The sequence below is a fragment of the Oncorhynchus masou genome, chromosome 3 (genome assembly GCF_036934945.1).
Source record: "Oncorhynchus masou masou isolate Uvic2021 chromosome 3, UVic_Omas_1.1, whole genome shotgun sequence".
Lineage (NCBI taxonomy): Eukaryota > Metazoa > Chordata > Actinopteri > Salmoniformes > Salmonidae > Oncorhynchus > Oncorhynchus masou.
The window spans coordinates 11,872,043-11,944,131 of record NC_088214.1 but is presented as its reverse complement, the minus strand read 5'-3'; the positions used below and the strand labels follow the sequence as shown (position 1 = coordinate 11,944,131).

At 43.3% G+C, this 72,089-nt stretch overlaps 2 protein-coding genes and 1 pseudogene across 2 annotated transcripts in view; 1 reads left to right on the top strand and 2 right to left on the bottom strand.

Annotated features, from left to right (window-relative positions):
• The window catches only part of LOC135510302 (acetylcholine receptor subunit gamma-like), an 8,056-nt gene extending 4,235 nt beyond the window's left edge, over positions 1–3,821 (bottom strand). Inside the window, exons 1-6 of the mRNA XM_064931119.1 lie at positions 3,756–3,821; positions 1,540–1,679; positions 1,403–1,447; positions 1,154–1,278; positions 850–1,005; positions 322–419 (exon numbers count right to left, since the gene is read on the bottom strand). Of these exons, the coding sequence (XP_064787191.1) occupies positions 322–419; positions 850–1,005; positions 1,154–1,278; positions 1,403–1,447; positions 1,540–1,635 (520 nt within the window). The 5' untranslated portion in view covers positions 1,636–1,679; positions 3,756–3,821. The remainder of the gene's footprint in view (positions 1–321; positions 420–849; positions 1,006–1,153; positions 1,279–1,402; positions 1,448–1,539; positions 1,680–3,755) is intronic.
• Positions 3,822–34,849: 31,028 nt separating this feature from the next.
• On the bottom strand, positions 34,850–40,635 carry LOC135510311 (dol-P-Man:Man(5)GlcNAc(2)-PP-Dol alpha-1,3-mannosyltransferase-like). The gene is made up of 9 exons (XM_064931147.1): positions 40,372–40,635; positions 39,785–39,884; positions 39,448–39,595; positions 38,919–39,079; positions 38,439–38,559; positions 36,845–37,050; positions 36,567–36,642; positions 36,219–36,364; positions 34,850–36,076 (listed from the first exon to the last, which is right to left on the bottom strand). Exons 1-9 carry the CDS (start codon positions 40,553–40,555, stop codon positions 35,953–35,955), a joined length of 1,266 nt encoding a protein of 421 aa, XP_064787219.1. The 5' UTR covers positions 40,556–40,635; the 3' UTR covers positions 34,850–35,952.
• Positions 40,636–40,696: 61 nt separating this feature from the next.
• LOC135510446 (mitochondrial ubiquitin ligase activator of nfkb 1-A-like) lies at positions 40,697–46,099 on the top strand (annotated as a pseudogene).
• Positions 46,100–72,089: the final 25,990 nt, after the last annotated feature.

The window sequence follows — 72,089 nt, the reverse complement described above, 5'->3', positions numbered from 1 at the left end:
ATAAGAGCGTCTGCTAAATGACTTAAATGTAAATGTAAATTATCCAATTCTGTCTAGAATGAGATAACGAGAGAACAAGAGAAGGTTTTAAATCCTCTTCAGTTCCCAGATGATGCAATAACTTTGTATTTGTTTTTAAGAAACAGAACCCAAATTGAATTGAACGTTTATTGACGATTCTATGAACATTTTTTGGTCTTGTTGTAAAATGCTCTCATGTTATCCTCTGTTCCCTAATGTTCCTTGTATTTTTCATACGCTCACAAAAACAAAAAAACATAAATCAATCAAGGTGTTTGCGGCGTAGGGTTACTACAATACCTGTAAAAGCCTCGGGGTCGATCACCACCCACTCCACAGGCTGGTTGTCCTCCTCTGTAAGAACTAGTTCTATCTCGTTAGCGTTGTAGGTCTGGGAACTGAACACGGGGATAGAGGAAACAGTCATCCATAACCGTGAAACTAAAAACACAGAACACACTACACTGTCACACCAATAAGCTGCGTCTCATATTGACTAACTTGATGTTTTTTATATTTGTGGTTCAATTGATTGGTTTCCCAGACCATTTTGCGTATACTTTGGGTTGGATTAAATCCCTATTGTGGAAGATCCATGTTATAGCTCGATCGAAATTTAAAGGCAATGTTCCTGTGTTCGCAGAGACTGCATTCACAGTAAATGCTGCATGGGTCAGCTGAATCGGAAATGAACTTTACATTTTAACAGAGCTTTGCGATGCGGATTGAATCCAGCCTCTACTCAATTCTTTCAGATCTGCTGTACTGAGGTTATATTCAGTTGAGATTCAGTCATTAGTGGGGTGTGTGTGACTGTGACACCCATACCGGAACACCATGGTGCAGTTCTGCCAGTCGAAGGGGAAGTAGTTGACGGTGATGGAGCAGGCGCTGCGATAGATGGCAGGAGGCAGCCAGTACACACAGCCACCAGGAGACACCAGGGCATTACAGTACATGGCTATCTCAAACTTTCCGTCTACACTTTGGAGAGAGAGAGAGAGAGAAAGGAGGGAGGTTATGTATGGGATCACATGTTTTGTCCTAACATGGATACCATTATCATGAATCTGCAGTGTTCCCTTGGCCAGCACGTTAAGTGATGATTTTACGTCATGCTTTCTAGACTCACTTGTTCTCCAGGATGATGTCAGGCAGCCAGATGCTCTTGGATGGGATCCTCATCTGGGAGGTGAGGTTTCCGTACAGGATAGACCTGGGAGATTGGTCCCACCTCAGCCTGTAGTCACACCATTTCTGACAATGGAAAAAGCAGATAACAAATAGAATATGAAAGGAAACAAAGACAAAGAGTCGAGTGACATGGTGTGGTACTAAGCCACTGTGTGAGTGTTTAACCTGAGTCAACAAGGGATTTTACCATTTCAATCCAGACGCTGGTTGTAAGGGCTTCTTCCTTTTCATTCTAGGGATGGAAAGCAAGATGATCACACACAGACACACACACACACACACACACACACACACACACACACACACACACACACACACACTGACCAGGGAAATAAGGTTGGTGAGGGTCATCTTGACGGTGACCTGTGTGATGTCACCACTCTTCTCCATGGGCCGGATGTTCTTGTTGTAGCCTCTCATCAGGTCCTTGAACAGCTCCCCCTCCAGGTTCACCCCTGCTACTGCTGAGATACCATCAGAGACAAAATGATTGAGTGAGATAGAGAGAGACACATGGTGAGATACAATGAGAGACACCAAGTGGGTTACAGTGAGAGAGACACATAGTGAGATAGAGGGAGATAAGGTGAGATAGATGGAGATAGAAGGAGATAGAGTGAGTTGTTAATACTTCAATAGGGGAACACACAAGTTGGATGTCAGCTAAAACTACATGATATATACAAAAACATGTGGACACCCCTTCAAATGAGTGGATTCGGCTTTTTCAGCCACACCCGTTGATGACAGGTGTATAAAATGAAGCACACAGCCATGCAATCTCCATAGACAAACATTGGAAGTAGAATGGCCTTACTGAAGAGCTCAGTGGCTTTCAATGTGGCACCGTCATATGATGCCACCTTTCCAACAAGTCAGTTCGTCAAATTTCTGCCCTGCTAGAGCTTCCCCGGTCAACTGTAAGTGTTGTTATTGTGAAGTGAACATGTCTAGGAGCACCAACGGCTCATCCGCAAAGTGGTAGGCCCCTCAAGCCCACAGTACGGGACAGTCGAGTGCGTAGCATGTAAAAATCACCTGTCCTCAGTTGCAAGACTCACTACCGAGTTTCAAACTGCCTCTGGAAGCAACATCAGCACAAGAAGTGTTAGTCGGGAGCTTCATTATATGGGTTTCCATGGCCAAGCGATGCCAAGCGTCGGCTGGTGTAAAGCTCGACGCCATTGGAGAAGAGGAAACGTGTTCTCTGGAGTGATGAATCCCACTTCATCATCTTGCAGCAAATTTCCTGCAGCAAATTATTCTTTCAATGTTATATGCAAAAAAGCTAAAATATGTATTTTATTCCAGCTTCAAAGACATAAAAAACAAACATTGTCAAGATATGCCAGGATATGCATATAATTGGTACCATTGGAAAGAAAACACTTTGAAGTTTGTAGAAATGTTAAAATAATGTAGGAGAATATAACACAATAGATATGGTAGGAGAAAATCCAAAGAAAAAACAATCAAAATTAGAATGTTTTGAGAGACCGTGCTCCTACAATGGAAAGTATAGGGGCATACTGAATTCTAGCTCCCAGGATGCAACTCCTATGGTTTCCACAGGGGGTCAGCAGTCTATGTTCAAGGTTTCAGGCTTGTAACTTCCAAAACGAATAAGAAATATCAGTTTCAGTACAGTCTTGGACATTTGTGTTTGGGCACGCCATGAAGATAAGACGCACCTGCTAAAATCGCTTTCCTATTGTACATACTTCTTATAGTTTGATGACATTTTAGAGTATCTGATGAGTAAATAGAAATGTATTTTGACTTGTTGAAACAAAGTTTAGGGGTAGATTTTTGGATGTTGAACAATTGGATTACTCAAATCGATGGCGCCAACGAAACATACTTTTTTTAATCTAACAAAACAACACTGCATGTTATAGCTGGAACCCTTTGGATGACAAATCAGAGGAAGATATTCCAAAAGTACGTGAATATTTTATCTCTATTTCTGAATTTATGAAACCTGTGCCGGTGGAAAAATATTTTAATGTGGCGCGCCGTCCTCAAACAATCACATGGCTTTCGCTGTAATAGGTACTGCAAATCGGACGGTACTGTTAGATTAACAATAATTTAAGCTTTCAACCGATATAAGACACTTGTGTGTACCTAAATGTTTAATATCCATAATTTTGATGATAATTTATTTCAATTGCGCACCCTCCAGTTTCACCCGGAAGTTGTTCCGCTAGCGGGAGGCCTCGGCTTAAGAAGGTTTTAATAAAAGACAGCTTCCCTAAGGGCCTTTTTTTTGAACATACAAAAATAGCTAAACTATTTTTAATAGTTTATTCTGTTCTCCAGTGACACTTTTAAATCATGCAAAACGTTTGTGCCATTTTGAAGTGCATGTATAAAGCTTTAAACTCATGGTCATAATGCTTCTGCCAACCGCTCTGAAATCCTGTATAAGCTACACAACCCATACCCTGACATTCCACCATATACCAATAAAATACCAATTGAAATACCTCTAGAAACCAGCCATGCTTATACAGTAAAGTGGAAGCCAGCATTCTTACCAGTAGTGAAGATGAAGAGAAATATCCATAGACCGAGTGGTAGAAAGTGCTGAGATCCTGCCGACATCTCTGGGACTGAGATTATTGTTTCACACCGACACTACTCTTTAGGTTTGGCTGCCACCTGGACAAGGGGTGAGGGGTGGGGTGTGTGTGTGTGTGTGTGTGTGTGTGTGTGCGTGTGCGTGTGTGAGGTGGTCAGGGTTGTGTCAGTTTCAGGGGAGGGTTTACTGTCTTATAGCCCTAAAAGTATTTCTGGAGCGCTACACTCCTACTGTCCAACCCAGGACTGCATTGTCAGCTGTCACAACGCACGCATGCACGCACAAAAACACAGACACACACGCACGCACACACGCCTATACACATACACACACACACACACACAGACACACACACACACGGCACTGGAATGTGTAGTGACCCTTTTACATGCTCCTTACCCATTATTTAATGTTGTGTTTTTTTACACTGATCGTAACTTTTTTTGTACATAATGTTATCGCCATGGTTTCCCATGACCGAAAAGAACAGCGATCACTAACCTCGATTTGTATGAAGATTACCACTTCAAAGATTCGGAGGCGCAGGATGTACTGCTCACCCCGGACCAGGCCCTCATCCCCGAAACTCGGAAGAGAAAGATACAGCGATATAGAGATCAAAGTGGGGGCACACTGATGGAACTACTATTTAGAGATCAAAGTGGGGGCACCCTGATGGAACTACTATATAGAGATCAAAGTGGGGGCACCCTGATGGAACTACTATATAGAGATCAAAGTGGGGGCACCCTGATGGAACTACTATATAGAGATCAAAGTGGGGGCACCCTGATGAAACTACAATATAGAGGTCAACGTGGGGGCACCCTGATGAAACTACAATATAGAGGTCAACGTGGGGGCACCCTGATGAAACTACAATATAGAGGTCAACGTGGGGGCACCCTGATGGAACTACTATATAGAGATCAAAGTCGGGGCACCCTGATGGAACTACTATATAGAGATCAAAGTGGGGGGCACCCTGATGGAACTACTATAGAGATCAAAGTGATGATGGAACTACTATATAGAGGGGGGGCACCCTGATGGAACTACTATATAGAGATCAAAGTGGGGGCACCCTGATGGAACTACTATATAGAGATCAAAGTGGGGGCACCCTGATGGAACTACTATATAGAGGAGACCGACAGCAGCTAGCCCTCATAACGTGTCAGTAACTACTGTAGCCATCATGAAATGACAGCAGCTAGCCATCATGTGGCGACAGCAACTAGCCGTCATGAGGCGACCGACAGCAGCTAGCCATCATGAGGTGTCAGCAACTACTGTAGCCGTCATGAGATGACAGCAGCTAGCCATGAGGCGACAGCAACTAGCAGTCATGAGGCGACAGCAGCTATCCGTCATGAGGCGTCCGACAGCAGCTATCCGTCATGAAGTGACAGCAACTAGCCGTCATGAGGAGACAGCAACTAGCCGTCATGAGGCGACCGACAGCAGCTTGCCGTCATGAGGTGACAGCAACTACTGTAGCCGTCATGAGATGACAGCAACTAGCCGTCATGAGGCGACAGCAGCTAGCCATCATGAGACGACAGCAACTAGCCATCATGAAGCGACAGCAACTAGCCATCATGATGCTACTGCAACTAGCCGTCATGAGGCGACCGACAGCAGCTAGCCGTCATGAGGTGACAGCAACTACTGTAGCCGTCATGAGGCGACAGCAGCTAGCCATCATGAGGTGACAGCAAGTAGCCGTCATGAGACGACCGACAGCAGCTAGCCGTCATGAGATGACAGCAGCTAGCCATGAGGCGACAAAACTAGCCGTCATGAGGCGACAGCAGCTAGCCGTCATGAGGTGACAGCAACTAGCGGTCATGAGGCGACAGCAACTAGCCGTCATGAGGCGACCGACAGCAGCTAGCCGTCATGAGGTGACGGCAACTACTGTAGCCGTCATGAGATTACAGCAACGAGCAGTCATGAGGCGTCAGCAGCTAGCCATCATGAGGCGACAGCAAGTAGCCGTCATGAGGCGACAGCAACTAGCCGTCATGAGGCGACCGACAGCAGCTAGCTGTCATGAGGCGACAGCTGCTTGCCATCATGAGGAGACAGCAACTCGCACCCTGATGGAAAAATCCCTCTAATATTGCTCCTGTAATTCACAGCCAGGCTCAGTTTACAGAGTCCCTCGGGAGATTGTTTGTGTATGGGACATATTTGGAATGATTTAGTGATAATAGCTTTGCTTACTGGCATGGAGAGCATTTGCTGTGGTGTCTGTGATGTGTGTCTGTCAGTCTGTTGGCCAGACAAAACATTTTCGCCATTGTCCTATATGTGTATTTACCACTTCTTAGAATATATTATTGCAGTTTTGCTTGAATATTAGCATTGATTTCCAGATTTCAAGACTGATATGGGATCAGCAAGAAAAATCATTATTCTACTGGTTTATAGCACATAACACTCATAATATCATATAGTACAGCGGTCCTCAAACTCAGTCCTGGGGACCACAAACATGTATTTATTTGCCCTAGCACTACACAGTTGATTCCAACAATCAACTCATCATCAAGCTTTGATTATGTAAATCAGCTGTATAGAGCAAGGGTGAAAAACTAAATGTGCCCTGGAGTTTGGAGAACGCTGACATAATATAATAACAATATGACAGACTTCTTAACGTCTGATGTAAGCTTAACAACTACTGACTTTACACTGTCATCATGTGATTATTCAATTTAAGAGATCCCACTGTCGAAAGTTTCAGCTCAGATCCAAACCTTGAGGCCAAAGCCCTCTAATGCCATATGAAAGAAACTGTAGGCTAGCTAGGCTGGGTGGATAACTTGCTGTTGTGGAACAGATGTATAGGCTTACAGTATGTTTATACAGTTGTTGCCCTGTTGCCTATTTATTCTCCCTTCTCCCGAGTCCCAACCTGACTAGCTCTTTTTAGGAGCCCCATACTTCTCATGCTTTCCCTCTGGGGCAGTGATGGGCATAGGATCTGTAGCGTGTGCAGGCTTTTTCCCTCAGCCCAGCTTAGGAATAGATCTGATTCAATAATTATGGTCTTCATAATAGATGACGAGTTGAATCTTGAATGGCTCAACTTCCATTTTGAGCCCTGAGTCAACTTCTTCACAAAGCTAGTCTGAGACAGACATTCCCTTCTTTTCCCCAACTCTGACCACCATCATCACCCAAATAACTTTCCTATCAGGGTGAGATCTGATCTGTGAACTGTAGGTCTGTCAACACAGCTGCAGTTGTTTCTGGTAGATCAAGCCAATTGTTTGTTGATAGTGTGTATACAAACCATCCAAATCATGTCAGACCTGAAAGACAATCCCATATCTGTGACAAGGGTCTGGGAATAGGGATAAGGGCTATGGAGATGAGGGGGGGTTGATGGTTCCCTTCCCCTATCATTCCTCCAGCCTGGATCACAGCAGCTGCTGTGTTGACAGGAAAGCTAATGTTAAAGAGTCAACATTATGCTTATTCTGGTCCACTGTAGACGATAGACAAAACAAATGAGACCTTGATTCAACCTCTTATTTGAGGTTGAATTAACCTCTTGAAACTCTAGGGGCGCTATATCATTTTTGGATAAAAAGACGTTCCCGTTTTAAGCGCAATATTTTGTCACAAAAAGATGCGCGACTATGCATATATTTGGTATCTTTGGAAAGAAAACACTCTGACGTTTCCAGAACTGCAAAGATATTTTCTGTGCGTGCCCTAGAACGTGAGCTACAGGCAAAACCCAGATGAAACGGCATCCAGGAAATGAGCAGGATTTTTGAGGCTCCGTTTTCCATTGTCTCCTTATATGGCTGTGAATGCGAGAGGTGTGAGTCTGCCCTTTCTGTCGTTTCCCCAAGGTGTCTGCAGCATTGTGACGTATTTGTAGGCATATCATTGGAAGATTGACCATAAGAGACCACATTTACCAGGTGTCCGCCCGGTGTCCTGCGCCGAAATTGGTGCGCAAAACTCAGCTGCAAGTATTTTTCCATGGAATTCAGAGAAGAAAGCAGGCTTCCACGAACAATATATCAATGAAGAGATATGTGAAAAAACACCTTGAGGATTGATTCCAAACAACGTTTGCCATGTATCGGTCGATATTATGGAGTTAATTCGGAAAAAGTTTGACGTTGTTGGTGACTGAATTTTCGGTTCGTTTCGGTAGCCAAATGTGATGTACAAAACGGAGCGATTTCTCCTACACAAAGATGCTTTCAGGAAAAACTGAACATTTACTATGTAACTGAGTCTCCTCATTGAAAACATCCGAAGCTCTTCAAAGGTAAATGATTTTATTTATTTGGTTATCTGGCTTTTGTGAAAATGTTGCATGCTAAATGCTACTCAAAATGCTAAGCTAGCTTAGCATACTCTTACACAAATTAGTGAATTGCTATGGTTCATAAGCATATTTTGAAAATCTGAGATGACAGTGTTGTTAAGAAAAGGCTAAGCTTGAGAGTAGGCGCATTATTTTCATTTTATTTGCGATTTTCAGAAATCGTTAACGTTGCGTTATGCTAATGAGCCTGAGGCTTTATTCACGATCCCGGATCCGGGATGGGGAGTTTCAAGAGGTTTTAAGAAGGACCATGATTGATTAATTGATAGATTTTTTTTAAATAATTTATAAATGAATGAGATCAGAGTTGAAACGAGGACAAGCGTTCACTGCTGTGCACTTCACATTACCTTACAGCATACTGTATCACCACTTCACATTACCTTACAGCATACTGTATCACCACTTCACATTACCTTACAGCATACTGTATCACCACTTCACATTACCTTATAGCATACTGTATCACCACTTTACATTACCTTACAGCATACTGTATCACCACTTTACATTACCTTACAGCATACTGTATCACCACTTCACATTACCTTACAGCATACTGTATCACCACTTCACATTACCTTACAGCATACTGTATCACCACTTCACATTACCTTACAGCATACTGTATCACCACTTCACATTACCTTACAGCATACTGTATCACCACTTCACATTACCTTACAGCATACTGTATCACCACTTTTCACCACATTACCTTACAGCATACTGTTTCACCACTTCACATTACCTTACAGCATACTGTTTCACCACTTCACATTACCTTACAGCATACTGTATCACCACTTCACATTACCTTACAGCATACTGTATCACCACTTCACATTACCTTACAGCATACTGTATCACCACTTCACATTACCTTACAGCATACTGTATCACCACTTCACATTACCTTACAGCATACTGTATCACCACTTCACATTACCTTACAGCATACTGTATCACCACTTCACATTACCTTACAGCATACTGTATCACCACTTCACATTACCTTACAGCATACTGTATCACCACTTCACATTACCTTACAGCATACTGTATCACCACTTCACATTACCTTACAGCATACTGTATCACCACTTCACATTACCTTACAGCATACTGTATCACCACTTCACATTACCTTACAGCATACTGTATCACCACTTCACATTACCTTACAGCATACTGTATCACCACTTCACATTACCTTACAGCATACTGTATCACCACTTCACATTACCTTACAGCATACTGTATCACCACTTCACATTACCTTACAGCATACTGTATCACCACTTTACATTACCTTACAGCATACTGTATCACCACTTCACATTACCTTACAGCATACTGTATCACCACTTCACATTACCTTACAGCATACTGTATCACCACTTCACATTACCTTACAGCATACTGTATCACCACTTTACATTACCTTACAGCATACTGTATCACCACTTCACATTACCTTACAGCATACTGTATCACCACTTCACATTACCACCACTTACAGCATACTGTATCACCACTTCACATTACCTTACAGCATACTGTATCACCACTTCACATTACCTTACAGCATACTGTATCACCACTTCACATTACCTTACAGCATACTGTATCACCACTTCACATTACCTTACAGCATACTGTATCACCACTTCACATTACCTTACAGCATACTGTATCACCACTTCACATTACCTTGCAGCATACTGTATCACCACTTCACATTACCTTACAGCATACTGTATCACCACTTCACATTACCTTACAGCATACTGTTTCACCACTTCACATTACCCTTACAGCATACTGTATCACCACTTCACATTACCTTACAGCATACTGTATCACCACTTTTACATTATCACCACTTCACATTACAGCATACTGTATCACCACTTCACATTACCTTGCAGCATACTGTATCACCACTTCACATTACCTTACAGCATACTGTATCACCACTTCACATTACCTTACAGCATACTGTATCACCACTTCACATTACCTTACAGCATACTGTATCACCACTTTACATTACCTTACAGCATACTGTTTCACCACTTCACATTACCTTACAGCATACTGTATCACCACCACTTCACATTATCACTTACAGCATACTGTATCACCAAGCACAGAAGATGGGATAATCATTTTACTGAGATGTTTTACAAAAATACAAAGCATGTCTCTCTATACAAATAAATATAGCAAAACGAAGATACCAACGTACAGCATGTACAATCAATGCTTTAGGACTGTTTTCAAAAGACAGAAATTTTTGAATAACTTATTTTTTTTATACTGGCTCATAGAATGGGCTGCGTCTCACTGCATTATGCCAGCCATGGAGAACAACAAGCTATCTCCGTGCACGGTTGCAAGGCATACATTCAAGGCTGTGTGTACAGATAGAGGTCAGAGGTCAGGCTCTCCAGTGGGCTGAAATGATGTCATATTGTAATGTCCCACTCCTGGCTGTGTTCTTCAGAGAGTACAAGCAGAGTTGCTTTGAGAGAATCACAGGTGATATACTGACACAGATATGGCAGCTCTATGTGTGTGTGTATTATGTTTAGGTCTCCTAGAATGCCCACCGCCTGCCCTCTCTCCTCCCATCTGAATGAGTAGTCTCCAGTCTCCTGGTCACTTCTGGGTTCATTTCCCCAGCAGATAATGTCTATGGTCTCTGCCGTCACAAGCTGACACCAGACCACTTCTACACTGAGTCTTTGCCGTGTGTTTGTTCTGTTGTTGATAGTGTTTACGTTTTGAGAGCGCCCAGCGCCAGAGCGATGATGCGTGGCATGCTACGGTAGAAGGACCCGTTCTCCAAACCCACCAGGCTGTAAAAGGTCAGAGGTTGACCCCCCACCACCGCATTAACCCATGCCTCGTACACGTTCTTAGAGCTCAGGTCTACTAGCACCTGAGAGGAGAGGAGAGGAGAGGAGAGGAGAGAGAATGGAATGAAGCAGTTATACAGTGACACATCAATTGAAGGAAGAACAAGTGATAAGGTCTGAGTGTTTTGAGTTTACTTGTCTTTGACATTATATACCAGGGTTTGGCTCAATTTAGAAGTTTGGAATTGGCTCGCATTCAACTCAGGAGTTGAAATTATACATTTGTTAATTGAATTGGATACCCCACAGTATGTACAATTAGAATTTGAGTTTGAGTGACATTAAATATGATTTAATTCAGTACATTTCAAATCAATTCCACTCAGTCATAGAACATGAGTGTTTCATTGAATCTGAGAGGTCACACTTCCAAATACCAAAGAATCACTTTTCTCTGGAAACAATGTTCACATATTCTTTTAACCTTAGTGTATAGAATAGTCACTTATATTTCCACTAACGATTTCATTGTTTGGCTTCTTTTTGAAGGCCTCAGGGTCAACTTGAGGGTTAAACTAATGCATTCTAGGAAATGTAGCATTTTCCCTATATTTAGTGATTCATGAAATATAATAATATTTGCATCCATGTTTTGTTTTGATCATTAATTTTAAGAGAGTTTGTCCTGAAAATCAATTGTTTCAACAATATAGTATATGCACGTACAGTTGATCACATTCACTTAGTCAGAAGATCACATTCACTTAGGTTGGAGTCATTAAAACTCGTTTTTCAACCACTCCACAAATTTCTTGTTTTCAACCTATAGCTCTGGCAAGTCAGGTAGGACATCTACTTTGTGCATGACGCAAGTAATTTTTCCAACAATTGTTTACAGACAGATTATTTCACTTATAATTCACTGTATCACAATTCCAGTGGGTCAGAAGTTTACATACACTAAGTTGACTGTGCCTTTAAACAGCTTGGAAAATTCCAGAAAATTATGTCACGGCTTTAGAAGCTTCTGATACGCTAATTGACATAATTTGAGTGAATTGGAAGTGTACGTGTGGATGTATTTCAAGGCCTACCTTCAAACTCAGTGCCTTTTTGCTTGAACTTCAAGGGAAAATCAAAAGAAATCAGCCAAGAACTCAGAAAAAAATTGTAGACCTCCACAAGTCTGGTTCAATCTCTACATAATATGTCCCTTGTAAATAGACCCCGTAAATACTGAAGTGTAACTCACTTCCTGGAAGTTCATGTGGAGGTTCTTGGTGGGGATGCCCAGGACCCACTTGTACGTGTCTCTGATTCCAATCACATGCTGGGTAGGCTCTGCTACTCCTGGACAAGCTGTCAAACATGCACATCCAACCTGTTATTATGCTGCTAATATCCAGTTCTACTGATGCTAACACACACGCATACATAGATTCTATGAATGGGGCTAGGAGTTTAAGACCTGGGGCTACAGAGACCTGGAGCTATAGGAGACCTGGGGCTATAGGAGACCTAGCCAGGAAAAACTCCAAGCCTTATGTTTAGTCTCTCTCTATCTAGGGACCAGAGTTGGTCCTAGTCATGTCACATGATCAGGAACAACTCAAGGCTAATAATGTGACATTGTTGATTAGAGGCTGTTCCATCTCACAATAACAAGACACATACAGTACAGAGACATACGATATATTATGACATTATATCACAGAGACATACAGTGCCTTCGGAAAGTATTCAGACCCCTTGACTTTTTCCACATTTTGTTACGCTACAGCCTTATACTAAAATTAATTTAGCCCCTTCATCAATCTACACACAATACCCCTTTTTACTTATTTATAAAAATAAATATTTAAAAAATACCCTTTACTCAGTACTTTGTTGAAGCACCTTTGGCAGCGATTACAGCCTCAAGTCTTCTTGGGTATGACGCTACAAGCTTGGCACACCTTGGCCAAACACGACTCCATCATTAAGTTTGCTGACGACACAACAGTGTTAGGCCTGATCACCGACAATGATGAGACAGCCTATAGGTAAGAGGTCAGAGACCTGGCAATGTCGTGCCAGAGCAACAACCTCTCCCTCAATGTGAGCAAGACGAAGAAGCTGATCGTGGACTACAAGAAAAGGTGGGCCAAACAGGTCCCCATTAACATCGACGGGGCTGTAGTGGAGCGGGTCGAGAGTTTCAAGTTCCTTGGTGTCCACATTACCAATGATATATTATGGTCCAAACACACAAAGAAAGTCGTTAAGAGGGCACGACAAAACCTTTTCCTACTCAGGAGACTGAAAAGATTTGGCATTGGTCCCCAGATCCTCAAAAAGTTCTACAGCTGCACCATCGAGAGCATCCTGACCGGTTGCATCACCGCCTGATATGGCACCATAAGGCACTACAGAGGGTAGTGCGTACGGCCCAGTACATCACTGGGGCCAAGCTTCCTGCCATCCAGGATGGAAGCTTCCTGCCATCCCCCCTCCATTTGTTTTGTACACTGCTGCTACTCGCTATTAAATATCTATGCATAGTCACTTCACCCCTACCTACATGTACAAATGACCTCAGCTAACCTGTACACTGACTTGGTACCGGTACCCCCTGTATATAGCCTTGTTATTGTGTTACTTTTTTATTACTTTTTACCTTAGTTTATTTGGTAAATATTTTCGTAACTCTTCTTGAATTCCACTGTTGGTTGAGGGCTTGTCATTTCACGGTAAGGACTACACTTGTTGTATTTGGCGCATGTGACAAAGTTTGATTTGACACCTGTATTTGGGGAGTTTCTCCCATTCTTCTCTGCAGATCCTATAAAGCTCTGTCAGGTTGGAAGGGGAGCGTTGCACAGGAATTTTCAGGTCTCTCCAGAGATGTTAGATTGGGTTGAAGTCCGGGCTCTGGCTGGGCCACTCAAGGACATTCAGAGACTCGTCCTGAAGCCACTCCTGCATTGTCTTGGCTGTGTGCTTAGGGTCATTGTCCTCTTGGAGGGTAAACCTCTGCCCCAGTCTGAGGTCCTGAGCGCTCTGGAGCAGGTTTTCATCAAGGATCTCACCTCCCTGAACAAGGCCTTTCTCCACTGATTGCTCAGTTTGGCCGGGCGGCCAGCTTTAGGAAGAGTCTTGATGGTTTCAAACTTCTTCCATTTAAGAATGATGGGGGGGCACTGTGTTCTTGGGGACCTTCAATGCTACAGAAATATCTTGGTACAATTCTCCAGATCTGTGCCTCGACACAATCCTGTCTCGGAACTCTACGGACAGCTCATGGCTTGGTTGTTTCTACCTCATGGCTTGGTTGTTGCTCTGACATGCACTGTTGGACCTTCCATAGACAGGTGTGTGCCTTTCCAAATAATGTCCAATCAATTAACTGTACCGCAGGTGGACTCCAGTCAAGTTATAGAAACATCACAAGTATGATCGATGGAAACAGGATGCACCTGAGCTTAATATCGAGTCTCAAAGCAAAGGGTTTAATTACTTATGTAAATAAAGTATCAGTTTTTTTATTTTTAATATATTTGTAAAAATGTCTAAAACCTGTTTTTCGCTTTGTCATTATGGGGTATTACAGTGGCTTGCAAAAGTATTCACCCCCCTTGGCATTTTTCCTATTTTGTTGCCTTACAACCTGGAATTAAAATAGATTTTAAGAGCTCTTTGGCCTTCATGGTGCTGCTTGCTTGGTGGTGCCCCTTGCTTAGTAGTGTTGCAGACTTTGGGGCCTTTCAGGACAAGTGTATATATACTCAGATCAAGTGACGCTTAGATTGCACACAGCTGGACTTTATTAAACTAATTATGTGACTTCTGAAGGTAGTTGGTTGCATCAGATCTTATTTAGGGGCTTCATAGCAAAGGAGGTGAATACATATGCAAAGGGAGTGAATAGATATGCAAAGGGAGTGAATACATATGCAAAGGGGGTGAATACATATGCAAAGGGGGTGAATACATATGCAAAGGGAGTGAATACATATGCAAAGGGTGTGAATACATATACAAAGGGAGTGAATACATATGCAAAGGAGTGAATACATATGCAAAGGAGGTGAATACATATGCAAAGGGGGTGAATACATATGCAAAGGAGTAAATACATATGTGAATACATATGCAAAGGGGTGAATACATATGCAAAGGAGGTGAATACATATGCAAAGGAGGTGAATACATATGCAAAGGAGGTGACTACATATGCAAAGGGTGTGAATACATATGCAAAGGGGGTGACTACATATGCCAAGGAGGGAATATATATGCATGGGGGGGTGAACACATATGCAAAGGAGGGAATACATATGAAAAGGGAGGGAATACATATGCAAAGGAGGGAATACATATGCAAAGGTGGTGAATACATATGCAAAGAGGGAATACATATGCAAAGGGAGGGAATACATATGCAAAGGAGGGAATACATATGTAAAGGGAGGGAATACATATGCAAAGGAGGGAATACATATGCAAAGGAGGTGAATACATATGCAAAGGAGGGAATACATATGCAAAGGGGGGGAATACATATGCAAAGGAGGTGAATACATATGCATATATTTTTAAACAAGTAATTTTTTTCATTTCACTTCACCAATTTGGATTATTTTGTGTCCATTACAATGAAATCCAAATAAAAATCTATTTAAATGAGAGGTTGTAATGCAACAAAATAGGAAAAATACCAAGGGGGATGAACACTTTTTCAAGGCACTGTGTGTGTAGATTAATGAGGGAAAAAAATATTTAACCCTCTTGCTGTGTTCTCGTCGAATTGGACCGATTTACAAGTTCCCTCTCTGAAAAATGTAGTTAATTTAATCTGCTTGTCATAAGGTTCCATGTATTTGTCCACACAGGTCATCTGAACACACAAAATGCATTTTGATGATTTTCATTACATTTTGGGTCTTTTATTTAACTTTTGTACATCTGTGGTGTTCCTGGTCAAAAATGACCGGTCATTAGAAATGAATGGTTGAGAATACAATTAGTGTATAAAATGTAGTTATGGCACATGCCCATTCATCAGATGGACACACTTCCTCTCCCAGACCCCACATGCATGTGTGTTTGAGAACACCTCACTCCCCTTCTTGGCTTCCATGGTAACCCCTACAGGAACCTTTTCCCAATAGAATCTTTCCCCCATGGGAAGCACACATTTTGGCATTCTCACAAACAATCGCAACATTGTTTCAATAATATATAGAACTTTTTTCGCAGCTCTGGTATATAAAGCTTTTTTGAGGCCTTGCTCACAATTCATTCTGTGGCAGCACAATGACCAAATTATATACTGTATGTGAGGATCTTGATAATATCTTTGATCGTGACTCTGGTGAGGAGAGAGTCATTATTAAACTATGACACAAAGTAGTCTGTGATAAGTAGCACAATAAATTTAATCTGAGAATTTGTTATAGTCAAAATAATCCATACATTATGCTTTTTTTACTCAAAAACTAGTTGTATGAGCTCAGATCAATGAGGCCTACAGGCCATAAATAGCAAATAGAAGTTTAAAACTTGTAATGTTCACAATAACTTAAGTTGATAAAAATATTTAATACAACATTAGGTGATAAGATATGTATGATTATGGATTTATAATCATCTATAATTTGGCGGTCATTTTGGACCAGGAACACAGAATTAATTCAAATGAAAAAAACACAACAGGAGGGTTAATCAATTTTAGAATAAGGCTGTAACGTAACAAAATGTAACTTTCCGAATGCACTGTATAGACCTAACTGTGATACGTACCGTTAACCCTAGGTATCTGCCTCTTGTGGAGACGCCTCCTGTATAGACCTAACTGTGATACGTACCGTTAACCCTATAGGTATCTGCCTCTTGTGGAGACGCCTCCTGTATAGACCTAACTGTGATACGTACCGTTAACCCTAGGTATCTGCCTCTTGTGGAGACGCCTCCTGTATAGACCTAACTGTGATACGTTAATCAATTAACCCTAGGTATCTGCCTCTTGTGGAGACGCCTCCTGTATAGACCTAACTGTGATACGTACCGTTAACCCCAGGTATCTGCCTCTTGTGGAGACGCCTCCTGTATAGACCTAACTGTGATACGTACCGTTAACCCTAGGTATCTGCCTCTTGTGGAGACGCCTCCTGTATAGACCTAACTGTGATACGTACCGTTAACCCTAGGTATCTGCCTCTTGTGGAGACGCTCCTGTATAGACCTAACTGTGATACGTACCGTTAACCCCAGGTATCTGCCTCTTGTGGAGACGCCTCCTGTATAGACCTAACTGTGATACGTACCGTTAACCCTAGGTATCTGCCTCTTGTGGAGACGCCTCCTGTATAGACCTAACTGTGATACGTACCGTTAACCCTAGGTATCTGCCTCTTGTGGAGACGCCTCCTGTATAGACCTAACTGTGATACGTACCGTTAACCCTAGTTATCTGCCTCTTGTGGAGACGCCTCCTGTATAGACCTAACTGTGATACGTACCGTTAACCCTAGGTATCTGCCTCTTGTGGAGACGCCTCCTGTATAGACCTAACTGTGATACGTACCGTTAACCCTAGGTATCTGCCTCTTGTGGAGACGCCTCCTGTATAGACCTAACTGTGATACGTACCGTTAACCCTAGGTATCTACCTCTTGTGGAGACACCTCCTGTATAGACCTAACTGTGATACGTACCGTTAACCCTAGGTATCTGCCTCTTGTGGAGATGCCTCCTGTATAGACCTAACTGTGATACGTACCGTTAACCCTAGGTCTCTGCCTCTTGTGGAGACACCTCCTGTATAGACCTAACTGTGATACGTGTTAACCCTAGGTATCTGCCTGTGGAGACGCCTCCTGTATAGACCTAACTGTGATACGTACCGTTAACCCTAGGTATCTACCTCTTGTGGAGACGCCTCCTGTATAGACCTAACTGTGATACGTAACGTTAACCCTAGGTATCTGCCTCTTGTGGAGACGCCCTAACTGTGATACGACCTAACCCTAGGTATCTGCCTCTTGTGGAGACGCCTCCTGTATAGACCTAACTGTGATACGTACCGTTAACCCTAGGTATCTGCCTCTTGTGGAGACGCCTCCTGTATAGACCTAACTGTGATACGTACCGTTAACCCTAGGTATCTGCCTCTTGTGGAGACGCCTCCTGTATAGACCTAACTGTGATACGTACCGTTAACCCTAGGTATCTGCCTCTTGTGGAGACGCCTCCTGTATAGACCTAACTGTGATACGTACCGTAGGTCTCTGCCTCTTGCTATAGACCTAACTGTGATACGTAGACCCTAGGTATCTGCCTCTTGTGGAGACGCCTCCTGTATAGACCTAACTGTGATACGTAACGTTAACCCTAGGTATCTGCCTCTTGTGGAGACGCCTCCTGTATAGACCTAACTGTGATACGTACCGTTAACCCTAGGTATCTGCCTCTTGTGGAGACGCCTCCTGTATAGACCTAACTGTGATACGTACCGTTAACCCTAGGTATCTGCCTCTTGTGGAGACGCCTCCTGTATAGACCTAACTGTGATACGTACCAGTTAACCCTAGGTATCTGCCTCTTGTGGAGACGCCTCCTGTATAGACCTAACTGTGATACGTAACGTTAACCCTAGGTATCTGCCTCTTGTGGAGACGCCTCCTGTATAGACCTAACTGTGATACGACTGCTAACCCTAGGTATCTGCCTCTTGTGGAGACGCCTCCTGTATAGACCTAACTGTGATACGTACCGTTAACCCTAGGTATCTGCCTCTTGTGGAGACGCCTCCTGTATAGACCTAACTGTGATACGTACCGTTAACACTAGGTATCTGCCTCTTGTGGAGACGCCTCCTGTATAGACCTAACTGTGATACGTACCGTTAACCCTATAGGTATCTGCCTCTTGTGGAGACGCCTCCTGTATAGACCTAACTGTGATACGTACCGTTAACCCTAGGTATCTGCCTCTTGTGGAGACGCCTCCTGTATAGACCTAACTGTGATACGAACGTTAACCCTAGGTATCTGCCTCTTGTGGAGACGCCTCCTGTATAGACCTAACTGTGATACGTACCGTTAACCCTAGGTATCTGCCTCTTGTGGAGACGCCTCCTGTATAGACCTAACTGTGATACGTGACTAACCCTAGGTATCTGCCTCTTGTGGAGACGCCTCCTGTATAGACCTAACTGTGATACGTACCGTTAACCCTAGGTATCTGCCTCTTGTGGAGACGCCTCCTGTATAGACCTAACTGTGATACGTACCGTTAACCCTAGATATCTGCCTCTTGTGGAGACGCCTCCTGTATAGACCTAACTGTGATACGCACCGTTAACCCTAGGTATCTGCCTCTTGTGGAGACGCCTCCTGTGGTTGAGGGAAACCCGGAGGGAGGGAGAACCAGGAAGTAGAGTGTCTGGAGTCAGAGGTTGTTGCTATGGGAGACTTTGTGCTGCTGACAGTGGACAGAGACGGGAATTGACGCTGTAACGTTGTGTGTTCTGTCACAGCTTTGTCAAGCCAATCAGAAGGGTCTACTGAGCTGACTGATGCTGGATCAGAAAACGTCTCCTCTTCAAAAGACGTCACATTCATTTCTACATCTTCTGTCGTCATTTCATTCTGTGTCCCGAATTTATGGATTTCACTGATGAGGGCTGTGAAGAGAGATTCTGGAGATTCCGGGGGGGGGTGGGAATGAGGTGGGTGACTCTCTGGTGGGAAAAGCAGGAATGTGGGGGGAGTCTTGCTGTAGGGGGCTGTATCCAGGTGCAGGATTGGAGGAGTGAGTCTGGAGCCCAGTTTGGAGCGTAAGGCCCAGATCATGGTCTGGTACTTCCCCTCCAAATGACGGAGAGAGCAGTCCTCTGCCTGGAAATTACATCAGAAACATGGTTAAAACTGGTATAGTAAAGCACAGACTAACATATATGCTACAGTATAGCATAGTACAACAGTAAAACAAACTATAATGTTACTATAGCTACTGAATATACAGTAAAATAGTAAAACACGGGGTCCCATACAGTGCCTTGCGAAAGTATTCGGCCCCCTTGAACGTTGCCACCTTTTGCCACATTTCAGGCTTCAAACATAAAGATATAAAACTGTATTTTTTTGTGAAGAATTAACAACAAGTGGGACACAATCATGAAGTGGAACGACATTTATTGGATATTTCAAACTTTTTTAACAAATCAAAAACTGAAATATTGGGCGTGCAAAATTATTCAGCCCCCTTAAGTAAATACTTTGAAGCGCCACCTTTTGCTGCGATTACAGCTGTAAGTCGCTTGGGGTATGTCTCTATCAGTTTTGCACATCGAGAGACTGACATTTATTCCCATTCCTCCTTGCAAAACAGCTCGAGCTCAGTGAGGTTGGATGGAGAGCATTTGTGAACAGCAGTTTTCAGTTCTTTCCACAGATTCTCGATTGGATTCAGGTCTGGACTTTGACTTGGCCATTCTAACACCTGGATATGTTTATTTTTGAACCATTCCATTGTAGATTTTGCTTTATGTTTTGGATCATTGTCTTGTTGGAAGACAAATCTCCGTCCCAGTCTCAGGTCTTTTGCAGACTCCATCAGGTTTTCTTCCAGAATGGTCCTGTATTTGGCTCCATCCATCTTCCCATCAATTTTAACCATCTTCCCTGTCCCTGCTGAAGAAAAGCAGGCCCAAACCATGATGCTGCCACCACCATGTTTGACAGTGGGGATGGTGTGTTGTGGTTGATGAGCTGTGTTGCTTTTACGCCAAACATAACGTTTTGCATTGTTGCCAAAAAGTTCAATTTTGGTTTCATCTGACCAGAGCACCTTCTTCCACATGTTTGGTGTGTCTCCCAGGTGGCTTGTGGCAAACTTTAAACAACACTTTTTATGGACATCTTTAAGAAATGGCTTTCTTATTGCCACTCTTCCATAAAGACCAGATTTGTGCAATATACGACTGATTGTTGTCCTATGGACAGAGTCTCCCACCTCAGCTGTAGATCTCTGCAGTTCATCCAGAGTGATCATGGGCCTCTTGGCTGCATCTCTGATCAGTCTTCTCCTTGTATGAGCTGACAGTTTAGAGGGACGGCCAGGTCTTGGTAGATTTGCAGTGGTCTGATACTCCTTCCATTTCAATATTATCGCTTGCACAGTGCTCCTTGGGATGTTTAAAGCTTGGGAAAACTTTTTGTATCCAAATCCGGCTTTAAACTTCTTCACAACAGTATCTCGGACCTGCCTGGTGTGTTCCTTGTTCTTCATGATGCTCTCTGCGCTTTTAACGGACCTCTGACACTATCACAGTGCAGGTGCATTTATACGGAGACTTGATTACACACAGGTGGATTGTATTTATCATCATTAGTCATTTAGGTCAACATTGGATCATTCAGAGATCCTCACTGAACTTCTGGAGAGAGTTTGCTGCACTGAAAGTAAAGGGGCTGAATAATTTTGCACGCCCAATTTTTCAGTTTTTGATTTGTTAAAAAGTTTGAAATATCCAATAAATGTCGTTCCACTTCATGATTGTGTCCCACTTGTTGTTGATTCTTCACAAAAAAAACAGTTTTATATCTTTATGTTTGAAGCCTGAAATGTGGCAAAAGGTCGCAAAGTTCAAGGGGGCCGAATACTTTCGCAAGGCACTGTAAGTAGTGTTGCTATAGCTACTGAATATACAGTAAAATAGTACAACACAGGGTCCTATAAGTAGTGTTGCTATAGCTACTGAATGTACAGTAAAATAGTACAACACGGGGTCCTATAAGTAGTGTTGCTATAGCTACTGAATGTACAGTAAAATAGTACAACACGGGGTCCTATAAGTAGTGTTGCTATAGCTACTGAATATACAGTAAAATAGTACAACACGGGGTCCTATAAGTAGTGTTGCTATAGCTACTGAATATACAGTAAAATAGTACAACACGGGTCCTTTAAGTAGCCTCCAAGCCCTATATATAAGGTATTATGACTCCAAGCCCTATATATAAGGTATTATAACTCCTAGCCCTATATATAAGGTATTATACCTCCAAGCCCTATATATAAGGTATTATAACTCCAAGCCCTGTCTATAAGGTATTATAACTCCTAGCCCTGTCTACATTACATTTACATTTAAGTCATTTAGCAGACGCTCTTATCCAGAGCGACTTACAAATTGGTGAATTCACCTTCTGACATCCAGTGGAACAGCCACTTACAATAGTGCATCTAAATCATTTAAGGGGGGGTGAGAAGGATTACTTATCCTATCCTAGGTATTCCTTGAAGAGGTGGGGTTTCAGGTGTCTCCGGAAGGTGGTGATTGGCAGATAGCCCTATAAGGTAGTATTATACCTCCAAGCCCTATATATAAGGTATTATAACTCCTAGCCCTATATATAAGGTATTATAACTCCTAGCCCTATATATAAGGTATTATACCTCCAAGCCCTATATATAAGGTATTATACCTCCTAGCCCTATATATAAGGTATTATAACTCCTAGCCCTATATATAAGGTATTATACCTCCAAGCCCTATATATAAGGTATTATACCTCCTAGCCCTATATATAAGGTATTATAACTCCAAGCCCTATATATAAGGTATTATAACTCCAAGCCCTGTCTATAAGGTATTATAACTCCAAGCCCTATATATAAGGTATTATACCTCCAAGCCCTATATATAAGGTATTATAACTCCAAGCCCTGTCTATAAGGTATTATAACTCCAAGCCCTATATATAAGGTATTATAACTCCAAGCCCTATATATAAGGTATTATAACTCCAAGCCCTGTCTATAAGGTATTATAACTCCAAGCCCTATATATAAGGTATTATACCTCCAAGCCCTATATATAAGGTATTATAACTCCAAGCCCTGTCTATAAGGTATTATAACTCCAAGCCCTATATATAAGGTATTATAACTCCAAGCCCTATATATAAGGTATTATAACTCCAAGCCCTGTCTATAAGGTATTATAACTCCTAGCCCTATATATAAGGTATTATAACTCCAAGCCCTATATATAAGGTATTATAACTCCAAGCCCTGTCTATAAGGTATTATAACTCCTAGCCCTGTCTATAAGGTATTATAACTCCAAGCCCTGTCTATAAGGTATTATAACTCCAAGCCCTATATATAAGGTATTATAACTCCTAGCCCTATATATAAGGTATTATAACTCCTAGCCCTATATATAAGGTATTATACCTCCAAGTGTCTATAAGGTATTATAACTCCTAGCCCTATATATAAGGTATTATAACTCCTAGCCCTATATATAAGGTATTATAACTCCTAGCCCTATATATAAGGTATTATGACTTTGCCCTATATATAAGGTATTATAACTCCTAGCCCTATATATAAGGTATTATAACTCCTAGCCCTATATATAAGGTATTATGACTCCAAGCCCTATATATAAGGTATTATAACTCCTAGCCCTATATATAAGGTATTATAACTCCTAGCCCTATATATAAGGTATTATAACTCCTAGCCCTATATATAAGGTATTATGACTCAAGCCCTATATATAAGGTATTATACCTCCAAGCCCTATATATAAGGTATTATAACTCCTAGCCCTATATATAAGGTATTATAACTCCTAGCCCTATATATAAGGTATTATACCTCCAAGCCCTATATATAAGGTATTATAACTCCTAGCCCTATCTATAATGTATTATACCACCTAGCCCTATATATAAGGTATTATACCACCTAGCCCTATATATAAGGTATTATAACTCCTAGCCCTATATATAAGGTATTATAACTCCTAGCCCTATATATAAGGTATTATAACTCCTAGCCCTATATATAAGGTATTATACCTCCTAGCCCTATATATAAGTATTATACCTCCAAGCCCTATATATAAGGTATTTTAACTCCTAGCCCTATATATAAGTATTATAACTCCTAGCCCTATATATAAGGTATTATACCTCCAAGCCCTATATATAAGGTATTATAACTCCTAGCCCTATATATAAGGTATTATAACTCTTAGCTCTGTCTATAAGGTTTTATAACTCCTAGCCCTATCTATAATGTATTATACCTCCTAGCCCTATATATAAGGTATTATACCACCTAGCCCTATATATAAGGTATTATAACTCCTAGCCCTATATATAAGGTATTATAACTCTTAGCTCTGTCTATAAGGTTTTATAACTCCTAGCCCTATCTATAATCTATTATAACTCCTGGCCCTATCTATAATCTATTATAACTCCTAGCCCATCCAATCTGTGAGGTATTACAAATATGTCAAATGAAGGGTAGGACACAGATTTTCATTGTAATTAAAGTCACTTCTAAATTGAAACTTTGTGTTTAGTTGTATTTTTCCTTTGAAAATCATAAGTTAAACTTCGCGCTGGATGTTCAGACACCCATCACACAGGTTCTTGAGACGGCTGTACCAGAACCTACAGTACCAGTCAAAAGTTGTTTGTTTTTTGGCGAACAGTTCTTGTGCTGACGTTGCTTCCAGAGGCAGTTTGGAACTCAGTAGCAAGTGTTGCAACCGAGGACAGACAATTCTTACGTGGTATGTGCTTCAGCACTCTGCGGTCCCGTTCTATTATAACTCCTAGCCCTGTCTATAAGGTATTATAACTCCAAGCCCTGTCTATAAGGTATTATAACTCCAAGCCCTATATATAAGGTATTATAACTCCTAGCCCTATATATAAGGTATTATAACTCCTAGCCCTATATATAAGGTATTATACCTCCAAGCCCTGTCTATAAGGTATTATAACTCCTAGCCCTATATATAAGGTATTATAACTCCTAGCCCTATATATAAGGTATTATAACTCCTAGCCCTATATATAGGTATTATGACTCCAAGCCCTATATATAAGGTATTATAACTCCTAGCCCTATATATAAGGTATTATAACTCCTAGCCCTATATATAAGGTATTATGACTCCAAGCCCTATATATAAGGTATTATAACTCCTAGCCCTATATATAAGGTATTATAACTCCTAGCCCTATATATAAGGTATTATAACTCCTAGCCCTATATATAAGGTATTATGACTCCAAGCCCTATATATAAGGTATTATACCTCCAAGCCCTATATATAAGGTATTATACCTCCTAGCCCTATATATAAGTATTATACCTCCAAGCCCTATATATAAGGTATTTTAACTCCTAGCCCTATATATAAGTATTATAACTCCTAGCCCTATATATAAGGTATTATACCTCCAAGCCCTATATATAAGGTATTATAACTCCTAGCCCTATATATAAGGTATTATAACTCTTAGCTCTGTCTATAAGGTTTTATAACTCCTAGCCCTATCTATAATGTATTATACCTCCTAGCCCTATATATAAGGTATTATACCACCTAGCCCTATATATAAGGTATTATAACTCCTAGCCCTATATATAAGGTATTATAACTCTTAGCTCTGTCTATAAGGTTTTATAACTCCTAGCCCTATCTATAATCTATTATAACTCCTGGCCCTATCTATAATCTATTATAACTCCTAGCCCATCCAATCTGTGAGGTATTACAAATATGTCAAATGAAGGGTAGGACACAGATTTTCATTGTAATTAAAGTCACTTCTAAATTGAAACTTTGTGTTTAGTTGTATTTTTCCTTTGAAAATCATAAGTTAAACTTCGCGCTGGATGTTCAGACACCCATCACACAGGTTCTTGAGACGGCTGTACCAGAACCTACAGTACCAGTCAAAAGTTGTTTTTTTTGGCGAACAGTTCTTGTGCTGACGTTGCTTCCAGAGGCAGTTTGGAACTCAGTAAGTGTTGCAACCGAGGACAGACAATTCCGTGGTATGTGCTTCAGCACTCTGCGGTCCCGTTCTGAGAGCTTTTGTGGCCTCCACTTTGCGGCTGAGCCGTTGTTGCTCCTAGATATTTCCGCTTCACAATAACAGCATTTACAGTGGACCGGGGCAGCTCTACCAGGGCAGCAATTTGAGGAACTGACTTTTTGGAAACATGGCATCCTATGATGGTGCCACATTGAAAGTCACTGAGCTCTTCGGTAAGGCCATCCTAATGTCAATGTTTGTCTGGCTTGTGCTCGATTTTATACACCTGTCAACAACGGTGTGGCATAAATAGTAGAATCTACTAATTTGAAGTGGTGTCATTTAAAGTGGAACTGATAGCATTTAGCAACACAAAATCTAACTAAAATATGAACACATACACCCGAGGAAGAATATTACACTTTAAAAAAACAATTCTGACAAGCGAGCACCAGATTTGCCAGTTCTTGCTGTGAGATGTTACCCCACTCTTCCACCAAATCACCTGCAAGTTCCCAGACATTTCTGGGGAACGAGCCCTTGTCCTCACCCTCCGATCCAACTGGTCCCAGACGTGCTCAATGAGATTGAGATCCGGGCTCTTCGCTGGCCATTGCAGAACACTGACATTCCTGTCTTGCAGGAAATCATGCACAGAACGAGTATTATGGCTGGTGGCATTGTCATGCTGGAGGGTCATGTCAGGATGAGCCTGCAGGAAGGGTACCACATGAGGGAGGAGGATGTCTTCCCCGTAACACCAGCGTTGAGATTGCTTGCAATGACAACAAGCCCAGACCATGACGGACCCTCCACCTCCAAATTGATCCCGCTCCAGAGTACAGGCCTCGATGTAATGCTCATTCCTTCGACAATAAACGGAATCTGACCATCACCCCTGGTGAGACAAAAATCGCGAACTCGTCAGTGAAGAGCCACAGTCCTGTCTGGTCCAGCGATGTGGGTTTGTGCCCATAGGCGACCGGTGATGTCTGGTGAGGACCGGCCTCAACAGGCCTACAAGCCCTCAATCCAGCCTATTGTGGACAGTCTGACACAATAAGGAGGGATTGTGCGTTCCTGGTGTAACTCGGGCAGTTGTTGTTGCCATCCTGTACCTGTCCCACAGGTGTGATGTTCAGATGTACCGCTCCTGTGCAGGTGATGTTACACGTGGTCTGCCACTCTGAGGACGATCAGTTATCCGTCCTGTCTCCCTGTAGCGCTGTCTTAGGCGTCTCACAGTACAGACATTGCAATTTATTGTTCTGGCAACATCTGCAGTCCTCATGCCTCCTTGTAGCATAACTAAGGCATGTGCACGCAGATGAGCAGGGACCTTGGGCATTTTTCTTTTGGTATTTTTCAGAGTCAGTAGAAAGGCCTCTTTAGTGTCCTAAGTTTTCATAACTGTGACCTTAATTGCCTACCGTCTGTAAGCTGTTAAAGTCTTAATGACCGTTCCATAGGTGCATGCTCATTAATTGTTTCTGGTTCACTGAACAAGCACGGGAAACAGTGTTTAAACCCTTTACAATGAAGATCTGTGAAGTTATTCAGATTTTTAAGAATTTTCTTTGAAAGACAGGGTCCTGAAAAAGGGACGTTTATTTTTTGCTGAGTTTACAAACAAGCCACTTCCCACATGGGCCTGCCATCATTCACTTTGAACTGGACTGTGTGTTTACAGGCAGTTGCAACAGCGAGACTTTAGATCACTAGAGCACATTCGCCAAAAGCCACAAAATAAACCTGAATTTCTGCAAATATGTAGCTAAATACCACGGAGTCCTCTTAACTTCAGGAACTTTACAGTATTATTTATCGAATAACCATGAAAAGGTAGGATCAACAACTAATGCTAGCCAGAGCAAGATGAGCTGAAATCTAACGAGGGAACATTAGATAAACCCTCTCAAACCTTTTAGCTAGTTGGCCCTTAAAATTGCACTGATAAATTATGGGGAATTGTAAGTTACCATTCTTTCTGCAGCTTGTCTGCCACTGCATGCTTGTCCCAACCAAGCATCCAAGCTAACTGGCTAAAGTCCCAACCAAGCACCCAAGCTAACAGGCTAAAGTCCCAACCAAGCACCCAAGCCAACAGGCTAAAGTCCCAACCAAGCACCCAAGCTAACAGGCTAAAGTCCCAACCAAGCACCCAAGCTAACAGGCCAAAGTTAGCTAGTTTGCTAGCTACTTCCAGACACAAATGAGAGCACACCTCACTCTGATCATTTTACTCGCTGTAGCAGAGCTGGTTAGGCAGTTCACATGTTCTCTAGGACGTTCTTGACTAACTATTAATTTTTTTGCCTATGTTTACTGGCTGATCCCAATTAGTCGACAGGTCGATTGTTTGGTTGATAGGCTGTTGATCGACCAAGATTTATTAGTCATTCCAGGTTTTTTCTTTATTTTGACTATTTCCTACATTGTAGAATAATAGTGAGACATCGAAACTATGAGATAACACATATGGAATCATGAGAGAATGCAGCAAAGCTGCCATCAAGGCAAAGGGTGGTTACTTTGAAGAAACTAAAATATAAAATATATTTTGATTTGTTTAACACCTTTTTGGTTACTGCATAATTCCATGTGTTATTTCATAGTTTTGATGACTTCACTAATATTATACAATGTGGAAAATAGTACATTTAAAGAAAAACCCTTGAATGTGTAGGTGTGTCCAAAGTTTTGACTAGAACTGTACATCAAAGCTGACACTAACGCCAACCTCAGATGAGTATACCACCGACAGACACAATGTTCCGTACACCCACACACAGACTGTTAGTGGAGCGGACGTGGTCACAGTCTAGCTAGAGGTCCATGCTAAGCAAACATCTGACAACCCAGAGGCAAATTAGAGTCATCTTCAAGCCAAGTGAGCGGCTGAACAATGAAGCGCGGCATGACTCGTAACGGGACAGCATCAAAGGTGCCCGCCCCGACCCTCACCACAGGCCAACGCTAACAGCAGGGTTCACACTGCCAACAACATACGTGTGAGATTGTGTGTGACCATGTGTGTGTGTGAATGTGTGTTTGTGTATGCTTGTCTCTTTGTTGTTCATAAGTTTGCAGTGCTGTGTGCTTGTACTGTTGTGTGTGTGTATGTGTTGGCCCAGCCCCCTCCATACACCCGTACAGCACAATGGTCCTGAGATCTGTAAGCCAGCTGAGGCAGAGCGGAGTGGAGAGGGATGGCATGGGACAAATGGGCGGCGCTCTTTCATCCCATCCCTCCATCTGCCTTTGATGTCCTTTTATTAATCTGGCCTCTGCTCACTCGCTCCTCCCCCCTTCCATCCCCTTCCATCCCTCACCCACTCTTTTTCTCTTCTCCCATCTCCTCTTTGCCAGTCTATCACTCCTCTTTTGCCAGTCTATTACTCAGTATCACTCCTCTTTGCCAGTCTATCACTCCTCTTTGCCAGTCTATCACTCCTCTTTGCCAGTCTATCACTCAGTATCGCTTATCACTCCTTTGCCAGTCTATCACTCCTCTTTGCCAGTCTATCACTCAGTATCACTCCTCTTTGCCAGTCTATAACTCCTCTTTGCCAGTCTATCGCCAGTCCTCTTTGCCAGTCTATCACTCAGTATCGCTCTATTACTCTTTGCCAGTCTATCACTCCTCTTTGCCAGTCTATCACTCCTCTTTGCCAGTCTATAACTCCTCTTTGCCAGTCTATCACTCAGTATCACTCCTCTTTGCCAGTCTATCACTCCTCTTTGCCAGTCTATCACTCCTCTTTGCCAGTCTATCACTCCTCTTTGCCAGTCTATCACTCCTCTTTGCCAGTCTATCACTCAGTATCGCTTCTCTTTTGCCAGTCTATCACTCCTCTTTGCCAGTCTATCACTCCTCTTTGCCAGTCTATCACTCAGTATCGCTTCTCTTTGCCAGTCTATCACTCCTCTTTGCCAGTCTATCGCTCCTCTTTGCCAGTCTATCACTCAGTATCGCTCCTCTTTGCCAGTCTATCACTCAGTATCGCTTCTCTTTGCCAGTCTATCACTCCTCTTTGCCAGTCTATCACTCCTCTTTGCCAGTATCGCTCCTCTTTACCAGTCTATCTCAGTTTCGCCAGTCTATCACTCCTCTTTGCCAGTCTATCACTCCTCGCTCCTCTTTGCCAGTCTATCACTCCTCTTTGCCAGTCTATCACCAGTACTGCTCCTCTTTTGCCAGTCTATCACTCCTCTTGGCAGGGCCAGTCTATCACCCAGTTGCTCCTCTTTGCCAGTGCCAGTGGTAACTCCTGGACCAGCAAACAAGGGAGGAATGCGTCAGAGTTGGTACTGACATAAACAAAAATAGATCTCCTCTTGTTGCTGTGACAACAATCTGCCATAAACACAACAAGTCTCCACCCAAAGTCACACGCTTAAAATTCAAACTCCATAAACACAACACTCCATAAACACAACACTCCATAAACACAACCAGTCCAGCAGTTTACTCCATAAACACAACACTCCATAAACACAATACCATCCATAAACACAACACTCCATAAGTTGGTGACATAAACAAAATAGACAATACTCCATAAACACTCCATAAACACAATACTCCATAAACACAACACTCCATAAACACAACACTCCATAAACACTACCAACACTCATTGTTAAACATCTTGTCTGTGCAGGACTGGATAAACACAACACTCATTGTTAAACATCTTGTCTGTGCAGGACTGGATAAACACAACATTGTTAAACATCTTGTCTGTACAGGACTGGAGCGGGTCATTGTTAAACATCTTGTCTGTGCAGGACTGGAGCCGGTCATTGTTAAACATCTTGTCTGTACAGGACTGGAGCCGGTCATTGTTAAACATCTTGTCTGTACAGGACTGGAGCCGGTCATTGTTAAACATCTTGTCTGTACAGGACTGGAGCCGGTCATTGTTAAACATCTTGTCTGTACAGGACTGGAGCCGGTCATTGTTAAACATCTTGTCTGTGCAGGACTGGAGCCGGTCATTGTTAAACATCTTGTCTGTACAGGACTGGAGCCGGTCATTGTTAAACATCTTGTCTGTACAGGACTGGAGCGGTCATTGTTAAACATCTTGTCTGTACAGGACTGGAGCCGGTCATTGTTAAACATCTTGTCTGTACAGGACTGGAGCCGGTCATTGTTAAACATCTTGTCTGTGCAGGACTGGAGCCGGTCATTGTTAAACATCTCATTAATTATATCAACATACAATTACAAAATCACCACATTTAACATGAAATAATGTATCTTCTCTTTATCCAAAACTATCTTTAAGACGAATTAGAAACATCTAATATTTTATTTAATGGATCCTTTTTCTAAACTGGGGGAAGGATAGTGCAATAACAAAATATTCCAAGTACAGGCCAAAAACCGATGGGATGCATCTTAAACGGTTCTTCCTCTCCTTGTCTCCTCTCCTTCAGTGGTTAAAAGGCAGTGCAGACTGAGAAAGAAGACAAGGTGATAGCGCCCCTTTAGACTATTGAGATGCAGACACGTTACACACGTTACATATGCATAGGTCATAGGGTTTGTTCCTGCATGTCTCTGGCACACGCTCCTGTCTTAATAACTAATAGAACATATTCTGGCCGCTCTGACAGATGGTCCTGAGGAAGGGGTCATGTTGCCTCCCCTCATACCTTTACCAAGCACAGGCAGGAACCAAGGATTATTTATTACATGAAAGATTAACTTTTTCAATGCTGTCTCTTCACATGTTAAAATTGATGTGTCCATTTTGTGATTTGGTTTTGGGCAGGTGCATGTGCTATGGGCTTTAGGTTCGTATTCCTGGTTGGACAGGGCTGGATTACATTCTAATATCATTAATATAGGATTATGTCTGTTTAATTTATTCTACGGGGGAATATATATAATGTGTCCTTCAATATTTTCCAATAGGGAGTAACCCTTCTGTCCCTCCCCTCTCGCCATGTGACCCTGACCCAGGCCTGTGAATACATTCAGGGTGCTGAAGCTGGTCCACAGGAACACCTGTGCTGCCAGGTAGGGTACTGTCTGATGGAAGCTGGTAGAATGACATCAGTAGAATTGTGAACATTGAGCATTTACAACCTACTATTGATGAAAACTGATACTGTAGATTCAACCATCATTATTGTGGTAATAACGTGTGTGGGTGGGTGAACCGGGGACAGAGTCTGTCTGTCCCTGCCAGACAGAGGTAGCTGCATTCTGAGAAGACAACGCTTTTCAATTGGCTTTTTCACTCTTGCCTGTGGCCCTGGCAACAATTCAATTAGTTAAATAGCTTTTGATTGTGGTGTGTAGTTACTAACTCAGGTTAACTCCAGCTTTAGATACGGAAGGACACAGTTGGGTCAAATGTGGAAGACACATTTCAGAATGAATGCATACAAGTTGTAGAACTGACTAGGTATTCTCTCTTTCCTTTAAAGACTGCATCTGTCTCTGTATTAACTGAATAAGAGGTTATTTTGTTAGTATACCAGGTGCTTTGGTTTTGGCCCCCAAGCCTGCAGGAGGCTCCTACAGGGCGTTGCCAGTGTGACAGGTGGAACCAGAGTTCTTGGGTGAGGAGGAGAGACTGTAGCCCAAGGTGAGAGAAGTGGCATCACTGCCCCCTAGTGGGGAATGCAAATCATTAACTTGGGTGAACAAATGGGGAAATACACAGTAGTATGTGTGAGAATCACAGCAATGCTGTTGCAGAGGCTAGAAAAAGGTCCCTAAGACCTGTCAGGCAAAGGCTGGATCTACTGTAATGACTGTACATACATACACGATATGGATTACAGTGGGGCAAAAAAAGTATTTAGTCAGCCACCAATTGTGCAAGTTCTCCCACTTAAAAAGATGAGAGGTTTGTAATTGTCATCATAGGTACTCTTCAACCATGACAGACAAAATGAGAATTTTTTTTCTCCAGAAAATCACATTGTAGAATTTTTAATGAATTTATTTGCAAATTATGGTGGAAAATGGGAACCGAAAAGGGTCCTTCAAAGGGTTCACCTACAGGTACAGCCAAATCAAATAACTTTTTAGGTCCAAGATAGCACCGTATTTTCTTAGAGTATATGCCTCCCTCTCAGGTGTGTGTGGGTGTGTGTGTGTGTGTGTGGGGGGGGGGGGGGGGGGTGGACATGCCAGGCAGCTGTTCCTGCTGCTCTGCTACTGGGATGAGAACAGCCAGCTCAACATGCTCTGCTACAATCCCAAACATGTCACCACATAGTCACCATGTTAAAACCTCCACAATCTGTGGAACTACTTTCACCACATGTGAAGTGATGGTAGTGACGATTAATCCATAGAAACATGTCACCAGTGTTTCTCCTACCATAACTTTGGTGGGATTCCCACCTTAAATTTGAGTTAGGTTCAGGTTGAAAAATGATATTTACAGCTCTGGTGTCTGTTACTAATGCCTTTGTGCCCTGTCTACGAATCTAATGCCATATTTACCAGTTAAAAGATCATTTTAAAGCCATCGAATTAGATAAATCATCTCTGAAGTTTTACTTTTATTTGAGTTTGAGTTACTGCTCAAATAAATCAGAGCTGAATTACCTATTAAATAGGCAGTATGTCTAACTTGCATTAAAGTGTAGAATCAAATGACTGACTGAAATACATTCAATTCTCATTTCTTTACACATTTTATTTTCTCTTTATCAACAGAATAAATCTCCAATCTCTGTAACACAAACACTCATGCAAATCAAAACATACAGTTGAAGTCAGAAGCTTACATACACCTTGGCCAAATACATTTCAACTCAGTTTTGTCCAATTCCTGATATATAATCCTAGTAAAAATTCCCTGTTTTAGGTTAGTTAGGATCACCACTTTATTTTAATAATGTGAAATGTCAGAATAATAGTAGAGAGAATTATTTATTTCAGCTTTTATTTCTTTCATCACATTCCCAGTGGGTCAGAAGTTTACATACACACAATTAGTATTTGGTAGCATTGCCTTTAAAATATTTAACTTGGGTCAAACGTTTTGGGTAGCCTTCCACAAGCTTCCCACAATAAGTTGGGTGAATTGTGGCCCATTGCTCCTGACACAGCTTTGTGATGGCCACTCCGATATCTTCACTTTGTTGACCTTAAGCTATTTTGCCACAACTTCGGAAGATTTGACATTTGGAAGAGCTATTTTCAACTAAGCATTAACTTCCTGGCTGATGTCTTGAGATGTTGCTTCAATATATCCACAAAATTTCCCGCCTCATGATGCCATCTATTTTGTGAAGTGCACCAGTCCCTCTTGCAGCAAAGCACCCCCATAACATGATGCTGCCACCCCTCTGCTTCAAGGCTGGGATGGTGTTCAAACAGGTTGCAAGCCTCCCCCTTTTTCCTCCAAACATAACGATGGTCATTATGGCCAAACAGTTATATTTTTATTTCATCAGACCAGAGGACATTTCTCAAAAAAGTACAATCTTTGTCCCCATGTACAGTCGCAAACCGTAGTCTTGCTTTTTTATGGCGGTTTTGGAGCAGTGGCTTCTTCCTTGCTGAGCGGCCTTTCAGGTTATGTCGATACAGGACTAGTTTTACTGGATATAGATACTTTTGTACCTGTTTGCTCCAGCATTTTCACAGGGGCCTTTGCTGTTGTTCTGGGATTGATTTGCACTTTTCACAACAAAGTATGTTAATCTCAAGGAGATAGAATTCGTCTCCTTCGTGAGCGTTATGACGGCTGCGTGGTCCCATGGTGTTTATACTTGCGTACTATTGTTTGTACAGATCTGTCTGTAAACAATTGTTGGAAAAATTACTTGTGTCATGCACAAAGTAGATGTCCTAACTGAGTTTGTTAACAAGAAATTTGTGGAGTGGTTGAAAAACGAGTAAATGACTCCAACCTAAGTGTATGTAAACTGATTCCAACTGTATATCAGCAAACAAATATGAACATTAAACTACGCTACACATAATCTATAGCAGCACATTAAAAAAGAGTTCATACTTAAAAGGTACAGTTCGGTATTCATATTAAAAGGCACAGTTCACCAAAATATCAACATTAGCTCACTGAACTACCGCTATTCTTAGACTAAAATAACTTCAGTGCGTGTTGACAAGGGGTAGAAGTAATCCAGGTGCAGGAAACTGGCCTTCTATTTAGTCTACTGCACACCACACTGAAAACCAAACTATTAGAATTTTGTTTTAACAAATCGACAGAACCTTGATTGTCAACAGCTTAGTTTTGCATGGTCATATTGTGATATGAAATGCCATTTATTATGTATTAGCCTATAGTAAGCCTTGTGGTAGCTAGGCTACGTCATTCCTATTGTGCCCAATGGGTGGTACCAAAAGCTTATTGCAGTTCAATTTAAAGCTTCATTAAAAAAAACATAGAAATCATCTTCAATATAATATGCCATTAAGCAGATGCTTTCATCCAAAAGGACTGAGTCATGCATACATTAAAAACATATATTCTTTACACATGGGTGGTCCCTGGAATCAAACCCACTATCCTGGCATTGCAAGCGCTATGCTCTACCAACTGAGCTACAGCAAACCAGGATGTTTACATCAACAAATAGTCCAGTAACAGAAGTTCAGACCAGCTGATTGCCAGGATGAGGAACTACTGTACTAACAGTTTGACTGTTCTCTACTATCACCAAGACCAGTGATAATACTTAACAGGACAAATTATGGGCTAAAGGCAGTTTCTCCATAAAAAATACATACTGGAAGTAAGAGACCCTTACTTAAGATGTCTTATCAACAATACAGCAAAGCATTCAGCATTTCTCCTCACAACGAGACCCCAACCTAAATTAAATCTAATTCTTTAACCTGAGAATCCTAATTGTTTTCGGGCCTCCTCCCACCCCACGAACCTTCCACATGCAGTCTCACGCTGTACCTTCTCCCACCTGTACGTTATGCTATACATTAGCACAGAGCTACAGCGAGATGGGCAAGACGTGGTGAAGGGTGAGAACCAGCCTGGGGTGAGAGCAGGGTGGAGATGGTCGACCAGAACCCTTCGACAGGAGGGTCTCCTAAGGGAAAAGCTCACTTGCTCTTGGTCTTCTCCTCTACCCGGGGGCGAACCACAGGGAGAGCAGCATGATGAGATGACAGACATGGAGGGCAGCTGAACTGTGTGTAGTAGAAGGGTAGGTGTTCCACGACAGCTCCACCAGGCCGAGGATCAAAACCCTGTCCACAGAAACACCATGTTAGACATAACAGAAGAACATAGTGACAATAACAGGTATTTTGACACATCTAGGCTCATATTTTATGGTTCCTAATTCTGCTACCAACATTGAAGCCAAAGGTATGTCCCGTCCCCTCTTACCTGAGTAGGTGAGCCAGCTTCTTGACTCCTCCACTCCAGAGAAGGAAAGGTAGGGTGTGGAAGTACCAGACGTAGAACTGGTAGTGCAGCGAGCGGCTGAAGCATATGCCGATGAAGTTAGACGTGAAGAGGATCAGCACCATCTGTGATCAGCTGTTAAGGTCTAATATAATTGGCTTTTGGAACACTTTAACCCACCAATAGCCCTCTTTAGTGATATACTAGACCTGGCACTTTATGGCCATAGAGACAGACCTAATAAGATAAGAGTTAGAGATATAGAAAACACCATAATGGTACAGTGTTTCTACTCATGGCTCCAGAGACACAGACTGAGGAAAGGATATGATCCGAGGTGAGTTTCTGGGCAGGGTTGACTCGCTTGCCTGGCTCCTTCAGCAGTTCCATGACGCTCTCTCCAGGCCTGAGGGGAAAATGAGTTGGTTTAATAAAATCAAAATGCATGTCCCGTAACAACAAAAATCAGAGATAGCCAGACTCAAGCATTGGTGTGCTTGTCAGTTAGGCTGTGTGGTTTATTTTAGGCTACACTAGTGGCCAATAATTTCACCTTGACCATGAAAATATCTAATCCTAGTGATAACCCCAGTAGCCACATCTCTCACCTCTTCCAGCGGCGCAGGGCAAACAGTAGCAGGGCTAGCAGGTGGGCAGCCAGGAGCACCAGATGGAAGTAGCGACTTAGGAAAAGCCACTCAGGCAGGAAGCGCCAGTTCACTGTCCACTTGAACATAAACTGACGACCCAAGTCAAAGGCCCGGGTCATATAGCCAATGGGATTCTCCATCAGGAAGGGTAGGCCCAACAATATCTGTGATAGGGAGAGAAGTGAGGGGAGGTGGAGTAAAGATGGACAATGAACAGAATGGAAATAGAGTAGGAAAAACCTGATTGTCCTCACAATGTGGAGATGGGATGGAACTCTGGAGACAAGAAACATATCACAACGTGGCCCTTTTGGGTGTATACCGTGAGCCCAGACATTACATCATGGAACTCCCCCATTTCTACTCTAGTATAAAAGCCACTTCCAACCAAATTTACATTGGATCAGAAAACATGAAGTGGTAGCTACATGTTGAAATGGTTGGCAACTCTGCCAAAGAGACCTATGGTAAGCCGGCCGCCTTGAATGGTTAAGAAATCTACAAACTGTAATCAAGAGAACACAGGGACAAGGTCCCCACGTTGGAATGGCTATCACTCTAGAGACCAAAACATGCCAGGTGACGCTGGTGTGTGAAGTGATTTAAATCACAACTCTACCAGAGGACAAGATCAGAAAACAAGGAGCTGTCGTTACATGTTGAAATGGTGAAGAAATCTACAAATTAAAGACCAATTATTCAGGCTGCAGCTGTTTAAATACTTTAGTCTGGTAAACGCAGCCGATCTACGAACATTTCCAAATGGTAATCTGAAGTACCCATTATAACAACCTACAACTCCGACAGACTTTGATCTCTGGTGGACAAACCAGAGGCTTCCTGTCGACTATCCATCAGACGGACCGGCGATCGCAGATAGGGACAGCAAAGGCATACACTCGTAAATATGTCAATTTATTTTCCAATAAGCGGCTGTTCATGTTAGAACTATTAGCATTTCATGAGCGTAGTTCTCCACTGTATTACAGTGAATCCTCTGAGTTTCCCCACTCTCAAACTGTCCCCACCCCTTTCCTTTGTCTAACAAGCCGTCATATCAGCTTAGCCCACTAGGGACTTTTCTATCATGTCAGTAACCAATGTATGACCTGTGTGTGTGTGTGTGTGTGTGTGTGTGTGTTTATGTAATTCTGTGAGTAAGTTACTTAGTAAATAAATAATTAAGCCAATTTCTATATCGCTGATTCATGATTTGTGTTAGGGTTCGTGCAGATATCCAAGGGTTTGCGACATTCAGGAATGAGACTGATGAGGTAAGAATACATTAATAAGTGACTAATAAATAAGGTATTAAAATATCTGAAGAGTTTTATATTTGGGAAATTGACACTCTATAAACAACATTTTCCCATGATGCCCCAACTTCCTAGTTAATTCCTATTCCGTGATCCGTTGAATTACGGAATAATTACACATAAAGAATTGATTTGATAATATATAGTCTTCACATTTAAAGATAGTCAATGCTATGACATTCATCTGTGTCTAAAATCTAAATGTAACAGTTAAATCAGATGAAGGAGGTCCTAACCTGGATGGCAGCACAGAGAGAGAGCTTGGGTATGGCCCTCATCAGGCCAAACTCAGACAGCAGGAGGAAGAGGAGGCCCGGGGCAAACAGGAGCACGTTCATCTTCACAGACACTGCTAAACTGTCCACAAAAATGGGAGAGGAAGTTGTCATTCACCATGTGATGGGACAACGTAGCCATAGATGTTGAGTTGGGCAACTCAGTTCTGCCAATCTAAATTAAGAGTGCTATTGTATCCCATAGCCTGCAATTACACAGGCAGCCAAATTCTGATCTTTTGCCCTATTGTTGGCAAAAGAGCTGATCTGACTGGTCAAAAGACCAATTAGTGAAAGAAAGATCAGAATTGGGTTGCCTCTATAAAACGCAGCCGTATTTGCCCACACTGAACTGAACCAAGCTAAACTTGAACTGATCTGATCCAGGTGGAACTAAGCTGAGATAGGCTCCAGTTGTGCAGGACCAGGGTTCATACTTGCCTGTAGAGGCCACAGCCCAGAGTCCAGCGGCCATCCAGGAACAGATTGACAGCCCCGAACAACATCATCATGGCTACAGGGTCGTTGAAAAGACGCAGGACGAAGATGGAGTGGATCCGGTAGGAGGCACAGCACACAAAGAAGAATACGTAGGGAGGAACCTGGGCCCAGATTCACAAAACACTTCTTACGCAAACACTTAAGCTTCTTAAGAAAAAAAATAAGTTCATAAGATAGTTTCTAAGTGCAATTTTTGAACAATATCTTAAGACTAATTGATTTTCCAAGAAAATAACTTCAGAATGTTTTGTGAATGAGGATTCTGGAGAGGGCAGACAAACAGACAGGCAGGCATCTAAAGAAAAGTGAATAGCCTTTTACAGTGCAGGATTTTCTCATGCAGAGATTGTCATAGGAAACAGAATATTCCAGTTCAAACTGGTTTAAGTTGGGACTTGATACTCTAATATTGAGAGAGCAAATTGTAGATAAAGACTGTTCTCTGGGTAACTATTTAGACCTAGCTGACCTTCTGGGTGCGGTGGTAGATCCTGAAGACGAGCAGCAGGGTGAGCAGGTAGAAAAGAGCAAACAGGTACTGGGCCAGGCGAATATTCACCCCATGGTTGGTGATGTAATACAGCGCTGTGAAGGTGTACACAAATCCTGCTGGGTATCTGGAATGGTAGTTTCCGGAAGTCAGTTGCAAGACTAATTTTGTTCATGTTAAGAAATGTCACACTGCAGGTACACAAACATAGTTGTAATGATTTGTCATGGGGTTCAGTGATGAAGGCCAATCCTGGTCCTGGATCCTGGTTCCTTAACTTAGAAAGTGCCAGCACAAATAGGTTAGTGGAACTTACACCAGCGGGCCTGTGCCTCCTTTGAGCTGGGTGTAGTCGTAGGTGCCGTTGATGACTCCCTCTACCTCATCCATATACGCCTTCCAGTCGATCTCTGTGTCTGCATGAGGAGACATTCACCAATGAGTGACAGGTGGCATTTGCAATAACTTGGAAATATGCATTCAACAAACGGGGTTGTGGAAGGTACCTAAAGAATCAGGTGACAGAACAATCAGCAGCAACTAACGTTACTGCGAAGAAAAAAAATTATAAACAAGAGGGAAACTGCAGGAACTGTGTCAAAAGTTCAGTAGACTAGATTAACAAACTACCATTGTTGCTTTCAAATTCCTGGTTGTCTATCTTACACATTCTTGTGTTGGCAACAGAAATTGGCACAACTTTTGTAAACATATTTCATTCATACTAGGCAACACCATCCCTAGGAAGGGAATGTATAATCACGCTGTGGCTGTAAAGTCACTTTAACAAGTGGCACTACAGAGGCTAGCTGGCAAACACTAGCTGTTAGCTAGCGAGCTACGTTCATTGCAATGCAGGGGCAAGCTAACTGGCTAAACTGCTAGCATGCTACTAGTACTTACATGCAACTTTTTGGATGACCCATATGTTTATTCCGATCTCCAGGAACCACAGAACAGAGGCGACCAGTATTGTGTGCTCTGCCTTGAATACGATCAAATGTTTCTCCTGCCATAGTGTACGAAGTGGCGCCCACACTCTAGACCGTGGACCAGGGGACGACTTTTTCCTCACACCTCCTGCCATTTCGACCAAAGACAGTACCAAATATGCTTTTTTTTTATGTTAAAAAAATACAAATAACTGACAATACGTGACGGGACTTGTAAGTACCCCGTCACATGATTCAGGAAAGCTTCACCCGAAGATACATGGTGGCTTCAAGGAAGTGGAACATGTCATATGACCAAAACAAAAATAGCCATTCTTCCGGGGATGATAACTTGAGCGGTTTCAAAGGTAAAAAATGACAATACTGATTGATTAAGTTCAATTTGACGTATTGACCGTTGCAGAAGAGTGTACAAATACTATTGTCATGTTATGGTCTGACTTTTGCGGACATAGACCACATTTATGACTAACCAAATAAGATGTTTTAAAGGTCAATTGCAGGTTTTCCAGCTAACTAAACATTTGCTAACCAACTGTGTAATGTTTATTTCTAGCCTCTCAGTGAGCCAGCCATCAACTTTAATTTATACTTTTATTATTTATAAGTAGCTAGCTATATTAGATAGCATAATGTCAATGTTCAACGAGATATTTCGTTACATGTAGATCTGTGTCGGCTAACGTTACATCAGAGAAATGGCTTTACTGGTTCATATGTATTTAAACTACCGGTTGTTCTAATTAGTTAGCTTGGCCCAAAATAACATGGTCAATCAACCCTATAATTGTATTAGCTAATCACCTAAGTCAGCAATTGGTATTTGAATTCAAACACTGTCATATTCAAATCAAATGTATTTATATAGCCCTTCGCATCAATCAAAGTGCTGTACAGAAACCCAGCCTAAAACCCCAAACAGCAAGCAATGCAGGTGTAGAAGCAAAAAACTTAGAAAGGCCAAAACCTATTTGAGTCCTCTTCTGGCTGTGCCGGGTATTATAACAGAACATGGCCAAGATGTTCAAATGTTCATAAATTACAGAACAGTTGAAAAGCATGGACTGGGGACAGAAGGAGTCATCATGTCAGATCCTGGGGCATGGTAAGGTCGTTACCCCTTTTGTATTAAAAAAACATGTAAAAAAGCTTTATAAAATGCCACCTACCGATTTTGTAAATCATCAATGAAATAAAACAATTTTCAACTTTGTTGTGCTTGTGCCCGGTGAAGGCAGTGAATATGTAAATAGTCATAAAAAATTTATCTGACTTTGAATCAGTGTAATACTATTGTCAATTGTTTGAAATCAAGTTTCTTATCTGACTGAATCAGTGTAATACTTTTGGTTATATAACCCAATCATATGTGAATAACCCAACATTTTGTGACTCTTTGTATTCTGAGTAGCCTAATTCAGTTTACTGTCAAAGTGCTGAACAGAAATAGCAACCAGCCTTGTGCCACTTTGATGGCATACAGAAAATTATAGACATTTTCAAGCATTTCACTGAAAATCTCAAAGAGAATCCGGCAGCTGCGGATTTAATTGCAGCTTGTCAGAGTGATGCGTGGGCATCTTGCATTCATGCTAAAGAACCTCCTTCATATTACATCACATGTTTGGCAGTCTGTTTCTGTACTGTAGCCCTATTACAAGGGAGGTGAGAAGAGACTGTGTGGAGAGTGTGTTGGGGGGATGGAGGAGTTTCCAGTGAGGACGGTGGAGGGGCTGTGTCTAGGCACCAGCTTGGCCATATCAGGCCTCTTCTTCTACATCTACAGGAAAAAGAGGAAATCGGTGGACAAGCTCAATGTTAGTAGCCTGCCCTGTTTCTATTCCTTCAGACTATGGCCTAGATTCTATCCGTATCGCTGAAGATCCACGCAAAAGCACAATCAAAATTTTAAAGGCAATGTTTCAGCTTTCGCAGAGACTGCATTCACGGTAGAGGCTACACGCTGCATATGTCGGCTCTAAAGGAAATGACCTTTAAATGTTAATTGCGCTTTAACAAGGATCTTCCGCAATCCGGATTGAATAACATTGTAAACAGAGTGCAAAACCATGATTTTTTTTTAGGAGACATGAGAATTTTCATAGGAATGACAGGCTTTTCTTTTTGCTTGTTGTTTCAGGAGGCACCCCACATGAATTTGGATGGGAAACTGGCAGACCTTTTGAATGTGACACAGGGAAAGTGTCTGCAGTATGTTGTCATCGAAGGTAAAGTTATTTGTGTGAATGGGTAACATTTCTGAATGTATCACTATAATCATATTATTATGATAATGAGCGAAACCTATTCTCTCTCACCTACGTAATTAATGGCTCTATCCATTGTGTGTGTGTGTGTGTGTGTGTGTTGTGTGTGTGTGTGTGTGTGTGTATAGGAGCAGTGCAGCCTGTGGGGAGCCTCTAAGGAGTCAGTACCAGGAAGGCAGCGTAGGGGTAGTGCAGAAACTCATGCTAAGGGAACACAAGCTGGTGTGGAACAGCCTGGCCCACACCTGGTAGAAACACTCTTGACTGACACTCCAAATATCATGTGAAAGACTAGTTTAATCTGTATCATCATTTTGTTATCAACTGTAATATGACTAGGAGCGTCTGACATTTAGTCTCAACAGATATACATCACTAATTATAACCTATCAGATCACCACACAAAACACCTTACTCACTGTGCCCCCTTTCCTGTGTAGGATGGACAGTGAGTGTGTGCTGCACCAGAGGGTGAATACTGTGCCCCCTTTCCTGTGTAGGATGGACAGTGAGTGTGTGCTGCACCAGAGGGTGAATACTGTCCCCTTCAGCCTGGTGGGGTCGGACCAGGCCAATGTGAGGGTGCTGTGTCCCCTGGAGGCCTCAGAGCTGAAGATGGAGATCCTCCATGAGAAGTTCCACCAGGCCACCTACGGTTTCACCGACATCGTTGGACAGTACCTCAGTGGAGAGAAGCCCAAAGGCCAGCTGGAGACTGAGGAAATGCTCAAGGTGAGATTTAGTTTGGTTTGATCATTTTACCACTGATAAATTACCTGTTACATCTTCAATTCAAAAATTCCACAATAACATCCCAAAACATTCCATTGTGTTTAGGAGGAGATCACCACTATTGCCCCTGAATAGTGCTCCAAAGAGCATGAATAATCCTGACTAATTTGTGTCGGTCTGTATTTCCAGGTTGGCGCTACTCTTACAGGTGTAGGCGAGCTCATCCTGGACACGGACCGGGTGCTGAAGCTCCGCCCGCCCACCGATGGCTCAGAGTACTTCCTAAGCACAGCAGACTTTGAGACCCTGCGGCTGGAGCAGGAAGACCAGGCGGTGGTCTGGCGGGTCCTGGCCTCTGTGTTTGCCCTGGCCGGGCCGCCGTCCTCCTCTGGGTGGGCTGCCGCTACTACCGCAGCCTGAGGGTCTGCTGGGAACAGGAACGTCTGAAGAGGGAGTTTGAGAGACTGGGCGCCGGGGGTCTGGGGCTACACAACAGGGGTCTAGGGAGGAGGAGACGCCCTGGAGAATGACTGTGTGATCTGCCTGACCCAGCTCCGTAGCTGTGTGCTACTGGACTGTGGGCACGTGTGCTGCTGCTACAGCTGCTACCAGGCCCTGCCTCAGCCCATCTGCCCCATATGCCGGCAGGCCATCAACAGAGTGGTGCCCCTCTACCAGGCATGAAGCCCAGCCAGGGAGAACAAATCAAAATCAAATGTTATTTGTCTCATACACGTTTAGCAGATGTTATTGCGGATATAGCGAAATGCTTGTGTTCGTAGCTCCAACAGTGCAGCAATATCTAACAATACACACAAATCTAAAAGTAAAGAATGGAATTAAGGAATATATAAATATTTGGATGAGCAACGTCGGAGTTGCATTGACTAAAATACAGTAGAATAGAATACAGTTGAAGTCGGAAGTTTACATACACCTTAGCCAAATACATTTAAGCTCGGTTTTTCACAATTCCTGACATTTAATCCTATTAACAATTCCCTGTCTTAGGTCTGTTAGGCTCACCACTTTATTTTAAGAATGTGAAGAATTATTTATTTCAGACTTTATTTCTTTCATCACATTCCCAGTGGGTCAGAAGTTCACATACACTCAATTAGTATTTGTTACCATTGCCTTTAAATTGTTTAACTTGGGTCAAACGTTTCGGGTAGCCTTTCACAAGCTTCCCACAATAAGTTGTGTGAATTTTGGCCTATTCCTCCTGACAGTGCTGGTGTAACTGAGTCAGGTTTGTAGGCCTCCTTGCTTGCACACGCTTTTTCAGTTCTGCCCACAAATTTTCTAAGGGATTGAGGTCAGGGCTTTGTGATGGCCAGTCCAATACCTTGACTTTGTTGTCCTTATCCATTTTGCCACAACTTTGGAAGAATGCTTGGTGTAATTGTCCATTTGGAAGACCCATTTGTGACCAAGCTTTAACTTCCTGACTGATGTCTTGAGATGTTGCTTCAATATATCCACATAATTTTCCCTACTCATGATGCCATCTATTTTGTGAAGTGCACCAGTCCCTCCTGCAGCAAAGCACCCCCATAACATGATGCTGCCAAGCCCGTGCTTCACGGTTGGGATGGTGATCTTCGGCTTGCACGCCTCCCCCTTTTTCCTCCAAACATAACGATGGCCATTATGGCCAAACAGTTCTGTTTTTGTTTCATCAGACCAGAGGACATTTCTCCAAAAAGTATGATCTTTGTCCCCATGTGCAGTTGCAAACCGTAGTCTGGCTTTTTTTATGGCGGTTTTGGAGCAGGGGCTTCTTCCTTGCTGAGCAGCCTTTCAGGTTATGTCGCTATTAGACTCGTTTTACTGTGGATATAGATACTTTTGTACCTGTTTCCTCCAGCATCTTCATAAGGTCCTTTGCTGTTGTTCTGGGATTGATTTTCACTTTTCGTACCAAAGTACGTTCATCTCTAGGAGACAGAACACGTCTCCTTCCTGAGCGGTATGGCGGTTGCGTGGTCCCATGGTGTTTATACTTGCGTACTATTGTTTGTACAGATGAACGTGGTACCTTGAGGCGTTTGGAAGTTGCTCCCAAGGATGAACCAGACTTGTGGAGGTCTACAAAATATTTACTGAGGTCTTGTCTGATTTCTTTAGATTTTCCCATGATGTCAAGCAAAGAGGCACTGAGTTTGAAGGTAGGCCTTGAAATACATCCACAGGTACACCTCCAATAGGCTAATTGACATAATTTGAGTCAATCAGATGCTTTTAAAGCCATGACATCATTTTCAGGAATTTTCCAAGCTGTTTAAAGGCACAGTCAACTTATGTAAACTTCTGACCCACTGGAATTGTGATACAGTGAATTATAAGTAAAACAATTTGTCTGTAAACAATTGTTGGAAAAATTACTTGTGCCATCCTAACCAACTTGTCAAAACTATAGTTTGTTAACAAGATGTTTGTGGAGTGGTTGAAAAACAAGTTTTAATGACTTTAAACTTCTGACTTCAATTGTACATATGAGATGAGTAAAGCAAAAATATGTAAACATTATTGAAGTGTCTAGTGTTCCATTATTAAAGTGGCCAGTGATTCCATGTCTATGTATATGGTGCAGCAGCCTCTAAGGTGCAGGGTTACGTAACCGGGCAGAAGCTGCCTAGTGGTGGCTATTTAACAGTCTGATGGCCTTGAGATGGAAGCTGCCAAGTGGTTTTTAACAGTCTGATGGCCTTGAGATGGAAGCTGTTTTTCAGTCTCTTTAATGCACCTGTACTGACCTCGCCTTCTGGATGATAGCGGGGTGAACAGTCAGTGGCTCGGGTGGTTGTTGTCCTTGATGATCTTATTGGCCTTCCTGTGACATCGGATGCTGTAGGTGTCATGGAGGGCAGGTAGTTTGCCCCGATGATGCGTTGGGCAGACTGCACCACCCTCTGGAGAGCCCTGCGGTTGCCATACCAGGCAGTGATACAGCCTGTAAAAGTTGTTTGTTCCATCAGAACATGGGCGCACACCCAGAATTGTTTTTCTTCTGTGGAGGTGCTGACTAACGGCGAATAAAACATAAAGAGTCACAAACCCCACATATAAACTCCCAGTCATTTATTGGGTAAATCAATGGTTCGTCCTCACTTCTTCTTCAGGAAGAAGGCACAGTGATGCTGAAACGTTGGTCCATCAGAACAGACATATATATGTGAAAGGTTGGGGGTGTTGTTAGCTGTTCTATAGAAAGACAAGGTGATAGAATGGAGATTGGCTGTAACTAAGGCCTAATGAAGATTTGTCTCTACAGAGAGGTGGAGGGAAAGAGAAGATGGAAGGATAACTGTGCTGTGATGTCAACACAGTGGGCACCATAATTATACACTTCTGGAGAACTGAGAGGCCTAACACACCCGACTAGTTAAACGCAAACACACCCTGAAGAGTTAGACCCTAACACACCCTGACTAGTTGGACCCTAACACACCCTGACTAGTTAGACCCTAACACACCCTGACTAGCTAGACCCTAACACACCCTGACGAGCTAGACCCTAACACACCATGACTAGCTAGACCCTAACACACCCTGAAGAGTTAGACCCTATCACACCATGACTAGCTAGACCCTAACACACCCTGACTAGTTGGACCCTAACACACACTGACTAGTTAGACCCTAACACACCCTGACTAGTTAGACCCTAACACACCCTGACTAGCTAGACCCTAACACACCCTGACTAGCGAGACCCTAACACACCTGACTAGCTAGACATTAACTAGCTAGACCCTAACACACCCTGCCTAGCTTAGACCCTAACACACCCTGACTAGCTAGACCCTGACACACCCTGACTAGTTGGACCCTAACACACTGACTAGTTAGACCCTAACACACCCTGACTAGTTGGACCCCACACACTGACTAGTTAACCTAACACACCCCGACTAGTTAGACCCTAACAACCCTGACTAGTTAGATCCTAACACCCCAACTAGCTAGACCCTAACACACCCTGACTAGTTGGACCCTAACACACCCTGACTAGTTAGACCCTAATACACCCCGACTAGCTAGACCCTAACACACCCTCAGTTTGCTGGACCCTAACACACCCTCAGTTTGCTGGACCCTAACACACCCTCAGCCTAGCTAGACCCTAACACACCCTCACTAGTTAGACCCTAACACCCCCTAGCTAGCCCTAAGAACCCTAACACACCCCAACTGGCTAGAACCTGACACACCCCCTCAGCTAGCTAACCCTTAATCCTACACCCTCAGCTAGCTAGACCCTAACACACCCTCAGCTATCCAGACCCTAACACACCCTCAGTTTGCTGGACCCTAACACACCCTGACTAGCTAGACACCCTCAGCTAGCTAGACCCTAACACACCCTCAGCTAGCTAGACCCTAACACACCCTCAGCTAGCAAGAACCTAACACACCCTCAGCTAGCTAGACCCTAACACACCCTCAGCTAGCTAGACCCTAACACACCCTCAGCTAGCTAGACCCTAACACACCCTGACTAGCGAGACCCGAACACACCATGACTAGCTAGACATTAACTAGCTTAGACTCTGACACACCCCGACTATCCAGACCCTAACACACCCTGACTAGTTAGACCCTGACACACCCCAGTTTGCAGACCCTAACTAGTTAGACCCTCACACCCCAACTGGCTAGAACCTGACACACCCTCAGTTTGTTAGAACCTAACACTCCCTGACTAGCTTTGTTAGACTCTGACACACCCCGACTATCCAGACCCTAATACACCCCGACTAGCTAGACCCTAACACACCCTCAGTTTGCTGGACCCTAACACACCCTCAGCTAGCTAGACCCTAACACACCCTCAGCTAGCTAGACCCTAACACACCCTCAGCTAGCGAGACCCTAACACACCCTCAGCTAGCTAGACCCGAACACACCCTCAGCTAGCTGCACAGAGCAGGACTTGTGCACACAAACACACAGTAGTCCCATAAACCCTCACAAAGGACACTGCAAAATCAGCTCTATTGAGTCTGTCAGAGAGGGAGACCAACCCTTGACCTACTAGACAAACTGTATGTATTATACTGGACTAAAAGGGTTCTTGGCATTCTTTAAACAGAGCCTATCTGTAGCTGATGGTATGTACAAAATTAGAATCTGAGGTTTGTAAAATGTATAAAGTATGTAATTCTGAAGCTAACAGCTGTTCTGTAGAGTTTTGTTTGGAATAGTAAATGCGTGTTTATAGATACTGGGGAATGCAGTCCCCTCGTCAGTGTGCATATGTACAGAGATGGATGTTTATTTTCTTACTAATATTGCTTGCTTTGTGCCTTCATTGGTTAATATGAATCATTGCTTCTGTAAGGAGTGACTGTATAAGTTATCTGATTACATGGAATTTGTGATGATAACCAAATTTGGAATATATATATATATATATATTTTATATATATATAAGTACTAGTCAAACGTTTGGATGCCTACTGTACTCATTCCAGGGTTTTTCTTAATGTTTTTGTATTTTCTACATTTTATAAAAGTAGTGAAGACATCACAACTATGAAAAAACACTTGGAGTCATATAGTAACCAAAAAAGTGTTAAACAAATCAAAATATATTTTATATTTGAGATTCTTCAAAGTAGCCACCCTTTGCCTTGATGACAGCTTTGCACACTCTTGGCATTATCTCAACCAGCTTCACAAGGTCGTCACCTCGAATGCATTTCAAATAACCAGTGTGCATTCTTAAAAAGTTAATTTCCTTCTTAATGCGTTTGAGCCAATCAGTTGTGTTGTGACAAGGTAGGGGTGGTATACAGAAGATAGCACTATTTGGTAAAATACCAAGTCCATATTATGGCAAGAACAGCTCAAATAAGAGAAATAACAGTCCATCATTACTTTAAGACATGAAGGTCAGTCAATGCGGAAAATTTCAAGAACTTTTAAAGTTTATTCAAGTGCAGTCGCAAAAAACATCAAGTGCTATGATGAAACTGGCTCTGAGGACCGCCACAGGAAAGGAAGACCCAGAGTTACCTCTCCTAAAGAGGATAAGTTCATTAAAGTTACCAGCCTCAAAAATTGCAGCCCAAAAAAATGCTTCACAGAGTTCATGTAACAGACACATCTCAACATCAACTGGTCAGAGGAGACTGTGTGAATCAGGCCTTCATGGTCGAATTGCTGCAAAGAAACCACTACTAAAGGACACCAATAAAAAGAAGAGACTTGCTTGGGCCAAGAAACACGATCAATGAACATTAGACTTGTTGAAATCTGTCCTTTGGTCTGATGAGTCCAAATTTGCAATTTTTGGTTCCAACCGCTGTGTCTTTGTGAGATGCAGAGTAGGTGACCAGATGATCTCCACGTGTGTGGTTCCCACCGTGAAGCATGGAGGAGGAGGTGTGATGGTGCTTTGCTGGTGACCCTGACGGTGATTTATTTAGAATTCAAGGCACAGAACCAGCATGGCTACCACAGCATTCTGCAGCGATACGCCATCCCATCTGATTTGCGCTTAGTGGGACAATCATTTGTTTTCAACAGGATAATGACCCGACACACCTTCAGGCTGTGTAAGGGCTATTTGACCAAGAAGGAGAGTGATGGAGTGCTGCATCAGATGACCTGGCCTCCACAATCACCCGACCTCAACCCAATTGAGATGGTTTGGGATGAGTTAGACCACGGAGTGAATGAAAAGCCGCCAGAAAGTGCTCAGCATATGTGGGAACTCTTTCAAGACTGTTGGAAACATTCCAGGTGAAGCTGGTTGAGAGAATGCCAAGAGTGTGCAACGCTATCATCAAGGCAAAGAGTCGCTCCTTTGAATAATCTAAAATATATTTTGATTTGTTTAACACTTTTTGTTACTACATTATTCCATATGTGTTATTGCATAGTTTAGATATCTTCACTATTATTTTATAATGTAGAAACTAGTAAAAATAAAGAAAAACCCTTGAATGAGTAGGCGTGTCAACTTTTGTGTGGTACTGTATATTGATAATGTTTTGTTTTCAGTCAATTGTTTATTAACCTGTATATACATGTGTACTGTGTATATATAAACAGTTTATACACATACCTTGAAATTAAACATTACCAGAATATACATACTATTGACTGCACTGTGCACAGAATCCTGTCAATGTGAACTAAAGGACATCTCTCGGAAAGTGTTTCATCATTAAAGCGTTGCTCCCTAAACCCTCACCAGCTACAGGGGTTCATGTCTTTCATTCATCTATGTTGTTACTTGTTGTATTTGGCCTAAATGTTACAGAATGTGGGAAGACACAGCCAATAGACTCTCTCTCTCTCACGGTTGGAAGATGTGTTCATTAATCACTTCACACCTTAATGATGGTATTATAGCTGAAATGTAGGTGAAATCATATTTTAATGAAGAGTCGAGTGTAGGAGTTAATTTGTTCTCTCTCCTGGCTGTTCCAATTCACTCTGCTCTCCTGTCATATTGTTTGATGAATCTTTGACGAATACAATAGGAATATGATCATTAGAGGCTGTGGAATGCAAACGGCTCTAGGTTGACATCAAACGGACCTTTTCATGTAGAATGTAGGTCATGTCTGTCTGCTATTCACAGTTTGGTATCAATACACAGTCACTGAACAACAACATGAATGTGATGCAGCTGTCAAGTTGGAGAAAGTATTTCACATTTGAATATCTTGATGAGCCTGCTACACAAAGTTTCCCCGACTCCCCTCAAGTTGAAGTGAAGCGGTACTCTTTTTCCAGGAACACAAATGTGTTGACAGCATCTGCATTGACAACTTCTGTACTCAGAAAAGTCTGCTGTTGTGAGTCAACCATCCTGCTATTTCTATTATCTATAACAAGCAGAGTGGAGGAGTAGGGAGGGGAGGGGTGGAATAGACAGAAAGCCACCTACAGTGTTGTTTGGCACTGATGAAACAGAATAGCTTGGAAAAGAAAAGACTAACTGGCATGAGTGGGTTGGGTGAGTGGGCGGGATTGAGCTGAGGAGTGAGGAAAAGGGGGAGGGGTTGAGATGAGGGGTGAGGTAGAGGGGTGAGGGGTTGAGCTGATGGTTGAGGTAGAGGGTGCGATAGGTTGAGATGAGGAGTGAGGTAGAGGGGGCGAGGGGTTGAGATGAGGAGTGAGGAAAAGGGGGAGGGGTTGAGATGAGGGGTGAGGTAGAGGGTGAGGGGTTGAGCTGAGGGTTGAGGTAGAGGGTGCGATAGGTTGAAATGAGGAGTGAGGTAGAGGGGGCGAGGGGTTGAGATGAGGAGTGAGGAAAAGGGGGCGGGGTTGAGATGAGGGGTGAGGTAGAGGGAGTGTGGGTTGGGTTAGAAGGTGTCGTAAATCTTCCTGGGGCAGTCGGGGGTGGGGGGGGGGGCTGTCTGAGAGAATCCTGGCAGAATCACAGCTGTGTCTCTCGGGGGAAATTTTGTAATTTATCCTCAAAGATTTACAGAGAGACTGACAGACCAACCCCAACACGTTGTGATCTGAAGACTTTTTTTATTTTTTAGAGTGAGAGGAACATGTAATATTGATCGATACTGATAGTATCAAACCAGTTTGAAATCAATGCACATTGTAGCATTATTTGTGAGTTTCTTGGCCGTTCCGATACTGTTTGAGTAATAATCTGATTATTTGGTAATTGGCCACCAGGGGGCCTACTTGTATTTGTTTCATTACAGCACTCAATCCTAATTTACGTGCAGTGAGTTAATATTTTGTTTATCGCATTTGCTTGAGGCTATAGCATTCCACTAAAATAATCCACATATAAATAGGTGAATACTGCCACTATCTCCTCTAATAATTGACCTATGAAAAGAGACCATGTGTGACATTTGAAACTTGGAGGGCACATGAGGTCTGAGCTCCTGGTATGAATGACAGGGGACATTTGGAGGCCCTATGACACAGTTAGGTGAAAGGTCATCATCCAAGGAAATCTTCAAATAATGTTTTTGTGGCCTACAGTTCGGGTTGAAGATGAGGTTAAAGTGCAGGTGAACATGAGACAGTGAGGTCAAGGAATGGGCATAGTACGGAACAGATAGCTGCTAAAGTAAACAAGGCCTGTTTATCAATGACTGTTAAATTACCACACGTGCAGGCACACACACACACACACACACACACACACACACACACACACACACACACACACACACACACACACACACACACACACACACACACACACACACACACACCAAACACACACTCCTAAAATCACCTCCAAACACACACTCCTAAAATGGACACATTTGGGTCACTCCTGTTCTTTAATCACACTTCAGCACATTTAATATTTTAACTTCATATTTTATAGTGACACAAATATAACTCCTGCACATTTCTGATTGGACAGCTATCCTCTCCTGGTCAGTGGCTGCGGTACACAGGCCTGGCACATGTTGTGATAATGACTGGAGCAGAGCTAATTCAATATATCTGGCAGGGACTGTTTCACCTGCGCTACAGCAATAAGGCGCATTAACATAGCTTACCGCTAGAATCCTGGGAGGAGGTTGTTAACAGGAGAGAGAGCTAGGGCATAATGGCAGCTGTTCCATTGTGTGTGTGTGTGTGTGTGTGTGTGTGTGTGTGTGTGTGTGTGTGTGTGTGTGTGTGTGTGTGTGTGTGTGTGTGTGTGTGTGTGTGTGTGTGTGTGTGTGTGTGTGTGTGTGTGTGTGTGTGTGTGTGTGTGTGTGTGTGTGTATGCGTGCGTGCATGTGTAAGTCGCCTGGACCTCAGACTCCCCACGGCTAAATGTGCATTTATATTCTGCCTCAGTCTCCGGTGGGAATGAAATCCTCAAACACAACCTTTAAACCTGCTCATTTTCTGGTGAGGGAGGAAGGAGAGCCTTTGGGGGGTATATCTGCCAGGTATAAAAATACAGGTTGCTACCAGCCAGGCAGAGGGACAGACTGCTCTTCTCTTAGTCTGAGCTGTTTCCTTGTTTTCCACTCCTTCATCTGCACTGATCTGAAAACACATGTCAGACAGGTAAAATAATGGTTTCCATAAGGCCTATATCTTCACTTGCCCAATTCCTCCCACATCAATAGGCTACAGATGAAGGAAAGGAGACAAGGAAAAGAATCTACTTTGGACTATTGAGATGCACCCAGGCATGAGGCAAATCTTGGGAATTGCAACCCTGACCCTCCAGTTAGAACTGACCACTTTACCCATCTTGGCCCTTTAAAATCACCGCACATTTACCGTATAATGGGGTTAAATCATCGAGCCACATCAACAAACTGTTTCTCTCGTCAGTGGATTTTCGCAAACAAATTGGACAAAATCATTTCATTGTCTGCGGAAAATCAAGCATTTTTGTTGGCAAATATCACCAAAAAATCCTGTGAAATCCTGAAGCGACTGACTTTATACCACTGAGATTGAGAGACACCCATGGTTCGTAAGGACAGTAACCAAGGTTTGACAGTAACCATGGTTCTGGACAGTAACCAAGGTTCGTAAGGACAGTAACCATGGTTCGTAAGGACAGTAACCAAGGTTCGTAAGGACAGTAACCATGGTTCGTAAGGACAGTAACCATGGTTCGTAAGGACAGTAACCAAGGTTCGTAAGGACAGTAACCATGGTTCGTAAGGACAGTAACCATGGTTCGTAAGGACAGTAATCATGGTTCGTAAGGACAGTAATCATGGTTCCCCTCACAGTAACCATGGTTCGTAAGGACAGTAACCATGGTTCGTAAGGACAGTAACCAAGGTTCGTAAGGACAGTAACCAAGGTTCATAAAGACAGTAACCATGGTTCGTAAGGACAGTAACCATGGTTCGTAAGGACAGTAACCAAGGTTCGTAAGGACAGTAACCAAGGTTCATAAAGACAGTAATCATGGTTCGTAAGGACAGTAATCATGGTTCGTAAGGACAGTAACCATGGTTCGTAAGGACAGTAACCATGGTTCGTAAGGACAGTAACCATGGTTCGTAAGGACAGTAACCATGGTTCATAAGGACAGTAACCATGGTTTGCAAGGACAGTAACCACGGTTTGCAAGGAGAGTAAGTCTCCAGCAAATCCTAACCTAACCATGATATAGTCAAACCTGACATTGGATCAGTGCACAGGAGGTTGGTGGCACCTTAATTGGGAGAACAGGCTCGTGGTAATGGCTGGTTTCCAGGTGTCTGATGCCATTCCATTTGCTCTGTTCCAGACATCATTATGAGCCGTCCTCCCCTCAGCAGCCTCCACTGGATCAATGTCTATACCCTGGAGGGTGTTTCCATCTTCCTGGAGACCCAAGAGGTGCACATTTTGTTTTTTGCCATAGCACTAAAATAATCAACTCATCATTAAGCTTTGATTATTTGAATCAGCTGTGTAGTGCTAGTATAAAAAAAAAAATCTGCGGACCCCTTGAGATCCCCAGGACCGAGTTTGGGAAACACCTTGGGGCATCTTCATCCTACCTCCTGAGCAGGGAGTTGACACAGCAGGTAAGGCATAAAGAGATATCGGCCAGCTGACTGCCTTAACCAATCACCGCAGCTGCAGAGAGTAGAAAAGTGAGTGGTTAAATCATACTGCAGCTTACAGCTCCATTTCTGTTTAAGCTGGGTAATCAGTGTTCCAAAGGCAGAACAATGCCAATGTTCCCACAGCTAAATTGATCCAATGTTTATGTAGTGAAACAAACAGTATTTATCTTCATGAGGATGGAAGGCAGACAAACACACATACTCACACAATACCTTACAGAGACTACCAACAGTGTTTCTCTCCTCTGACTAGACTACGTTACAGAGACTACAGACGGTGTGTGTCTCCTCTGACTAGACTACGTTACAGAGACTACAGACTGACTAGACTATGTTACAGAGACTACAGACTGACTAGACTATGTTACAGAGACTACAGACTGACTAGACTATGTTACAGAGACTACAGACTGACTAGACTACGTTACAGAGACTACAGACTGACTAGACTATGTTACAGAGACTACAGACTGACTAGACTACGTTACAGAGACTACAGACTGACTAGACTATGTTACAGAGACTACAGACTGACTAGACTAGTTACAGAGACTACAGACTGACTAGACTACGACAGAACTACAGACTGACTTCGTTACAGAGACTACAGACTGACTATGGTTACAGAGACTACAGACTGACTAGACTACGTTACAGAGACTACAGACTGACTAGACTACGTTACAGAGACTACAGACTGACTAGACTACGTTACAGAGACTACAGACTGACTAGACTATGTTACAGAGACTACAGACTGACTAGACTATGTTTCAGAGACTACAGACTGACTAGACTATGTTACAGAGACTACAGACTGACTAGACTACGTTACAGAGACTACAGAATGACTAGACTACGTTACAGAGACTACAGACTGACTAGACTATGTTACAGAGACTACAGACTGACTGACTACGTTACAGAGACTTGACTAGACTATGTTACAGAGACTACAGAATGACTAGACTACGTTACAGAGACTACAGACTGACTAGACTACGTTACAGAGACTACAGACTGACTAGACTACGTTACAGAGACTACAGACTGACTAGACTACGTTACAGAGACTACAGACTGACTAGACTACGTTACAGAGACTACAGACTGACTAGACTACGTTACAGAGACTACAGACTGACTAGACTACGTTACAGACTACAGACTGACTAGACTACGTTACAGAGACTACAGACTGACTAGACTATGTTACAGAGACTACAGACTGACTAGACTACGTTACAGAGACTACAGACTGACTAGACTATGTTACAGAGACTACAGACTGACTAGACTACGTTACCGAGACTACAGACTGACTAGACTACGTTACAGAGACTACAGACTGACTAGACTACGTTACAGAGACTACAGACTGACTAGACTACGTTACAGAGACTACAGACTGACTAGACTACGTTACCGAGACTACAGACTGACTAGACTATGTTACAGAGACTACAGACTGACTAGACTATGTTACAGAGACTACAGACTGACTAGACTATGTTACAGAGACTACAGACTGACTAGACTACGTTACAGAGACTACAGACTGACTAGACTACGTTACCGAGACTACAGACTGACTAGACTACGTTACAGAGACTACAGACTGACTAGACTACGTTACAGAGACTACAGACTGACTAGACTACGTTACAGAGACTACAGACTGACTAGACTACGTTACAGAGACTACAGACTGACTAGACTATGTTACAGAGACTACAGACTGACTAGACTACGTTACAGAGACTACAGAATGACTAGACTACGTTACAGAGACTACAGACTGACTAGACTATGTTACAGAGACTACAGACTGACTAGACTACGTTACAGAGACTACAGACTGACTAGACTATGTTACAGAGACTACAGAATGACTAGACTACGTTACAGAGACTACAGACTGACTAGACTACGTTACAGAGACTACAGACTGACTAGACTACGTTACAGAGACTACAGACTGACTAGACTACGTTACAGAGACTACAGACTGACTAGACTACGTTACAGAGACTACAGACTGACTAGACTACGTTACAGAGACTACAGACTGACTAGACTACGTTACAGAGACTACAGACTGACTAGACTACGTTACAGAGACTACAGACTGACTAGACTATGTTACAGAGACTACAGACTGACTAGACTACGTTACAGAGACTACAGACTGACTAGACTATGTTACAGAGACTACAGACTGACTAGACTACGTTACAGAGACTACAGACTGACTAGACTACGTTACAGAGACTACAGACTGACTAGACTACGTTACAGAGACTACAGACTGACTAGACTACGTTACAGAGACTACAGACTGACTAGACTACGTTACAGAGACTACAGACTGACTAGACTATGTTACAGAGACTACAGACTGACTAGACTATGTTACAGAGACTACAGACTGACTAGACTATGTTACAGAGACTACAGACTGACTAGACTACGTTACAGAGACTACAGACTGACTAGACTACGTTACCGAGACTACAGACTGACTAGACTACGTTACAGAGACTACAGACTGACTAGACTACGTTACAGAGACTACAGACTGACTAGACTACGTTACAGAGACTACAGACTGACTAGACTACGTTACAGAGACTACAGACTGACTAGACTACGTTACAGAGACTACAGACTGACTAGACTATGTTACAGAGACTACAGAATGACTAGACTACGTTACAGAGACTACAGACTGACTAGACTACGTTACAGAGACTACAGACTGACTAGACTACGTTACAGAGACTACAGACTGACGACTAGACTACGTTACAGAGACTACAGACTGACTAGACTACGTTACAGAGACTACAGACTGACTAGACTACGTTACAGAGACTACAGACTGACTAGACTACGTTACAGAGACTACAGACTGACTAGGCTACGTTACAGAGACTACAGACTGACTAGACTATGTTACAGAGACTACAGACTGACTAGACTACGTTACAGAGACTACAGACTGACTAGACTACGTTACAGAGACTACAGACTGACTAGACTACGTTACAGAGACTACAGACTGACTAGACTATGTTACAGAGACTACAGACTGACTAGACTACGTTACAGAGACTACAGACTGACTAGACTACGTTACAGAGACTACAGACTGACTAGACTACGTTACAGAGACTACAGACTGACTAGACTACGTTACAGAGACTACAGACTGACTAGACTACGTTACAGAGACTACAGACTGACTAGACTACGTTACAGAGACTACAGACTGACTAGACTACGTTACAGAGACTACAGACTGACTAGACTACGTTACAGAGACTACAGACTGACTAGACTACGTTACAGAGACTACAGACTGACTAAACTACGTTACAGAGACTACAGACTGACTAGACTACGTTACAGAGACTACAGACTGACTAGACTATGTTACAGAGACTACAGACTGACTAGACTACGTTACAGAGACTACAGACTGACTAGACTACGTTACAGAGACTACAGACTGACTAGACTACGTTACAGAGACTACAGACTGACTAGACTACGTTACAGAGACTACAGACTGACTAGACTACGTTACAGAGACTACAGACTGACTAGACTATGTTACAGAGACTACAGACTGACTAGACTATGTTACAGAGACTACAGACTGACTAGACTACGTTACAGAGACTACAGACTGACTAGACTACGTTACAGAGACTACAGACTGACTAGACTACGTTACAGAGACTACAGACTGACTAGACTACGTTACAGAGACTACAGACTGACTAGACTACGTTACAGAGACTACAGACTGACTAGACTACGTTACAGAGACTACAGACTGACTAGACTACGTTACAGAGACTACAGACTGACTAGACTACGTTACAGAGACTACAGACTGACTAGACTACGTTACAGAGACTACAGACTGACTAGACTACGTTACAGAGACTACAGACTGACTAGACTACGTTACAGAGACTACAGACTGACTAGACTACGTTACAGAGACTACAGACTGACTAGACTACGTTACAGAGACTACAGACTGACTAGACTACGTTACAGAGACTACAGGCTGACTAGACTACGTTACAGAGACTACAGACTGACTAGACTACGTTACAGAGACTACAGACTGACTAGACTACGTTACAGAGACTACAGACTGACTAGACTACGTTACAGAGACTACAGACTGACTAGACTACGTTACAGAGACTACAGACTGACTAGACTACGTTACAGAGACTACAGACTGACTAGACTACGTTACAGAGACTACAGACTGACTAGACTACGTTACAGAGACTACAGACTGACTAGACTACGTTACAGAGACTACAGACTGACTAGACTACGTTACAGAGACTACAGACTGACTAGACTACGTTACAGAGACTACAGACTGACTAGACTACGTTACAGAGACTACAGACTGACTAGACTACGTTACAGAGACTACAGACTGACTAGACTATGTTACAGAGACTACAGACTGACTAGACTACGTTACAGAGACTACAGACTGACTAGACTACGTTACAGAGACTACAGACTGACTAGACTACGTTACAGAGACTACAGACTGACTAGACTACGTTACAGAGACTACAGACTGACTAGACTACGTTACAGAGACTACAGACTGACTAGACTACGTTACAGAGACTACAGACTGACTAGACTACGTTACAGAGACTACAGACTGACTAGACTACGTTACAGAGACTACAGACTGACTAGACTACGTTACAGAGACTACAGACTGACTAGACTACGTTACAGAGACTACAGACTGACTAGACTACGTTACAGAGACTACAGACTGACTAGACTACGTTACAGAGACTACAGACTGACTAGACTACGTTACAGAGACTACAGACTGACTAGACTACGTTACAGAGACTACAGACTGACTAGACTACGTTACAGAGACTACAGACTGACTAGACTACGTTACAGAGACTACAGACTGACTAGACTACGTTACAGAGACTACAGACTGACTAGACTACGTTACAGAGACTACAGACTGACTAGACTACGTTACAGAGACTACAGACTGACTAGACTACGTTACAGAGACTACAGACTGACTAGACTACGTTACAGAGACTACAGACTGACTAGACTACGTTACAGAGACTACAGACTGACTAGACTACGTTACAGAGACTACAGACTGACTAGACTACGTTACAGAGACTACAGACTGACTAGACTACGTTACAGAGACTACAGACTGACTAGACTACGTTACAGACGGTGTGTTTCTCTCCTTTGACTAGAGTCAGATTATTATAAAGCACCTGGGTCTCACACACACACACACACACACACACACACACACACACACACACACACACACACACACACACACACACACACACACACACACACACACAACTCTGGGTAATGGTGCTTGTTCCATCATCGCCGCTGGAGCAGGAAAATCACTACTAAGAACAAGTCGCGTGGCCCAGAGCCAAAATCGAGTGTGTTTGTCTCTATGAGAGAGAGAGTTAGCTCAGCAGTGGCTAAACCCACTGCGGGCGGGCAGGGAGGCTGGGGAGGAGGGACAGGGTGGGGGGGTAGGGGGGCAGAGAGACATGTGACTCAGCACTGTGATGTAGTTGAAGAACCGCTACTGGCAGCATGCGGACACACACACACGCACGCACGCACACACACACACACACACACACACACACACACACACACACACACACAGAGAGAGAGCCAGGCCAGAGGACGGGCGTCCTCGTCAGGAAGGAAGGGGCTAATTGAGTGAGCCTGGTTATTAAGAAACGGTCTGAACAACAGCTGCATGCTAGAGGCTAAAAAGGAAGAGAGGTAAAAAGGGAGATAGGGAGAAAGAAATTTAGAGGGCAGAGAGCGAGAGGGCAGAGAGGGAGAGAGCAGAGAGGGAGAGGGCAGAGAGAGAGAGCGTAGAGAGGGAGAGGGCAGAGAGGGAGAGGGCAGAGAGGAGAGGGCAGAGAGGGAGAGGGCAGAGAGGGAGAGGGCGTAGAGGGAGAGGGCAGAGAGGGAGAGGGCAGAGAGGGAGAGGGCAGAGAGAGAGAGCGTAGGAGAGAGGGCAGAGAGAGAGCGTAGAGAGGAGAGGGCAGAGAGGGAGAGGGCAGAGAGGGAGAGCGTAGAGAGGGAGAGGGCAGAGAGGGAGAGGGCAGAGAGGGAGAGGGCAGAGAGGGAGAGCGTAGAGAGGGAGAGGGCAAAGAGGGAGAGCGTAGAGAGAGAGGGCAGAGAGGAGAGCGTAGAGAGGGAGAGGGCAGAGAGAGAGCGTAGAGAGGGAGAGGGCAGAGAGGGCAGAGAGGGGAGAGGGCAGAGGGAGAGCGTAGAGATGGGAGAGGGCAGAGAGAGAGCGTAGAGAGGGAGAGGGCAGAGAGGGAGAGGGCAGAGAGGGAGAGCGTAGAGAGGGAGAGCGTAGAGATGGAGAGGGCAAAGAGGGAGAGCGTAGAGAGGGGGAAGTGAGGTTAAAAAAGAGAGGAGGAAGTGGGTTGGTGAAGGAGAGTGGCAGGGTGCCACATATCCCTGCCTCTTACTCATGTATATATTTCTGTAGGGTATACGTAACGTTGTAGTAATGTAACCGTTCTGTTCCTGGACAGTGACAGACTTGTCACCAAGGCAGCATGGTCTCAAATGGAACCTCTGTCACAGACATCATGTGAAAACCCCTGGGCCCTGTCTGAACTCTACTGAAAACATACATCTCTCTCCACATCTTGTTGTCAGGCAGAGACCATAGTCTACTGGAGAGCAGCCTGTCAATCATCCCAGTGATATTACTAACAGACAAGTCTGTCTAAATATTACCTCTGAAATAGCGTCTGGGTTGTCACTTTGTTGCTTTCTAATAATGTCATTTGTATGGTGTATACTAACCTTCACACTACCCTAACCCTATCCCACTGGGCACAAACTGGTTGAATCAACGTTGTTTCAACGTCATTTGTAAACGTATGGTGATGTGGAATCTATGTGGAAAATACATTGGATTTGAAAAAAGTGATCAATATAAACTGTTTTGAGGGTGAAATTTCAACCACAGGATTGTCATCATTGTAACCAAAGTTCAACATAGATGAAGTTTGTATGAAATTTGTAGAATGTGGACCTTTAAAACAATGTCAGATCTTCAACGTTATATCCACCATCAGAAGACAACAAACTATAGGCTGGGCAGCACCTCCTACAGGAGAATTGATCTATGTACATCTACTCTTTGGTGTCCCACCTGGGGTTTTAACCAGCCCTGCTTAGCTTTGATATTTGTCACTGACTACTATCAATGTGTGACCATTATAATAATCGTTCAGAGAACTCCACTTAAGAACTAAATAGATTCACTGTTGCTATGGAAGTTATTCTAAAGGGTTTAACAGAGCAAATGATATGTCACCGTACTGTATCACTCATCAATGATGCTATTTCAGACTATATAGCATTTGAATTATCAAGAGGTAGACAACATGACCAAACGTATGTGGACACCTTTGATATAGAAGCTGAGATAGAAGCTGTTCAGTCTCTCGGTCCCATCTTTGATGCACCTGTACTGACCTGTCCTTCTGAATGATAGCGGGGTGAACAGGCAGTGGCTTGGGTGGTTGTGGTTCTTATCTAGGGACATTTTGGTGACATTGGGTGCTGTCGGTGACCTGGAGGGCATGTAGTTTGGCCCCTCTGGAGAGCCTTGCGGTTGAGGGTGGTGCAGTTGAGTACAAGGCGGTGATACAGGCCGACAGGATGCAGGTTTTTAGGTGACAAGCCAAATGTATTGAGCCTCCTGAGGTTGAAGAGGTGGGGTTGTGCCTTCTTCACCACACTATCTGTGTGGGTGGACCATTTCAGTTTGTCCGTGATGTGTACGCTGAAGAACTTAAAATTCTCCACCTTCTCCACTACTGTCCCGTCGATGTGGATGGGGGTGTTCCCTCTGCTGTTTCCTGAAGTCCACGATCATCTCCTTTGTTTTGTTGACGTTGAGTGACAGGTTGTTTTCCTGACACCATACCCCGAGTGGCCTCACCTCCTCCCTGTAGGCCATCTCGTCATTGTTGATAATAAAGCCTATAACTGTTGTGTCGTCTGCAAACTTGATGATTGAGTTGAAGGTGTGCATGGAGACGCAGTCATGGGTGAACAGGGAGTACAGGAGAGGGCTGAGAACGCACCCTTGATGATGACCCTTGGAGATGTTGTTTCCCACCTTCACCACCTGGGTGCGGCCCGTCAGAAAGTCCAGGACACAGTTTCACAGGGCGGGGTTGAGGCCCAGGGCCTCAAGCTTAATGATGAGCTTGGAGGCTACTATGGTGTTGAATGCTGAGCTGTAGTCAATGAACATCATTCTTACATAGTATGTATTCCTCTTGTTCCAATTCATCCCAAAGGTGTTCGATGGGGTTGAGGTCAGGGTTCTGTGCAGGCCAGTCAAGTTCTTCCACACCGATCTTGACAAACCATTTCTGTATGGATCTCGCTTTGTGAACTGGGCATTGTCATGATGAAACAGGAAAGGGCCTTCCCCAAACTGCTGCCACAAAGTTGGAAGAACAGAATCGTCTAGAATGTCATTGTATGATGTAGCGTTAATATTTCCCTTCACTGGAACTAAGGGGTCTAGCCCTCCTACACCAATCTTTACAGTTGGCACTATGCATTTGGGCAGGTAGTGTTCTCCGGGCATCCTCCAAACCCAGATTCGTCTATAAGACTGTCAGATGGTGAAGCGTGATTCATCACTCCAGAGAACGCGTTTCCACTGATCTAGAGTACAATGACGGTGAGACGGTCACACCAGCTGACGCCTGACATTCTGCAGGGTGATCTTAGGCTTGTGTGCTGCTGCTCCGACATGGAAAAACATTTCATTTAGCCGAATCCACTCATTTGAAGGGGTGTCCACATACTTTTTATATATATAGTGTATTACTTCAATTCAATCCAGAATTCAACTACCAATAGACAATATAATAGGTCTAGGTTTCCAATCGTTGGTTGATTTAAAATGTAATGATATTTAGTGATTTTAAATTGTGTTTGGGTTGTCAAAGCAACAACATATCAACATTTGAAGGATATGTATCTTATGCTTGGATAGCTCCATCTGTGGCCCTGACTTAGTCTGCCTTTAATTCCAGTTTGTCTACAAATGAATCATTTATATGTTGGATTCATGTCTCCATCTCAACGAAAAATCTAAGTTAAGAATAGGACTAAATCAAAGCAAACTTTATTTAACAGTTCATTTAAGATTTGATTTGAGTCATATTCTTTATCTTTTAGACTTTTGGTTGAGATGGATATGTGAATTCAACATATAAATTATTCATTTGTACTTAACAGATCATGCACTTGCTCACCAAAGTGCCTAAAATGTCTTTAAAAAAATGTAACTGGGTTTAGCTTTGGGCAGTTTTGTACTTCTTACACAAGCAAATGGGGCGGCAGGGTAGCCTAGTGATTAGAGCGTGTGACTAGTAACCAGAAGGTTGCGAGTTCAAACCCCCGAGCAGACAAGGTACAAATCTGTCATTCTGCCCCTGAACAAGCAGTTAACCCCGTCATTAAAAATAAGATTTTGTTCTTAACTTAACTGACTACCCTGCCTCTGACCCTGAACCAGCCCGCCTGACTACTCTGCCTGCCTCTGACCCTGAACCAGCCCACCTGACTACTCTGCCTGCCTCTGACCCTGAACCAGCCCGCCTGACTACTCTGCCTGCCTCTGACCCTGAACCAGCCCGCCTGACTACTCTGCCTGCCTCTGACCCTGAACCAGCCCGCCTGACTACTCTGCCTCTGACCCTGAACCAGCGCGCCTGACTACTCTGCCTCTGACCCTGAACCAGCCCGCCTGACTACTCTGCCTCTGATCCTGAACCAGCCTGCCTGACTACTCTGCCTGCCTCTGACCCTGAACCAGCCCGCCTGACTACTCTGCCTCTGACCCTGAACCAGCCCGCCTGACTACTCTGCCTCTGACCCTGACCCAGCCCGCCTGACTACTCTGCCTCTGACCCTGAACCAGCCCGCCTGACTACTCTGCCTCTGACCCTGAACCAGCCCGCCTGACTACTCTGCCTCTGACCCTGAACCAGCCCGCTTGACTACTCTGCCTCTGGCCCTGAACCAGCCCGCCCCTGACTACTCTGCCTCTGACCCTGAACCAGCCCGCCTGACTACTCTGCCTCTGACCCTGAACCAGCCCGCCTGACTACTCTGCCTGCCTCTGACCCTGAACCAGCCCGCCTGACTACTCTGCCTCTGACCCTGAACCAGCCCGCCTGACTCCTCTGCCTGCCTCTGACCCTGAACCAGCCCGCCTGACTACTCTGCCTCTGACCCTGAACCAGCCCGCCTGACTCCTCTGCCTGCCTCTGACCCTGAACCAGCCCGCCTGACTACTCTGCCTGCCTCTGACCCTGAACCAGCCCGCCTGACTACTCTGCCTGGCCCTGGCCCTGAGCCTGCCCTTGCCCCTGCCCTTGACCCTGGCCCTGTCTACTGTCCTGTACCTTTGCCTCTGTTGCTGTAATAAACATTGTTACTTCGACACGGTCTGCAACTGGGTCTTACCTTAATCCTGATAGGCAGAATGAATTGGACAGAGAAATGTTTCTTGGGCTAATGCTAGAGGTACAAATGCACCTGCTGACTGGTGTACAGGGTTGATCAGGAAGTCTAAGTCAGAGTTCTATCTGAAAGCAGTCACCCTAACAACCCTACCAAGTTCTGGAAACGAATCAAATCAGTGTCAGGTTCTCTGGCCACACTGTCCTTATAGTGGTGGATTCTAATGAAGTGAAGGATAAAGCTGATATTGTGGGTGGTCTTTAACAAACACTTCATATCTGCTGGTTCAGTCTTATGATGGTGGAGCACATTCCTCTGGTGTAAGTTGTTACAGTGCGCTCTAATATAGGCCCTGGTGTGAACTCTGAGCCTGTTTCTTATGCAGAGGCCTATAGACCGTGAAAAGTATTGCATCCCTACCTCTTAAAGACAGCAGCTGGTATTATTGCTGGGCCTCACATTTTCAACTTAGGTCCCTTGACCAATTCTATACCAAAAATGTGGCTATCAGCTTATGTCCTCCGGCTTCTAAAAGGGTAGAGGGCTTCAGATGAGAATAACTAAAAGTCTGAGTCCCTAGTGAACTCACAGCTAAAGAAATTCCTACTTGAATAGAACATCCTGAGCATGGTCAATTCCAATGAAATGATTGAACTCACTCAGATAGCTAGGCTGTCTGAACAGTGGCAGTATCAGCCTAAAAGCCTGAGGGGAATTAAAAAGTGAATCGTCATTTGTGGAAGTGTTGGGGATCATTTTAAAACTGGGAAAAGGTCAATTCCAAGAATTCTAACATTGGAACTGAGAGGAATTGAATTATCTCGGAATTCAAATGGAACTTGAATTGAATGAAATGGAATTGACATTAGTGGGAAAGAGGGAATTGAATGAGTGGAGTTAACCCCAAACCTGAAGGCATAGTACCATAACTGTAGCTATGGCAGTGGCAGATTACATCATAAATGCACTGGAAAAAACATTGTGCTGCATTGTTTGTTGATTTAAAAAAGGTTTTTGATTCAGTTGTTTACAAACTCGGTGACATTGGTCTCAGTGACGGGGCTGTCTGTCTTTGATTCAGTTGACCATGAGCTGTGGCTAGCCAGTCTGGTTAGCCAATTGGTTCAGGAACTATCTTGTAGGCATAACACAATGTGTCTATGCTGAGAATCACAAGTCTAGCTTCCTTGAGATTACTACCCTGTAACCCAGGGTTCCATTTTAGCTCCTGTTCTGTTCTCTATTATTATCAATGACCTGCAAAACGGGATGAAACCAGTAAAGATTCATCTGTAAGAAGATGATAGGGTCATATTTTCAAATGCTCTTTCTCTGTTTCAGGATGTTGTCTTTCCATCACCAGACATCCCTACAGTGAGGGGGGAAAGTATTTGATCCCCTGCTGATTTTGTACGTTTGCCCACTGACAAAGAAATGATCAGTCTAGAATTTTAATGGTAGGTTTATTTGAACAGTGAGAGACAGAATAACAACAAAAGAATCCAGAAAAACTCATGTCAAAAATGTTATAAATTGATTTGCATTTTAATGAGGGAAATAAGTATTTGACCCCCTCTCAATCAGAAAGATTTCTGGCTCCCAGGTGTCTTTTATACAGGTAACGAGCTGAGATTAGGAGCACACTCTTAAAGGTACTGCTCATAATCTCAGTTTGTTACCTGTATAAAAGACACCTGTCCACAGAACCAATCAATCAATCAGATTCCAAACTCTCCACCATGGCCAAGACCAAAGCTCTCCAAGGATGTCAGGGACAAGATTGTAGACCTACACAAGGCTGGAATGGGCTACAAGACCATCGCCAAGCAGCTTGGTGAGAAGGTGACAACAGTTGGTGCGATTATTCGCAAATGGAAGAAACACAAAAGAACTGTCAATCTCCCTCGGCCTGGGGCTCGATGCAAGATCTCACCTCGTGGAGTTGCAATGATCATGAGAATGGTGAGGAATCAGACCAGAACTACACGGGAGGATCTTGTCAATAATCTCAAGGCAGCTGGGACCATAGTCACCAAGAAAACAATTGGTAACACACTACGCCGTGAAGGACTGAAATCCTGCAGCGCCCGCAAGATCCCCCTGCTCAAGAAAGCACATATACATGCCCGTCTGACGTTTGCCAATGAACATCTGAATGATTCAGAGGACAACTGGGTAAAAGGGTTGTGGTCAGATGAGACCAAAATGGAGCTCTTTGGCATTACCTCAACTCGCCGTGTTAGGAGGAAGAGGAATGCTGCCTATGACCCCAAGAACACCATTCCCCCCACAAACACGGAGGTGGAAACATTATGCTTTGAGGTGTTTTTATGCTAAGGGGACAGGACAACTTCACCGCATCAAAGGGACGATGGACGGGGCCATGTACCGTCAAATCTTGGGTGAGAACCTCCTTTCCTCGGCCAGGGCATTGAAAATGGGTCGTGGATGCGTATTCCAGCATGAAAATGGACCAAAACACACGGCCAAGGCAACAAAGGAGTGGCTCAAGAAGAAGCACATTAAGGTCCTGGAGTGGCGTAGCCAGCCTCCAGACCTTAATCCCATAGAAAATCTGTGGAGGGAGCTGCAGGTTCGATTTGCCAAACGTCAGCCTCGAAACCTTAGCGACTTGGAGAAGATCTGTAAAGAGGAGTGGGACAAAATCCCTCCTGAGATGTGTGCAAACCTGGTGGCCAACCGCAAGAAACGTCTGACCTCTGTGATTGCCAACAAGGGTTTTGCCACCAAGTACTAAGTCATGTTTTGCAGAGGGGTCAAATACTTATTTCCCTCATTAAAATACAAACCAAATTCTAACATTTTTGACAAGCTTTTTCTGGATTTTTTTGTTATTCTGTCTCACTGTTCAAATAAACCTACCATTAAAATTATAGACTGATCAATTCTTTGTCAGTGGGCAAACGTACAAAATCAGCAGGGGATCAAATACTTTTTTCCCTCGCTGTATATGGTCTCAGACTAGTCTTGAACACACAAAAAAACGAAATTCATGACCTTAACCAGAGCTTGCTCTCTGCCATAGAAGGTTAGCATTTTCACATCTGGGGATACATCCATTGAAAATGAGTCACCCTACAAATGCCTAGGTACTATACTTTTCACGCTTTGTTTTACCCACATCATTTTTACCACAAGGACAAGTTATAAGATAAATAACTGCCTTAGTGGAGCACGTCATAACACCTTTGATTGGGATGAATTTCCCTGTTTGTGGGTGTGTAAGAGAAAGACAAAACAAATGGAAAATTAAAAGTGGATCGGCGATGGCTAGAATGCTGGTGACGTCGACCGCCGAACAAGGAGAGGGACTGACTTCGGCGGAAGTCGCAACAATACCTCCTCTTTGACGCGTGGCTCCAGCAGCATGCCGACACCGACCACGGGGACGACCCGGAAGACTAGGCGCAGTGCGATCCGGATGGAGGCGGTGGAAATCCCGCAGCAACGAAGGGTCCAATACATCCTCCAACGGCACCCAGCATCTCTCCTCCGGAACGTACCCCTCCCACTCCACAGGGTACTGAAGGCCCCTCGCCCGACACCTCGAGTCCAGGATGGCTCGAACAGCATACGCCGGGCCCCCTCGATGTCCATCAAATACGGACCGCAATACAATAAACAATTACTCACAAACAAACATGGGGGAACAAGTAATTGGGGAATTGAAACCAGGTGTGTAAGACAAAGACAAAACAAATGGAAAATGAAAAGTGGATTGGCGATGGCTAGAAGGCCGGTGGCGTCGACCGCCGCCCGAACAAGGAGAGGGACCGACTTCGGCGGAAGTCGTGACACAGCTACTGGAGCAACGGGGAAATAAACATTTTATTTGGTGCATAACATTTTCAATAGTGAACACATTTGTAGACTTATAAACGTATTCAAATGTGATGATATTTACTCATATGCCATAGGTTCATTATATTTAATCTGAGAATTATGATAGCGTACTCGCGCAATTGCGCATAATGGCTAGGCTACAGTCATTGACATAGCCTCTTTTTTGAAACTATAATGCTTATCTCCTCCTGTGCAGTATATTTCCTTCCTGTAACCAGACTCTTTGATTGCTCTTTCTTGACATTAGCTCTGGGAACACGAGGATCTCACAGGAAATCCTTACCTGCTCCTTTGTGCAGTTTATACATTTCATTAATGCACGTTTGCGCACATTCTCCATTGATAGTTTGTTTACAGGTTAGTCACACTGTAGGCTTCAGAGATCGTTAACAAATGTAATGCTGACATGTTATTTTATAATACAGGGAGTACCTCTTTTAATTGAAAGCAGCGCTCGGGTTAGGCGAGGGAGGGAGACTTCCTCTCAACTCACAACAACAGAGATCCAACTTCAGAACCATGGACAACGCCCACGCACATTCGCTGACCTGGTAGTTTTGATATTTTCATGGTCATTTGGAATGTTCGATCAACTGACGCTGGATTGCCATGGTAATGTAGAATGTTCATTCAAATGATGCTAACTGATATGGCTCATGCATGGAATGGAATGTATTTTTTGAATATCGGTTGATGGCAACGGCTGCCAGTCAACCACAATGAGTCTGAAAAAGCTCCTAAATGTTGCCGAAAAGGTGTCTTGGAGCGCATGGTAAACTGGGCAAACACAGCAGAGACTAGCTATACCTGACAACCATCGAGAGATGATCTAGACTACGATAATGTTGATGTGCCTCAGACCCATACTGGTGTGGTTCAGATGTCCAGGACAGCTGCTGTGGTAATGCTCTCTGTGTCTGTACTTGGCATCCTCCTCATCCTTGGCATTCTACTTGCCTTCAACCCACATGCGTTTCCCAAAACACCACGTAGGGAGAACTTTCACTGAGCGAGCCGTAGGCTATGTTATTACCTTTATGGCTCCAAATATTGAGACGGCTTATGCTAATGCTTATCATTTAAAAATGCACTAAATTGTGGATTTGGCACATCATTGCGCATTGTTACACATCATGAAATATATTGAGGCAAAAAAATTGTACAGTCGCCTACAATTAGCAAATGGAACTCAATTGTATGAACATGAAATTAATTTCAATATGATTGAAAGATATACTTAGTTTCCAGTTTATTAGGGTCGTGGCTAGAATGGACTCAGCTTTTGTAAAATTAATGTAAAAGGTATATTTTTATTTTTGATATCCCTAACGCTAACCCTTTTCCTAACCTTAACCTAATTATCCTAACCTGTTGAGATAATCATCCTAACCTGCTGCATAAGTTATGCCAACCTGCTACATAAAGTAAAATCTGACATTAATTTGACAAAAGTTGGATCCCTTTAGCCATGACCCGTTATTAGGTACACCACCCCATTCACGACAATGGTTCTCTCCTACAGACAGTGAGTCATGTGGCTGTGGCTTGCTATATATAACAGGTGGGCAGGCATCAAGGCATTCAGTTACTGTTTGATTGAACATTATAATTGGCAAAACGAGTAACCTAAGTGACTTTGAGCGTTGTATAATCGTCGGAGCCAGGCGCGCTGGTTCCAGTATCTCAGAAAGGGCCGGCATCCTGGGCTTTTCACGCACAACAGTGTCTAGGGTTTACCGAGAACGGTGTGACAAACAAAAAACATCCAGTCAGCGGCAGCCCTGTGGGCGAAAACAGCTGGTTGATATGAGGTCGAAAGGAAATGGTAAGAATCGTCCAAGCTAACAGGCGGGACACAAACAGGCAAATAACTTTGCAGTACAACCTGTGCAAAACAGCATCTCGGATTGCACAACTCGTCAGTCCTTGTCATAGACGGGCTATTGCAGCAGATGACCACACCGGGTTCCACTCCTATCAGCTAAAAACAAGAAGAAGCTGCTCCAGTGGGCACGACATCATCAACACTGGACAATTGAGGAGTGGAAAAGCAATGCCCTAGTCCGACAAAACCCAGTTCCTGTTGCGGTTTGGCATAAGCAGCATGAGCCCATGGCCCCATCCTGCCTGGTGCCAACGGTACAGGCTGGTGGTGGAGGTGTGATGGTGTGGGGAATGTTTTCCTGGCACACGTTAGGTCCCGTGATACCAATTGAGCAACGTTTCCATGCCCAAATAATTCAGGCTGTTCTCGAGGCAAAGGGGGGCCCGACCCAGCACTAGATGTGTGTACCTAATAAACTGGCCACTGAGTGTATAGGCCAGATGTAGCCTAGACTGAATTGATCTTTTTAAGCATATTTTTATCCTTCGTAATTTTGTATTTGTTAGCTATACTATAGTCTTCGTTCTGAAGTCATCGGCAGTCACAGAGAGACAGATAAACATACTGAATCTATTTATAGCGGAAGGACAAAAAATGACCTAACTACACACTTAGCTGTTCTACAAGTGGTCTGAGCCAGTTTGTAAACGAGGGTTTTCAAGTGCAACCTTCGTAACAATGGTTTTGGGAAACAATTCGGAGATTTAACGATGCTGTCATGGATCCCCCCCGGTACTGCTGCTCATTCTGTTCACCAGTTCTGGAGGTCTCCGTCACCGGCTTTCTAGGC

Coding starts and splice junctions, on each gene's coding strand:
- LOC135510311 (XM_064931147.1), bottom strand. CDS start 40,555: ATGGCAGGAGGTGTGAGGAAAAAGTCGTCCCCTGGTCCACGGTCTAGA. Junction 38,560..38,918: donor CTGGGCTGTGGCCTCTACAG/GCAAGTATGAAC, acceptor TTTTGTGGACAG/TTTAGCAGTGTCTGTGAAGA. Junction 36,643..36,844: donor GCCCTGCGCCGCTGGAAGAG/GTGAGAGATGTG, acceptor TTTTCCCCTCAG/GCCTGGAGAGAGCGTCATGG.